General features: G+C 56.9%; 1 protein-coding gene across 2 annotated transcripts; it reads left to right on the top strand.

The window, feature by feature from the left end:
* The first annotated feature begins 20,631 nt into the window (after nucleotides 1-20,631).
* LOC140109542 (uncharacterized) lies at nucleotides 20,632-53,842 on the top strand. Of its 2 annotated transcripts, XM_072132070.1 has the most exons (10): nucleotides 20,632-21,253; nucleotides 21,296-23,224; nucleotides 24,688-24,787; nucleotides 24,852-24,959; nucleotides 25,049-25,155; nucleotides 49,129-49,243; nucleotides 49,992-50,057; nucleotides 50,145-50,334; nucleotides 50,409-50,563; nucleotides 50,636-53,842. In XM_072132070.1, exons 1-10 carry the CDS (start codon nucleotides 20,769-20,771, stop codon nucleotides 51,350-51,352), a joined length of 3,972 nt encoding a protein of 1,323 aa, XP_071988171.1. In that variant the 5' UTR covers nucleotides 20,632-20,768; the 3' UTR covers nucleotides 51,353-53,842. The 2 variants fall into 2 exon arrangements, with proteins under 2 accessions (XP_071988171.1, XP_071988170.1); XM_072132069.1 differs by having other exon boundaries at nucleotides 20,633-23,224; nucleotides 50,636-53,822.
* The last annotated feature ends 16,880 nt before the right edge of the window (nucleotides 53,843-70,722 follow it).

Genomic DNA, 70,722 nt, shown 5'->3' with positions numbered 1-70,722 from the left:
TGTAGGGTGCCCTGGCTGGTGATGTAATACTATGGCTGCTGTAGGGTGTCCTGGCTGGTGGTGTAATACTGTGGCTGCTGTAGGGTGTCCTGGCTGGTGGTGTAATACTATGGCTGCTGTAGGGTGTCCTGGCTGGTGGTGTAATACTATGGCTGCTGTAGGGTGTCCTGGCTGGTGATGTAATACTATGGCTGCTGTAGGGTGTCCTGGCTGGTGATGTAATACTATGGCTGCTGTAGGGTGTCCTGGCTGGTGATGTAATACTATGGCTGCTGTAGGGTGTCCTGGCTGGTGGTGTAACACTATGGCTGCTGTAGGGTGTCCTGGCTGGTGATGTAACACTGTGGCTGCTGTAGGGTGTCCTGGCTGGTGATGTAATACTGTGGCTGCTGTAGGTTGTCCTGGCTGGTGATGTTATACTATGGCTGCTGTAGGGTGTCCTGGCTGGTGATGTAACACTGTGGCTGCTGTAGGGTGTCTTGGCTGGTGGTGTAATACTGTGGCTGCTGTAGGGTGTCCTGGCTGGTGATGTAATACTATGGCTGCTGTAGGGTGCCCTGGCTGGTGATGTAATACTATGGCTGCTGTAGGGTGTCCTGGCTGGTGGTGTAATACTGTGGCTGCTGTAGGGTGTCCTGGCTGGTGATGTAATACTATGGCTGCTGTAGGGTGTCCTGGCTGGTGATGTAATACTATGGCTGCTGTAGGGTGTCCTGGCTGGTGATGTAATACTATGGCTGCTGTAGGGTGTCCTGGCTGGTGGTGTAACACTATGGCTGCTGTAGGGTGTCCTGGCTGGTGATGTAACACTGTGGCTGCTGTAGGGTGTCCTGGCTGGTGATGTAACACTGTGGCTGCTGTAGGGTGTCCTGGCTGGTGGTGTAATACTGTGGCTGCTGTAGGGTGTCCTGGCTGGTGATGTAATACTGTGGCTGCTGTAGGGTGTCCTGGCTGGTGATGTAACACTGTGGCTGCTGTAGGGTGTCCTGGCTGGTGGTGTAATACTGTGGCTGCTGTAGGGTGTCCTGGCTGGTGATGTAATACTGTGGCTGCTGTAGGGTGTCCTGGCTGGTGATGTAACACTGTGGCTGCTGTAGGGTGTCCTGGCTGGTGATGTTATACTATGGCTGCTGTAGGGTGCCCTGGCTGGTGGTGTAACACTATGGCTGCTGTAGGGTGTCCTGGCTGGTGATGTAATACTGTGGCTGCTGTAGGGTGTCCTGGCTGGTGATGTTATACTATGGCTGCTGTAGGGTGTCCTGGCTGGTGATGTAATACTATGGCTGCTGTAGGGTGTCCTGGCTGGTGGTGTAACACTGTGACTGCTGTAGGGTGTCCTGGCTGGTGATGTAACACTATGGCTGCTGTAGGGTGTCCTGGCTGGTGATGTAATACTGTGGCTGCTGTAGGGTGTCCTGGCTGGTGATGTAACACTATGGCTGCTGTAGGGTGTCCTGGCTGGTGGTGTTATACTATGGCTGCTGTAGGGTGCCCTGGCTGGTGATGTAATACTATGGCTGCTGTAGGGTGTCCTGGCTGGTGATGTTATACTATGGCTGCTGTAGGGTGCCCTGGCTGGTGGTGTAACACTATGGCTGCTGTAGGGTGTCCTGGCTGGTGGTGTAACACTGTGGCTGCTGTAGGGTGTCCTGGCTGGTGATGTAATACTGTGGCTGCTGTAGGGTGTCCTGGCTGGTGATGTAATACTGTGGCTGCTGTAGGGTGTCCTGGCTGGTGATGTTATACTATGGCTGCTGTAGGGTGTCCTGGCTGTTGGTGTTATACTATGGCTGCTGTAGGGTGTCCTGGCTGGTGATGTAATACTATGGCTGCTGTAGGGTGTCCTGGCTGGTGATGTAATACTATGGCTGCTGTAGGGTGCCCTGGCTGGTGGTGTAACACTATGGCTGCTGTAGGGTGTCCTGGCTGGTGATGTAATACTATGGCTGCTGTAGGGTGTCCTGGCTGGTGATGTAATACTGTGGCTGCTGTAGGGTGTCCTGGCTGGTGGTGTAATACTATGGCTGCTGTAGGGTGTCCTGGCTGGTGATGTAACACTGTGGCTGCTGTAGGGTGTCCTGGCTGGTGATGTAATACTATGGCTGCTGTAGGGTGTCCTGGCTGGTGATGTAATACTGTGGCTGCTGTAGGGTGTCCTGGCTGGTGGTGTAATACTGTGGCTGCTGTAGGGTGTCCTGGCTGGTGATGTTATACTATGGCTGCTGTAGGGTGTCCTGGCTGGTGATGTAATACTGTGGCTGCTGTAGGGTGTCCTGGCTGGTGATGTTATACTATGGCTGCTGTAGGGTGTCCTGGCTGGTGGTGTTATACTATGGCTGCTGTAGGGTGTCCTGGCTGGTGATGTAATACTATGGCTGCTGTAGGGTGTCCTGGCTGGTGATGTAATACTATGGCTGCTGTAGGGTGCCCTGGCTGGTGGTGTAACACTATGGCTGCTGTAGGGTGTCCTGGCTGGTGATGTAATACTATGGCTGCTGTAGGGTGTCCTGGCTGGTGATGTAATACTGTGGCTGCTGTAGGGTGTCCTGGCTGGTGGTGTAATACTATGGCTGCTGTAGGGTGTCCTGGCTGGTGATGTAACACTGTGGCTGCTGTAGGGTGTCCTGGCTGGTGATGTAATACTATGGCTGCTGTAGGGTGTCCTGGCTGGTGATGTAACACTGTGGCTGCTGTAGGGTGTCCTGGCTGGTGATGTAATACTGTGGCTGCTGTAGGGTGTCCTGGCTGGTGGTGTAACACTATGGCTGCTGTAGGGTGTCCTGGGTCTATAAGTCGCCATGTTGCAGCTGGAGGACAGAGGGGTCTGAAGTTTGGGGGCTGATGATGATTATGGGGTCCCCCCCCTCTATATATATATCTGGGTGCTGGACCCTCCTGTCATGTGACTCCTCTTATTTTTGGACACTTCCCCCTCTGGGGTGAGACGCGCTCAGCTCTGCTACATAGTGACAGTGTGAACAGCGCACAAGGAGGTGGGTGTAGTCTCCCACACTCAGCTTTCCATGGACCCTGAATGACAGGTCATGTGCAGTGCAGAGGATTGTGGGAGGACATTGCACCTGTGCGCTCCGGGAATAGAACTTCTACTTTTGGGAGGAAAGGAAGGAAGAGTCCCCGGAAAATGGACGGACGCCCCTACAAGGAACGGAGGCTGCGGCACTCAGGTTACAGCCAGGGACCCGGGAGGTCTCCCCATAGTGTACACCCCCCCCCCCCCCCCATAACACTGAGACCACAGCGGGGGAGGGGCGGGAGATGCAACATATACAATCACACCACACAGAGGATACAGGGTAACACCATATAATACAGCACAGAGGACACAGGGTAACACCATATAATACAGCACAGAGGACACAGGGTAACACCATATAACACAGCACAGAGGACACGGGGTAACACCATATAATACAGCACAGAGGATACAGGGTAACACCATATAATACAGCACAGAGGACACGGGGTGACACCATATAATACAGCACAGAGGACACAGGGTAACACCATATAATACAGCACAGAGGATACAGGGTAACACCATATAATACAGCACAGAGGATACAGGGTAACACCATATAATACAGCACAGAGGATACAGGGTAACACCATATAATACAGCACAGAGGACACAGGGTAACACCATATAACACAGCACAGAGGACACGGGGTAACACCATATAATACAGCACAGAGGACACAGGGTAACACCATATAATACAGCACAGAGGACACGGGGTGACACCATATAATACAGCACAGAGGACACAGGGTGACACCATATAATACAGCACAGAGGACACAGGGTGACACCATATAATACAGCACAGAGGACACAGGGTGACACCATATAATACAGCACAGAGGACACAGGGTAACACCATATAATACAGCACAGAGGACACAGGGTAACACCATATAATACAGCACAGAGGACACAGGGTAACACCATATAATACAGCACAGAGGACACAGGGTAACACCATATAATACAGCACAGAGGACACAGGGTAACACCATATAATACAGCACAGAGGACACAGGGTAACACCATATAATACAGCACAGAGGATACAGGGTAACACCATATAATACAGCACAGAGGATACGGGGTAACACCATATAATACAGCACAGAGGACACGGGGTAACACCATATAATACAGCACAGAGGACACAGGGTAACACCATATAATACAGCACAGAGGACACAGGGTAACACCATATAATACAGCACAGAGGACACGGGGTAACACCATATAATACAGCACAGAGGACACAGGGTAACACCATATAATACAGCACAGAGGACACAGGGTAACACCATATAATACAGCACAGAGGACACGGGGTAACACCATATAATACAGCACAGAGGACACAGGGTAACACCATATAATACAGCACAGAGGACACGGGGTAACACCATATAATACAGCACAGAGGACACAGGGTAACACCATATAATACAGCACAGAGGACACAGGGTAACACCATATAATACAGCACAGAGGACACAGGGTAACACCATATAATACAGCACAGAGGACACAGGGTAACACCATATAACACAGCACAGAGGACACAGGGTAACACCATATAATACAGCACAGAGGATACAGGGTAACACCATATAATACAGCACAGAGGATACAGGGTAACACCATATAATACAGCACAGAGGATACAGGGTAACACCATATAATACAGCACAGAGGACACAGGGTAACACCATATAATACAGCACAGAGGATACAGGGTAACACCATATAATACAGCACAGAGGATACAGGGTGACACCATATAATACAGCACAGAGGATACGGGGTGACACCATATAATACAGCACAGAGGACACGGGGTAACACCATATAATACAGCACAGAGGACACAGGGTAACACCATATAATACAGCACAGAGGACACGGGGTAACACCATATAATACAGCACAGAGGATACAGGGTAACACCATATAATACAGCACAGAGGATACAGGGTAACACCATATAATACAGCACAGAGGATACAGGGTAACACCATATAATACAGCACAGAGGACACAGGGTAACACCATATAATACAGCACAGAGGACACAGGGTAACACCATATAATACAGCACAGAGGACACAGGGTAACACCATATAATACAGCACAGAGGACACAGGGTAACACCATATAATACAGCACAGAGGACACGGGGTAACACCATATAATACAGCACAGAGGACACGGGGTAACACCATATAATACAGCACAGAGGACACAGGGTAACACCATATAATACAGCACAGAGGACACGGGGTAACACCATATAATACAGCACAGAGGATACAGGGTAACACCATATAATACAGCACAGAGGACACGGGGTAACACCATATAATACAGCACAGAGGACACAGGGTAACACCATATAACACAGCACAGAGGACACAGGGTGACACCATATAATACAGCACAGAGGACACAGGGTAACACCATATAATACAGCACAGAGGATACAGGGTAACACCATATAATACAGCACAGAGGACACAGGGTAACACCATATAATACAGCACAGAGGACACAGGGTAACACCATATAATACAGCACAGAGGATACAGGGTAACACCATATAATACAGCACAGAGGACACAGGGTAACACCATATAATACAGCACAGAGGACACGGGGTAACACCATATAATACAGCACAGAGGACACGGGGTAACACCATATAATACAGCACAGAGGACACGGGGTAACACCATATAATACAGCACAGAGGACACAGGGTAACACCATATAATACAGCACAGAGGACACAGGGTAACACCATATAATACAGCACAGAGGACACAGGGTAACACCATATAATACAGCACAGAGGACACAGGGTAACACCATATAATACAGCACAGAGGACACAGGGTAACACCATATAATACAGCACAGAGGACACAGGGTGACACCATATAATACAGCACAGAGGACACAGGGTGACACCATATAATACAGCACAGAGGACACAGGGTAACACCATATAATACAGCACAGAGGACACAGGGTAACACCATATAATACAGCACAGAGGATACGGGGTAACACCATATAATACAGCACAGAGGACACGGGGTAACACCATATAATACAGCACAGAGGACACAGGGTAACACCATATAATACAGCACAGAGGACACAGGGTAACACCATATAATACAGCACAGAGGATACAGGGTAACACCATATAATACAGCACAGAGGACACAGGGTAACACCATATAATACAGCACAGAGGACACAGGGTAACACCATATAATACAGCACAGAGGACACAGGGTAACACCATATAATACAGCACAGAGGACACAGGGTAACACCATATAATACAGCACAGAGGACACAGGGTAACACCATATAATACAGCACAGAGGATACGGGGTAACACCATATAATACAGCACAGAGGACACGGGGTAACACCATATAATACAGCACAGAGGACACAGGGTAACACCATATAATACAGCACAGAGGACACAGGGTAACACCATATAATACAGCACAGAGGACACAGGGTAACACCATATAATACAGCACAGAGGACACGGGGTAACACCATATAATACAGCACAGAGGACACAGGGTAACACCATATAATACAGCACAGAGGACACGGGGTAACACCATATAATACAGCACAGAGGATACGGGGTAACACCATATAATACAGCACAGAGGACACGGGGTAACACCATATAATACAGCACAGAGGACACAGGGTAACACCATATAATACAGCACAGAGGACACAGGGTAACACCATATAATACAGCACAGAGGACACAGGGTAACACCATATAATACAGCACAGAGGACACGGGGTAACACCATATAATACAGCACAGAGGACACGGGGTAACACCATATAATACAGCACAGAGGACACGGGGTAACACCATATAATACAGCACAGAGGACACAGGGTAACACCATATAATACAGCACAGAGGACACGGGGTAACACCATATAATACAGCACAGAGGACACGGGGTAACACCATATAATACAGCACAGAGGACACAGGGTAACACCATATAATACAGCACAGAGGACACAGGGTAACACCATATAATACAGCACAGAGGACACAGGGTAACACCATATAATACAGCACAGAGGACACAGGGTAACACCATATAATACAGCACAGAGGACACAGGGTAACACCATATAATACAGCACAGAGGACACAAAACAGGGTAACACCATATAATGGTGTTACAGTCTATGAGGATGAGGGGAGTGACACAAGAGCTTACAGTCTATGAGGATGAGGAGGTGACACAAGAGCTTACAGTCTATGAGGATGAGGGGGTGACACAAGAGCTTACAGTCTATGAGGATGAGGGGGACACAAGAGCTTACAGTCTATGAGGATAAGGGGTGACACAAGAGCTTACAGTCTATGAGGATGAGGGGGGACACAAGAGCTTACAGTCTATGAGGATGAGGGGGTGACACAAGAGCTTACAGTCTATGAGGATGAGGGGGTGACACAAGAGCTTACAGTCTATGAGGATGAGGGGGTGACACAAGAGCTTACAGTCTATGAGGATGAGGAGGTGACACAAGAGCTTACAGTCTATGAGGATGAGGGGTGACACAAGAGCTTACAGTCTATGAGGATGAGGGGGTGACACAAGAGCTTACAGTCTATGAGGATGAGGGGGTGACACAAGAGCTTACAGTCTATGAGGATGAGGGGATGACACAAGAGCTTACAGTCTATGAGGATGAGGGGGGACACAAGAGCTTACAGTCTATGAGGATGAGGGGGTGACACAAGAGCGTACAGTCTATGAGGATGAGGGGGGTACACAAGAGCTTACAGTCTATGAGGATGAGGGGGTGACACAAGAGCTTACAGTCTATGAGGATGAGGGGGGACACAAGAGCTTACAGTCTATGAGGATGAGGAGGTGACACAAGAGCTTACAGTCTATGAGGATGAGGGGTGACACAAGAGCTTACAGTCTATGAGGATGAGGGGGTGACACAAGAGCTTACAGTCTATGAGGATGAGGGGGTGACACAAGAGCTTACAGTCTATGAGGATGAGGGGGTGACACAAGAGCGTACAGTCTATGAGGATGAGGGGGTGACACAAGAGCGTACAGTCTATGAGGATGAAGAGGTGACACAAGAGCTTACAGTCTATGAGGATGAGGGGGAGACACAAGAGCCTACAGTCTATAAGGATGAGGGGGGACACAAGAGCTTACAGTCTATGAGGATGAGGGGTGACACAAGAGCTTACAGTCTATGAGGATGAGGGGGTGACACAAGAGCTTACAGTCTATGAGGATGAGGGGGTGACACAAGAGCTTACAGTCTATGAGGATGAGGGGATGACACAAGAGCTTACAGTCTATGAGGATGAGGGGGTGACACAAGAGCGTACAGTCTATGAGGATGAGGGGGTGACACAAGAGCGTACAGTCTATGAGGATGAAGAGGTGACACAAGAGCTTACAGTCTATGAGGATGAGGGGGAGACACAAGAGCCTACAGTCTATAAGGATGAGGGGGGACACAAGAGCCTACAGTCTATAAGGATGAGGGGGGACACAAGAGCTTACAGTCTATGAGGATGAGGGATGACACAAGAGCTTACAGTCTATGAGGAGGACATAGGAGGTTTAAGAGCTTGTATAATGCTGCAGACATTCTTTATAAGGGAACAGAATAAAATAATTTAATGAATAAACATTCTGCAGCTTTCACCATCAGCCGCATCTTATATACAGAGTCTGGGGTGATGTGACTGTGGAGGAGCCGGGAGCTCGGTATCTGGTGCTGGATAACAGACGGGAGGAGGACACAGGATGATTAGTAAGGGGAGAGGTGACATCATGCAGTTTGTGATGTGATAGTTCTGCCTATAGACGGGGTATAAGAGCAGGTGTGAAGCTTTGGAGGGGGGGTATTAGTCTGAGTCTGGGGAAGGACATTCCAGAGAATTGGTGCAGCTTAGGAGAAGTCCTTGAGACCTGCAGGAGAGGCTTGGATTAAGTAATATGTGGAGAAAAGTGTAGAAGTACAGTGTTACTCAGGAATAATTGAGATTGTTTGTGTAAGGAAAAGTTATTATTGACGAGGAATAGTCCAAAACACGTTAAGAAATCCATAGTCTACAGCTCAGAGATCCATCTGGATCACAGCTCAGAGAGAGGATAGAGAAGATGCACCCGCTGGACCCCGAGGAGCCGCCTCCTGGAATAGCAGCACAAGGAGCGCCCCTAGTGGTCATGTACAACCCCCAAAGGAAAATCTGGAAGAAAACTGCAGCAAATCTCCAAGCCATTCGTCATAAGGACAAGAGGGTAAAGGACATATTCCCGGACCTCCCCCCCCCCCGCCTCCAAACAGCCACCAAATATGAGGAACCCCCTGTCACTGTCCTCTCACCACCAACACAGAGGGGGACTTCTCCCTGCAAAAACAAAAGGTGCAAGGCATCCCGGGCGCACGAGGGGACGACGACAACATCCTGGGCGCACGAGGGGACGACGGCGACAACATCCCGGGCGCACGAGGGGACCATGACATCATCAACATTCCGGGCACACGAGGGGACCATGACGACAACATCCCGGGCACACGAGGGGACCATGACGACAACATCCCGGGCACACGAGGGGACCATGAGGGCAACATCCCGGGCACACGAGGGGACCATGAGGGCAACATCCCGGGCACACGAGGGGACGACGACGACGACGACAACATCCCGGGCGCACGAGGGGACGACGACGACGACAACATCCCGGGCGCACGAGGGGACGACGACGACAACATCCCGGGCACACGAGGGGACCATGACATCATCCCGGGCACACGAGGGGACGACGACGACAACATCCCGGGCACACGAGGGGACGACAACATCCCGGGCACACGAGGGGACGACAACATCCCGGGCACACGAGGGGACGACAACATCCCGGGCACACGAGGGGACGACAACATCCCGGGCACACGAGGGGACGACAACATCCCGGGCACACGAGGGGACGACAACATCCCGGGCACACGAGGGGACCATGACGACAACATCCCGGGCACACGAGGGGACCATGAGGGCAACCTCCCGGGCACACGAGGGGACGACGACAACATCCCGGGCGCACGAGGGGACGACGACAACATCCCGGGCACACGAGGGGACGACGACGACAACATCCCGGGCACACGAGGGGACGACGACAATATCCCGGGCACACGAGGGGACGACGACAACATCCCGGGCACACGAGGGGACGACGACAACATCCCGGGCACACGAGGGGACCATGACGACAACATCCCGGGCACACGAGGGGACCATGACGACAACATCCCGGGCACACGAGGGGACCATGACGACAACATCCCGGGCACACGAGGGGACCATGACGACAACATCCCGGGCATACGAGGGGACCATGACGGCAACACCCCGGCGCACGAGGGGACGACGACGACGACAACATCCCGGGCGCACGAGGGGGGGGCGACGACGACAACATCCCGGGCACACGAGGGGACGACGACGACAACATCCCGGGCACACGAGGGGACCATGACATCATCCCGGGCACACGAGGGGACGACGACGACAACATCCCGGGCACACGAGGGGACCATGACGACAACATCCCGGGCACACGAGGGGACCATGAGGGCAACATCCCGGGCACACGAGGGGACCATGAGGGCAACATCCCGGGCACACGAGGGGACCATGAGGGCAACATCCCGGGCACACGAGGGGACCATGAGGGCAACATCCCGGGCACACGAGGGGACCATGAGGGCAACATCCCGGGCACACGAGGGGACGACGACAACATCCCGGGCGCACGAGGGGACGACGACGACGACAACATCCCGGGCACACGAGGGGACGACGACGACAACATCCCGGGCACACGAGGGGACCATGACATCATCCCGGGCACACGAGGGGACGACGACGACGACAACATCCCGGGCACACGAGGGGACGACAACATCCCGGGCACACGAGGGGACCATGACGACAACATCCCGGGCACACGAGGGGACCATGACGACAACATCCCGGGCACACGAGGGGACCATGACATCCCGGGCACACGAGGGGACCATGACATCCCGGGCACACGAGGGGACCGCGACGACATCCCATGCACACGAGAAGGACCGCGACGACATCCCATGCACACGAGAAGGACCGCGACGACATCCCATGCACACGAGAAGGACCGCGACGACATCCCATGCACAGAACAGGAATATAACACAGGGAGTGGCAGGGCCTGGAGTCCGGGGATCACTCATTACTGATCACTCAGGGCGCGTTCACACGTCACGTTTACTGCATGCATTTAAAAACGCATTGCTACAACTGAGGCCGCGGTCACACGTACCGCTAAGCGTCCGTCATAACGCAACGCTAGCGCACAGGGGGAGGTCCTCGGCCCGAACGCACATGCGCTTCCAGGGAAACGAATGCGATTGTTAAGCCGATCACATTGTTTCTCTGGAAATGCATGTGCGTTCAGGCTGAGGACCTCCCCCTATGCGCTAGTGTTGCACTATGACAGACGCTAAGCGGTACGCGTGACCGCGGCCTGAAGGGAGATTTGCCTAATTAAACAGCTGCTAACGCAGCTGTAGCAATGCGTTTTTAAATGCATGCAGTAAACGCGACGTGTGACCGCACCCTCAATCCGTATTACACATCACTGATTACCTTTAATTCATATGAGTTGGGTGTTAATTAACTTTAATTCACATGTGATTGGGTCAGGCCCCTCCCGTGTGACCGCAGCCCGAGGGTGATGGCACACGTGGCGTTTTGAACGAGTTTTTGGCCCATTTTTAAGCAGTGCGTTTTTGACAGGTTTCACCAATTATCTTAATTCAAACTGGTCAAAAACTCTGCGTGTGCCGTCAGCCCCATGTCCAGCGCTATGTATAGAGTGAGGGAGGAAGGGGCCGCACATATGTTCCCAGGACTCTCGCAGGGAAAGGTTTGGTCAGCTGTTCCGGGGAGGGTATAATTATCCCAGACATCTGGTGTCCAGTGTCCAGCACCACCCCCAACATCTCCACCACTCCTCCCAATATCCACATCCTCCAATGCCCATAAATGTAAGCGAGTCCTTCCCCAAACCCAACAGCGGAACTCAGCCTCAAAACAACAGAGAAAGAAGAAGTCATCACCATCCCCGATATCATCCTGCACCGTCCCCTGCCCCTCCGTCCTCCTCCAGGCCCCTCCGTCCTCCTCCAGGCCCCTCCGTCCTCCTCCAGGCCCCTCCGTCCTCCTCCGTCCTCCTCCAGGCCCCTCCGTCCTCCTCCAGGCCCCTCCGTCCTCCTCCAGGCCCCTCCGTCCTCCTCCAGGCCCCTCCGTCCTCCTCCAGGCCCCTCCGTCCTCCTCCAGGCCCCTCCGTCCTCCTCCAGGCCCCTCCGTCCTCCTCCATACTCAAGGGGTTACAGATACTAGTGGGGACCACAGGGGGCAGTACTGGAGGGGATACAGATACTAGTGGGGACCACAGGGGGCAGTACTGGAGGGGTCACAGATACTAGTGGGGACCACAGGGGGCAGTACTGGAGGGGATACAGATACTAGTGGGGACCACAGGGGGCAGTACTGGAGGGGTCACAGATACTAGTGGGGACCACAGGGGGCAGTACTGGAGGGGTTACAGATACTAGTGGGGGGCACAGGGGGCAGTACTGGAGGCGTTACAGATACTAGTGGGGACCACAGGGGGCAGTACTGGAGGGTTACAGATACTAGTGGGGGGCACAGGGGGCAGTACTGGAGGGGTTACAGATACTAGTGGGGTACCACAGGGGGCAGTACTGGAGGGGTTACAGATACTAGTGGGGACCACAGGGGGCAGTACTGGAGGGGTTACAGATACTAGTGGGGACCACAGGGGGCAGTACTGGAGGGGTTACAGATACTAGTGGGGACCACAGGGGGCAGTACTGGAGGGGTTACAGATACTAGTGGGGACCACAGGGGGCAGTACTGGAGGGGTTACAGATACTAGTGGGGACCACAGGGGGCAGTACTGGAGGGGTTACAGATACTAGTGGGGACCACAGGGGGCAGTACTGGAGGGGTTACAGATACTAGTGGGGACCACAGGGGGCAGTACTGGAGGGGTTACAGATACTAGTGGGGACCACAGGGGGCAGTACTGGAGGGGTTACAGATACTAGTGGGGACCACAGGGGGCAGTACTGGAGGGGTTACAGATACTAGTGGGGACCACAGGGGGCAGTACTGGAGGGGTTACAGATACTAGTGGGGACCACAGGGGGCAGTACTGGAGGGGTTACAGATACTAGTGGGGACCACAGGGGGCAGTACTGGAGGGGTTACAGATACTAGTGGGGACCACAGGGGGCAGTACTGGAGGGGTTACAGATACTAGTGGGGACCACAGGGGGCAGTACTGGAGGGGTTACAGATACTAGTGGGGACCACAGGGGGCAGTACTGGAGGGGTTACAGATACTAGTGGGGACCACAGGGGGCAGTACTGGAGGGGTTACAGATACTAGTGGGGACCACAGGGGGCAGTACTGGAGGGGTTACAGATACTAGTGGGGACCACAGGGGGCAGTACTGGAGGGGTTACAGATACTAGTGGGGACCACAGGGGGCAGTACTGGAGGGGTTACAGATACTAGTGGGGACCACAGGGGGCAGTACTGGAGGGGTTACAGTTACTAGTGGGGACCACAGGGGGCAGTACTGGAGGGGTTACAGATACTAGTGGGGGGCACAGGGGGCAGTAATGGAGGGGTTACAGATACTAGTGGGGACCACAGGGGGCAGTACTGGAGGGGTTACAGATACTAGTGGGGACCACAGGGGGCAGTACTGGAGGGGTCACTCACATGGGAGCAGACACCCCCCCTACATATTTATTTTTGCAGTTTTTGAAATTTTTACAATTACAATAAACAAAACCAAAGAACAAGATTGTCTGTCACATATTTCCTTCCCCACATTACAGGATTATTATGTAACAATCAGGGTAACAATCAGGGTAACAATCAGGGTAACAATCAGGGTAACAATCAGGGTAACAATCAGGGTAACAATCAGGGTAACAATCAGGGTCTGACTGCGCTCCAGTATTACCTGAGGGATATCACACAGTAAATGACAGCAAATAATGCAGCCAGACGTCTTGTTACAACATAAATAACTATTGACACGTAGACAATTAGTCTCACAAACACAATGGGGGTCATTTACTAACGGCCCGATTCGCGTTTTCCCGACGTGTTACCCGAATATTTCCGATTTGCGCCGCTTGTACATGAATTGCCCCGGGTTTTTGGCGCACGCGATCGGATTGTGGCGCATCGGGGCCGGCATGCGCGCGACAGAAATCGGGGGGGCGTGGCCGAACGAAAACCCGACGTATTCGGAAAAACCGCCGCATTTAAAAACCGAAAATGTGTCGCTTGGGAAGCGCTCCCCTTCACCTGCTATGGGATGGTGCATTCCGGGGCGTTAAGATTATTTTCGGCGCAGCAGCGCCACCTGGTGGACGGCGGAGGAACTACCATCTTAAATCCCAGCCGGACCCGAATCCTGTGCAGAGAACGCGCCGCTGGATCGCGAATGGGCCGGGTAAGTAAATCTGCCCCAATCAGTCACACACACAGACATAGACATAGACAAATCAGTCACACACACACACACACATAGACAAATCAGTCACACACACAGACATAGACAAATCAGTCACACACACACACACACAGACAAATCAGTCACACACACAGACATAGACAAATTAGTCACACACACACACACACAGACAAATCAGTCACACACACACACATAGACAAATCAGTCACACACACACACACACATAGACAAATCAGTCACACACACACACACATAGACAAATCAGTCACACACACATATAGACAAATCAGTCACACACACACACACACATAGACAAATCAGTCACACACACACACACATAGACAAATCAGTCACACACACACACACATAGACAAATCAGTCACACACACATATAGACAAATCAGTCACACACACACATAGACAAATCAGTCACACACACACACAATCAGTCACACACACACACATAGACAAATCAGTCACACACACACACACATAGACAAATCAGTCACACACACACACACATAGACAAATCAGTCACACACACACACACATAGACAAATCAGTCACACACACACACATAGACAAATCAGTCACACACACACACATAGACAAATCAGTCACACACACACACACATAGACAAATCAGTCACACACACACACACATAGACAAATCAGTCACACACACACACATAGACAAATCAGTCACACACACACACATAGACAAATCAGTCACACACACACACACATAGACAATCAGTCACACACACACACACATAGACAAATCAGTCACACACACACACACACACATAGACAATCAGTCACACACACACACACATAGACAATCAGTCACACACACACACACATAGACAATCAGTCACACACACACACACACACATAGACAATCAGTCACACACACACACACACACATAGACAATCAGTCACACACACACACACACACATAGACAATCAGTCACACACACACACATAGACAATCAGTCACACACACACACACATAGACAAATCAGTCACACACACACACACACACACATAGACAATCAGTCACACACACACACACACACACACACACATAGACAATCAGTCACACACACACACACATAGACAATCAGTCACACACACACACACATAGACAATCAGTCACACACACACACACATAGACAATCAGTCACACACACACACACATAGACAATCAGTCACACACACACACAGACAAATCAGTCAAACACACACACATAGACAAATCAGTCACACACACACACAGACAAATCAGTCACACACACACACATAGACAAATCAGTCACACACACACACACATAGACAAATCAGTCACACACACACACACACATAGACAAATCAGTCACACACACACATAGACAAATCAGTCACACACACACATAGACAAATCAGTCACACACACACACACACAGACAAATCAGTCACACACACACACACACAGACAAATCAGTCACACACACACACACACATAGACAAATCAGTCACACACACACATAGACAAATCAGTCACACACACACACACACACAGACAAATCAGTCACACACACACACACACACACAGACAATCAGTCACACACACACACGAGCACACACACACACGATCACACAAACACACGATCACACAAACACACGATCACACAAACACACGATCACACAAACACACGATCACACAAACACACGATCACACAAACACACAAGCACACAAACATACAAGCACACAAACATACAAGCACACAAACATACAAGCACACACAGTCTCCATTATGGAGAGAGGTAGGTACCACATGTGGTTATAAGGCTGTATGGGGAGCCAGATGTGATCAAACTTCTGGGGACACTTCCTGTTGGCATACAGGGACCGGTAGTGGGGAATGACGCTGTTAATGAGTAATATCCATCTTTTAAATGGAGGGGGCTCCTGGTCCTTCCAGGTCATCACCACCACTTTTCGGGCGTAGTATAAGACAAACCTAAAGAAGATTTTATCATAGTGGCCATTGACAACTTCATTTATGATGCCGAGGAGACACACAGAGGGAGACAGTAAGCGTGGGAAATCAGTGTAGATTTAGGAACTCCAGCACTTTGGACCAGAAGACATGAACCCTAGGGCAGGACCAGACACAGTGCAGGAAGGATCCGACATCAGCCTGACAGCGAAAGCAAAGATCATTGGGCATTGCTCCCATGCGGAATAGTCTAGCAGGGGTGAAGTATACTCGATGGAGGAATTTAGACTCTGGATCAGGGAGTCCCCGGCACTCACCACAGATCCCCCCAGTCCTCATCCGACAGGTCAGGGATGTCGCGCTTCCAGCAGTCACGGGCTCTATCAAACGGTCTGCTCTTGTAGTAGAGCGTAGCACTGAGTGAGTGGCTTAGGGAGGTCCGGGGTGCTCAGACACCCCCCTACATGACAGGTCTATCAGTCTGCAGTGTGGACCCCCCATCACTCTCCCTCATCCTTATAGACCAGCGGTGGCGAACCTATGGCACGGGTGCCAGAGGCGGCACTCTGAGCCTTTTCTGTGGGCACCCAGGCCATCACCCCAGAATGAAGTTCACCAGACAGGACTCAAAGAATCTTCCTGCAAAGCCTTCCTACAGTGATAAGGGAATGTGCCCTCCTCCTTTTAAATGCGTCATTGTCTTTAGGAGGCTGAAGGGTTGAAAGTTGTCACAGAACAAGGAGATATACATTACGGCTTAAATCACTGCGCTGGCACTCTGCTATAAATAAAGTGGCTTTTGGTTGAAGTTTGGGCACTGAGGCTCTAAAACAGTGTTGGCAAACCTTTTAGCAGCCGAGTGCCCAAACTGTAACCCAAAAGCCCCTTTATTTATCGCAGTAACTTACTGCTCCCTGTTCCACAACTTTCAATCATATTGGCCTCCTGAGGACAGCAGCACAGTAGAAAGATGGAAAAGTTTCATCACTTTAGCTGCTTTCCAGTTCCCCTCTGTACACAGAGAATAGTGGGGCCAGCAGGAGGTCCTTATCTAATTCTCATCTTCCTACAGTCCCAAGTAGTGATGTCAGTATCAGCGTATGTCTGAAAGCCGCATCTTTTAAGTTGCTTGGAACTGCAGGAAGATTCAGGGCGATGGTCCGGGTGCCCACAAAAAGGGCTCCGAGTGCCGCCTCTGGCACCCGTGCCATGGGTTCGCCACCACTGCTCTAAAAGGTTCTCCATCACTGTTATAGGAGATGCGCTGTGTCTCCCTCTGCTGGTGACTCCACATACTGCACCACCAGTTGCTGGGTCCATGCTCTGGGGGCCATTGATCGGAGGATTTCCCGCCTCTCTGCTCGGGGGTCTCCTGTTATTTCAGTCATGTGACTTACACATAGAGGGGCTCATTTACTAAGGGCCCGCGCACCGCACTTTCATCGGACAACCCGACAATTTCCGTTTTGCGCCCCTGGAACAGGGATTTAAAAGGGGGGTATTAGGAGGCGGTGACACTACAGGGGGTATTAGGAGGCGGTGACACTACAGGGGGGTATTAGGAGGGGGTGACACTATAGGGGGTATTAGGAGGGGGTGACACTACAGGGGGGTATTAGGAGGGGGTGACACTATAGGGGGTTATTAGGAGGGGGTGACACTACAGGGGGGTATTAGGAGGGGGTGACACTATAGGGGGTATTAGGAGGGGGTGACACTATAGGGGGTATTAGGAGGGGGTGACACTATAGGGGGGTATTAGGAGGGGGTGACACTACAGGGGGGTATTAGGAGGGGGTGATACTATAGGGGGGTATTAGGAGGGGGTGACACTATAGGGGGGTATTAGGAGGGGGTGACACTATAGGGGGTATTAGGAGGGGGTGACACTACAGGGGGGTATTAGGAGGGGGTGACACTATAGGGGGTTATTAGGAGGGGGTGACACTACAGGGGGGTATTAGGAGGGGGTGACACTATAGGGGGTATTAGGAGGGGGTGACACTATAGGGGGTATTAGGAGGGGGTGACACTATAGGGGGGTATTAGGAGGGGGTGACACTATAGGGGGGTATTAGGAGGGGGTGACACTACAGGGGGGTATTAGGAGGGGGTGACACTACAGGGGGGTATTAGGAGGGGGTGACACTATAGGGGGTATTAGGAGGGGGTGACACTACAGGGGGGTATTAGGAGGGGGTGACACTACAGGGGGGTATTAGGAGGGGGTGATACTATAGGGGGTATTAGGAGGGGGTGACACTACAGGGGGGTATTAGGAGGGGGTGACACTACAGGGGGTATTAGGAGGGGGTGACACTACAGGGGGTATTAGGAGGGGGTGACACTATAGGGGGTATTAGGAGGGGGTGACACTATAGGGGGTATTAGGAGGGGGTGACACTATAGGGGGTATTAGGAGGGGGTGACACTATAGGGGGTATTAGGAGGGGGTGATACTATAGGGGGTATTAGGAGGGGGTAACACTATAGGGGGTATTAGGAGGGGGTGACACTATAGGGGGGTATTAGGAGGGGGTGATACTATAGGGGGTTATTAGGAGGGGGTGACACTATAGGGGGTATTAGGAGGGGGTGACACTATAGGGGGTATTAGGAGGGGGTGACACTATAGGGGGTATTAGGAGGGGGTGACACTATAGGGGGTATTAGAAGGGGGTGACACTATAGGGGGGTATTAGGAGGGGGTGATACTATAGGGGGTATTAGGAGGGGGTGACACTATAGGGGGTATTAGGAGGGGGTGACACTATAGGGGGTATTAGGAGGGGGTGACACTATAGGGGGTATTAGGAGGGGGTGACACTATAGGGGGGTATTAGGAGGGGGTGATACTATAGGGGGTATTAGGAGGGGGTGATACTATAGGGGGTATTAGGAGGGGGTGACACTATAGGGGGTATTAGGAGGGGGTGATACTATAGGGGGTATTAGGAGGGGGTGACACTATAGGGGGGTATTAGGAGGGGGTGACACTATAGGGGGTATTAGGAGGGGGTGACACTATAGGGGGGTATTAGGAGGGGGTGACACTATAGGGGGGTATTAGGAGGGGGTGATACTATAGGGGGGTATTAGGAGGGGGTGATACTATAGGGGGTTATTAGGAGGGGGTGACACTATAGGGGGTATTAGGAGGGGGTGACACTATAGGGGGGTATTAGGAGGGGGTGACACTATAGGGGGTATTAGGAGGGGGTGACACTATAGGGGGGTATTAGGAGGGGGTGACACTATAGGGGGGTATTAGGAGGGGGTGATACTATAGGGGGTTATTAGGAGGGGGTGATACTATAGGGGGTATTAGGAGGGGGTGATACTATAGGGGGTTATTAGGAGGGGGTGACACTATAGGGGGTATTAGGAGGGGGTGACACTATAGGGGGGTATTAGGAGGGGGTGACACTATAGGGGGTATTAGGAGGGGGTGACACTATAGGGGGGTATTAGGAGGGGGTGACACTATAGGGGGGTATTAGGAGGGGGTGATACTATAGGGGGTTATTAGGAGGGGGTGACACTATAGGGGGTATTAGGAGGGGGTGATATGGACACTCGGTGCCGGCGCTTTGTATATATTTTCTTCCTCCCTGAGCTCAGGAGCTGCTGCTGGGGAGGATTGTCTATGTGTCAATAAAGTTATTGAGTCGTAGTTCCATCTTTTTCTCTCCCGCCTACCTCATGTGATTGGCCACACTCAGCCAGGAAGTGTGCGCTCATTGGTCGAGGCTCCGCCCTTTCTTCTTAGATCTCCACTTCCTTTTCCTGATTCCGGGCTCCGCCCTTTTATGCATTGGGCAGTTCCTGCTGCTGATTGGACCGCTTTATTCAGCGCTATCCAATCGAAAGCTTTAAGAGTAGTAGTGACAAATGCCCCAAGTGTCGCGCGCTGTGATTGGCTGCTGTGTGAGCTGTGCCTGTTTCCGGCTCATCTGTGGTTGGCTGACTCTGACGCAGGGCCTGCCTCCTATTGGTGCGCTCGCTCCCCTGTCAGTCCGGGCCGGTGAGCGCTGGAGCCGCCGGCCTGTCCCGTTTAGCAGCGCCCAAACATGGAGCCGCCTCCTGGGCCCCGACCAGTGCCCCCTCCCCGCAAGGGCTCCATGGAGCGCCGGCCACTGAGCCCCCTCAGAAGAGCAGGGGAGTATTCCGGGGCGGGGGATGCTCTCAATGGTTCCCGGGGGAGTAAACCTGGGACCCCAGAGCGGGCCACAGTCACCCAGAGGGTGCTCATAGTGATGCAGAGCCCCGCCGGGCCCCTGTCTGCTACAGAGACGAGCCAGGGGCCCCCTTCACCAGAGAGCATCACCACCACAAGCCGGGGGCCCTCACCCAGGACCACAGAGGGCACCCCAAGATCCAGAGCCGCAGGCACCCCGTCACATGACCAGCGGGCACAGGAGACCTCAGAGGGCACCCCAAGATCCAGAGCCGCAGGCACCCCGTCACATGACCAGCGGGCACAGGAGACATCAGAGGGCACCCCAAGATCCAGAGCCGTAGGCACCCCGTCACATGACCAGCGGGGACAGGAGACCTCAGAGGGCACCCCATCACATGACCAGCGGGCACAGGAGACCTCAGAGGGCACCCCAAGATCCAGAGCCGCAGGCACCCCGTCACATGACCAGCGGGCACAGGAGACGTCAGAGGGCGCCCCAAAATCCAGAGCCGCAGTGACACCCACCCTGGGGACCCCATCACATAGGCCGCAGCCCGGGGAGCCACCACTGGACACCTACAAGAGCAGCGGGGGCAATGGATTCCAGGGACACAGCCAGATACAGAGAGAAAACCACAGGGCATCAGTCCCAGAAGACCCTACAACAACAGGTGGGCTCCCATTATCCTGCGCCCTCACACAGGAGCAGAACCCACCCATAGAGAGCCAGGAGCAAGGGGTTCCCCCACCAGAGGAAGTAGGTCATGTGATTGCTCTCAACTGGGGGTCATCCCCTCATCTTATAGGTGGTCTGAACTGCGCAGCAGGCCCAGGCCGTCTACCACAAGGGGAAGGAGCAGAGGTGGTGACGCCGGAGGGTATGTGGATACAAGAGGACATTGTTTCCCGGTCTGTGTGCGGAGCTGACATCACAGTGACTGATGGGGCGTCACACAGTGTAACCTCCACGTTTCTCCCTGTGACTGTGTGTGGATACAGGAAGAGCCCTCCGACCATAGGACCTGAGAAAGTATACAGCGCCCCGGCCACAGGAGCAGAAGACATCATTAGCACTCTAGCTATGAGATCAGAGGAAACAAAGAGCACTCCCACCCAAAGACTAGAAGACACGAAGAGCGCTCCGGCCGTAGGGTCAGGAGACGACAAGAGTGCTCTGACCATAACTGCAGTAGAAGATAAGAGTGCTCCGGGATTGGCTGCAGTAGAAGATAAGAGCACTCCGGCCATAGCTGAAGTAGAAGACGAGAGCGCTCCAGCCATAGCTGCAGTAAAAGACGAGAGCGCTGCGGCCATAGGGGCAAGAGACAAGAGCGCTGCGGCCATAGGGGCAAGAGACAAGAGCGCTGCGGCCATAGGGGCAAGAGACGACAAGAGCACTGCGGCCATAGGGGCAAGAGACGACAAGAGCACTGCGGCCATAGGGGCAAGAGACGACAAGAGCACTGCGGCCATAGGGGCAAGAGACGACAAGAGCTCTGCGGCCATAGGGGCAAGAGACGACAAGAGCGCTGCGGCCATAGGGGCAAGAGACGACAAGAGCACTGCGGCCATAGGGGCAAGAGACGACAAGAGCACTGCGGCCATAGGGGCAAGAGACGACAAGAGCGCTGCGGCCATAGGGTCAGGAGACGACAAGAGCGCTGCGGCCATAGGGTCAGGAGACGACAAGAGCGCTTCGGGATTGGCTGCAGTAGAAGATAAGAGCGCTCTGGCCATAGGGGCGGGAAATGACAAGAGCGCTCCAGCCATAGGGGCAGGAGACGACACAAAGGGTATTCTAAGTGTTGAAGAAATGAAGAATGTTGCGGCCATTAGACCAGAAGATGTGAAGAGCACTCTGTCTGTAAAAATGGAAGACACACAGAGCAACACCATGATCAGTAATTCTGTGGTGGTTGAGGTCACACAGATCCGGGTGAATCCTGCTCCACAGACCTCCAATCTGCCGGCACAGTCAAGTCTTGGGAGGTCATCGCTGTCTCCGGTTCGTATTACAGACCCTGTGAGCCCGCAGAGGAACATGTCCTCCAAGCCGCCTCTTCCTATCCCACCACGATCCAACCTGTACCCCGGCCATATTCCTCGTGAACAAGAGACCTCAAGCAGCCATGAGACTGCCTCCCTGTCTAGCTTCAAGTCCAAGGCTCCAGCTCCAGACACGCTCAGTTACCTGGACTCTGTCAGTCTGATGTCTGGCACCATGGAGTCGCTCACCTTGCTGGATGACGCCAGCTCCTTAGGTTCAGACTCTGAGATAAATGGCATACCATATAGGAAGACGGACAAATACGGATTTCTGGGAGGAAATCAGTTCAGCGGGAATGGGTCAGTGTCTCTCCCTACATGATGGTAGTATGGAGGTGGTGTGAATAGTGATGATTGTATGGGTTGTGATGGTCATAGAAGGCTGGGATGGATTTTGATGAGCATAGAGGGTGATTGTTGTGATTATGGTAGAGCGTCTTGTGATGGTTGTATTGGCTGAGAGGGGGCTGTGTGCTCGGAGGGGGGCTGGATGGTGGTATGTTTCGTAGATATGGGTTATGATTAGGATAGAAGGTAAAGAGATGGTGAGATGAATTGGTAGAGGGAAATATGTTTTATGATGAGGATAGAGCGTGTTGTGGTATGTGCTCGGTGTAAGGTCTGGGTAGGGATGGTGGTGCGTGTACGGGGAGTGCGCCGGTATAGTGGTGCGTGTACGGGTACGAGGAGTGCGCCGGTGTAGTGGTGCGGGTACGAGGAGTGCGCCGGTGTAGTGGTGCGGGTACGAGGAGTGCGCCGGTGTAGTGGTGCGGGTACGAGGAGTGCGCCGGTGTAGTGGTGCGGGTACGAGGAGTGCGCCGGTGTAGTGGTGCGGGTACGAGGAGTGCGCCGGTGTAGTGGTGCGGGTACGAGGAGTGCGCCGGTGTAGTGGTGCGGGTACGAGGAGTGCGCCGGTGTAGTGGTGCGGGTACGAGGAGTGCGCCGGTGTAGTGGTGCGTGTACGAGGAGTGCGCCGGTGTAGTGGTGCGTGTACGAGGAGTGCGCCGGTGTAGTGGTGCGTGTACAAGGAGTGCGCCGGTGTAGTGGTGCGTGTGCGGTTACGAGGAGTTCGCCGGTGTAGTGGTGCGTGTGCGGTTACGAGGAGTTCGCCGGTGTAGTGGTGCGTGTAGTGGGTGCGAGGAGTGCGCCGGTATAGTGGTGCGTGTACGGGTGCGAGGAGTGCGCCGGTATAGTGGTGCGTGTACGGGGAGTGCGCCGGTGTAGTGGTGCATGCTACAATCAGCCACCAATTGTGAGGCCTGTAATTGACATGAACCTCTCCAGATCCTCAGCCATAGAAAGTCTGTGTGACCCGGTGACCACATCACAGCTCTCGGGGAGATCTGCATAATAATAATCATCTTTCCAGATCATATTCTGTAGCGTTACACACACATTACATTACACAGTACATGGAGCAGCAGTGTGTACTTACCTTGTGAAGACTTAGAATAGCCTGACCTCTGTCACTGAGCTGAACCTTTGTCTTGGATCAAATACTTATTTTCCACATTAATTTACAAATAATTTCTCTAATAATCGGACAATGAGACTTCCTGGGTTTGTTGTCACACTTTGTAGTTGAGGGCCCCCCCCCTGTGATGTCATTCCCGGCCTCTCACCTGTACACGGGGGAGATCTTGTACGATTGGTGGCTGTATATGTGGCGTGTGGCTTGTGTTCTGGGATGGGTGTGCAGATTATGTGGCGTCTTGTTGCTGACGTCCTGTTATTGAAGTGATTGTTCTTGTTTCTTTTGACAGGGAAACTTCAGTTTCTGTGGAAATTGCTCGACAGCGAGAACTCAAGTGGTTAGAAATGTTCAATAATTGGGATAAGTGGCTGACGCGGCGTTCTCAGAAGGTGAGATGGTGGGTAACGGGGAAGCCGCCTCGCTCTGCGTGTCTCATCCTACCTCTGTCCACAGGTGAAGCTGAGGTGCAGGAAGGGGATCCCGTCTTCGCTGAGGGCCAAGGCCTGGCAGTTTCTTTCCAGCAGTCATGAACTTCTGATAAAAAATCCTGGAAAATTTGAGGTGAGCCGGGCCCAGGATGATGAGGAGGGAGAAGTCCATCATGGAGGTGGCCACCAGGGCTGTAACTTCTTTCCTATCGCCTCTTGTAGGAAATGGAGCGACAACAAGGAGACCCCAAGTGGTTGGATGTGATTGAGAAAGATCTCCACCGCCAGTTCCCTTTTCATGAGATGTTTGCAGCCCGAGGGGGACACGGGTAAGACACGGGAACAAAGATAGTCAGAAAATGACAGCAGAGTCCTGTGCAGCCTCCTCAGGCCGCAGCACTGACCACGCGCCTCCTCCTCTACATCACCTGGTTCATGTTATACTAGGTAGGGAGTGGCAAGAAGAAGTAAGTGAACCTCTTGTGGGTCTCCGGATTTATTCTTTGTTTCTTGATGCAATGTTATCGGAAATCTATCAGATCTATAGACAGACACCGAAACACAAAAGGGACAAAAGCAAGTTACCCCTGGATTGTAACACCTGCAGGTCCGCTCCACCGGACATCACCCGGAGGAGCACACCTACCTGCACAGAGCATTTCATTATGGATGCATATATATTTATAGACAAAGCCCCTTTAACACCCTGCAGCAATGTTATATTAACTGCTTAGATCCAGAAGGTAGAACACATACAACACCAGAACCAACTCCGATACAGCACCCCAGCCAAGATCAAACCAGTAAGTTCAGCGCAAGAAGTTCTGTACATAACCAAGCCCAGTACATACAGACAGGACTGCACCAAAACTGAGTTCATACATATACGCAGCACCAGAATCACATGGTATAAATACAGTACAAGAACCAAGGTCAGTAGAAAAAAAAGCTGCACCAGAACCCACTTTGGTGCATTTAAGACTCTCCATAGACAAGGAGAATAACAAATTAGTTGTGGGTCAGACAGAGACTTTTTGTAGTCCACAAAATTCAATGGAACTTAATATATAGCTGTTTACTGCTGCTGTAGCTGGGTAGGTACTGTAGCCACTCCCTGTGCCCCCGCAAGAGCGCCCGGACCATTGGCTACTGTAGGGCAGGGGCTCTACCAGTGCTAGTGGTTGATGTCCTGCCCCACAGTAGCCATCAGTAAGAGGAAAAAAATGTTATTCTGGGCGCTGTCTTCACTCCATACAGGAGCCGGGCGTCTGATGGGGCTGTTGGCCGGTGAGATGTGGAACAGGGAGCTGAAAGCACTTGTGCTCCCCTTCTAAAGTAAAAAGTTTGGAGTCGGTTCTCTGCCCTTCTCCAGCCATGATTTTGTCAACCGGCTTGCTTGAGTTGGCCACATTCCACCTCTGTTTTGTGGGCCCCTCTTTCCTGCAGATGTTGGGGCCCGTAGCATTACAGAATTGTCCACAAGAATGGAGAATTGTGTATTCTCGGTACTGTTAAATACCATGAAATTATTGCATAATTGTCAGTTTTTAAAAATATACAGTATAATAAGCACTTCCATAGAGACTGGAGAAGTCCTCAATGTTCCTGGGCATCTCCTGCCCCTCCGCTCTGTGTCCTCCCCTTCTCCTGGGCATCTCCTACCCCTCCGCTCTGTGTCCTCCCCTTCTCCTGCCCCTCCGCTCTGTGTCCTCCCCTTCTCCTGGACATCTCCTGCCCCTCCGCTCTGTGTCCTCCCCTTCTCCTGGGCATCTCCTGCCCCTCCGCTCTGTGTCCTCCCCTTCTCCTGGGCATCTCCTGCCCCTCCGCTCTGTGTCCTCCCCTTCTCCTGGGCATCTCCTGCCCCTCCGCTCTGTGTCCTCCCCTTCTCCTGGACATCTCCTGCCCCTCCGCTCTGTGTCCTCCCCTTCTCCTGGGCATCTCCTGCCCCTCCGCTCTGTGTCCTCCCCTTCTCCTGGGCATCTCCTGCCCCTCCGCTCTGTGTCCTCCCCTTCTCCTGGGCATCTCCTGCCCCTCCGCTCTGTGTCCTCCCCTTCTCCTGGGCATCTCCTGCCCCTCCGCTCTGTGTCCTCCCCTTCTCCTGGGCATCTCCTGCTCCTCCGCTCTGTGTCCTCCCCTTCTCCTGGGCATCTCCTGCCCCTCCGCTCTGTGTCCTCCCCTTCTCCTGGGCATCTCCTGCCCCTCCGCTCTGTATCCTCCCCTTCTCCTGGGCATCTCCTGCCCCTCCGCTCTGTGTCCTCCCCTTCTCCTGGGCATCTCCTGCCCCTCCGCTCTGTGTCCTCCCCTTCTCCTGGGCATCTCCTGCTCCTCCGCTCTGTGTCCTCGCCCTCTCCTGGGCATCTCCTGCCCCTCCGCTCTGTGTCCTCCCCTTCTCCTGGGCATCTCCTGCTCCTCCGCTCTGTGTCCTCCCCTTCTCCTGGGCATCTCCTGCTCCTCCGCTCTGTGTCCTCCCCTTCTCCTGGGCATCTCCTGCCCCTCCGCTCTGTGTCCTCCCCTTCTCCTGGGCATCTCCTGCTCCTCCGCTCTGTGTCCTCCCCTTCTCCTGGGCATCTCCTGCCCCTCCGCTCTGTGCCCTCCCCTTCTCCTGGGCATCTCCTGCCTCTCTGCTCTGTGTCCTCCCCTTCTCCTGGGCATCTCCTGCCCCTCCGCTCTGTGTCCTCCCCTTCTCCTGGGCATCTCATGCCCCTCCGCTCTGTGTCCTCCCCATCTCCTGCCCCTCCGCTCTGTGTCCTCCCCTTCTCCTGGACATCTCCTGCCCCTCCGCTCTGTGTCCTCCCCTTCTCCTGGACATCTCCTGCCCCTCCGCTCTGTGTCCTCCCCTTCTCCTGGACATCTCCTGCCCCTCCGCTCTGTGTCCTCCCCTTCTCCTGGGCATCTCCTGCCCCTCCGCTCTGTGTCCTCCCCTTCTCCTGGGCATCTCCTGCCCCTCCGCTCTGTGTCCTCCCCTTCTCCTGGGCATCTCCTGCCCCTCCGCTCTGTGTCCTCGCCTTCTCCTGGGCATCTCCTGCCCCTCCGCTCTGTGTCCTCCCCTTCTCCTGGGCATCTCCTGCCCCTCCGCTCTGTGTCCTCCCCTTCTCCTGGGCATCTCCTGCCCCTCCGCTCTGTGTCCTCCCCTTCTCCTGGGCATCTCCTGCCCCTCCGCTCTGTGTCCTCCCCTTCTCCTGGACATCTCCTGCCCCTCCGCTCTGTGTCCTCCCCTTCTCCTGGACATCTCCTGCCCCTCCGCTCTGTGTCCTCCCCTTCTCCTGGACATCTCCTGCCCCTCCGCTCTGTGTCCTCCCCTTCTCCTGGGCATCTCCTGCCCCTCCGCTCTGTGTCCTCCCCATCTCCTGCCCCTCCGCTCTGTGTCCTCCCCTTCTCCTGGACATCTCCTGCCCCTCCGCTCTGTGTCCTCCCCATCTCCTGGACATCTCCTGCCCCTCCGCTCTGTGTCCTCGCCCTCTCCTGCCCCTCCGCTCTGTGTCCTCCCCTTCTCCTGGGCATCTCCTGCTCCTCCGCTCTGTGTCCTCCCCTTCTCCTGGACATCTCCTGCCCCTCCGCTCTGTGTCCTCCCCTTCTCCTGGACATCTCCTGCCCCTCCGCTCTGTGTCCTCCCCATCTCCTGCCCCTCCGCTCTGTGTCCTCCCCTTCTCCTGGACATCTCCTGCCCCTCCGCTCTGTGTCCTCCCCTTCTCCTGGGCATCTCCTGCCCCTCCGCTCTGTGTCCTCCCCTTCTCCTGGGCATCTCCTGCCCCTCCGCTCTGTGTCCTCGCCCTCTCCTGCCCCTCCGCTCTGTGTCCTCCCCTTCTCCTGGGCATCTCCTGCCCCTCCGCTCTGTGTCCTCCCCTTCTCCTGGGCATCTCCTGCCCCTCCGCTCTGTGTCCTCGCCTTCTCCTGGGCATCTCCTGCCCCTCCGCTCTGTGTCCTCGCCTTGTCCTGGGTATCTCCTGCTCCTCCGCTCTGTGTCCTCCCCTTCTCCTGCCCCTCCGCTCTGTGTCCTCCCCTTCTCCTGGGCATCTCCTGCTCCTCCGCTCTGTGTCCTCCCCTTCTCCTGGGCATCTCCTGCCCCTCCGCTCTGTGTCCTCCCCTTCTCCTGGGCATCTCCTGCCCCTCCGCTCTGTATCCTCCCCTTCTCCTGGGCATCTCCTGCCCCTCCGCTCTGTGTCCTCCCCTTCTCCTGGGCATCTCCTGCCCCTCCGCTCTGTGTCCTGGGCATCTCCTGCCCCTCCGCTCTGTGTCCTCCCCTTCTCCTGGGCATCTCCTGCTCCTCCGCTCTGTGTCCTCCCCTTCTCCTGGGCATCTCCTGCCTCTCCGCTCTGTGTCCTCCCCTTCTCCTGCCCCTCCGCTCTGTGTCCTCCCCTTCTCCTGGGCATCTCCTGCCCCTCCGCTCTGTGTCCTCCCCTTCTCCTGGGCATCTCCTGCCCCTCCGCTCTGTGTCCTCCCCTTCTCCTGGGCATCTCCTGCCCCTCCTCTCTGTGTCCTCCCCTTCTCCTGGGCATCTCCTGCCCCTCCGCTCTGTGTCCTCCCCTTCTCCTGGGCATCTCCTGCCCCTCCGCTCTGTGTCCTCCCCTTCTCCTGGGCATCTCCTGCTCCTCCGCTCTGTGTCCTCCCCTTCTCCTGGGCATCTCCTGCCCCTCCGCTCTGTGTCCTCCCCTTCTCCTGGGCATCTCCTGCCCCTCCGCTCTGTGTCCTCCCCTTCTCCTGGGCATCTCCTGCCCCTCCGCTCTGTGTCCTCCCCTTCTCCTGGGCATCTCCTGCCCCTCCGCTCTGTGTCCTCGCCTTGTCCTGGGTATCTCCTGCTCCTCCGCTCTGTGTCCTCCCCTTCTCCTGCCCCTCCGCTCTGTGTCCTCCCCTTCTCCTGGGCATCTCCTGCTCCTCCGCTCTGTGTCCTCCCCTTCTCCTGGGCATCTCCTGCCCCTCCGCTCTGTATCCTCCCTTTCTCCTGGGCATCTCCTGCCCCTCCGCTCTGTGTCCTCCCCTTCTCCTGGGCATCTCCTGCCCCTCCGCTGTGTGTCCTGGGCATCTCCTGCCCCTCCGCTCTGTGTCCTCCCCTTCTCCTGGGCATCTCCTGCTCCTCCGCTCTGTGTCCTCCCCTTCTCCTGGGCATCTCCTGCCCCTCCGCTCTGTGTCCTCCCGTTCTCCTGCCCCTCCGCTCTGTGTCCTCCCCTTCTCCTGGGCATCTCCTGCTCCTGCGCTCTGTGTCCTCCCCTTCTCCTGGGCATCTCCTGCCTCTCTGCTCTGTGTCCTCCCCATCTCCTGGGCATCTCCTGCTCCTCCGCTCTGTGTCCTCCCCTTCTCCTGGGCATCTCCTGCCCCTCCGCTCTGTGTCCTCCCCTTCTCCTGGGCATCTCCTGCCCCTCCGCTCTGTGTCCTCCCCTTCTCCTGGGCATCTCCTGCCCCTCTGCTCTGTGTCCTCCCCTTCTCCTGGGCATCTCCTGCCCCTCCGCTCTGTGTCCTGGGCATCTCCTGCCCCTCCGCTCTGTGTCCTCGCCCTCTCCTGCCCCTCCGCTCTGTGTCCTCCCCTTCTCCTGCCCCTCCGCTCTGTGTCCTCCCCTTCTCCTGGGTATCTCCTGCCCCTCCGCTCTGTGTCCTCCCCTTCTCCTGGGCATCTCCTGCCCCTCTGCTCTGTGTCCTCCCCTTCTCCTGGGCATCTCCTGCCCCTCCGCTCTGTGTCCTCCCTTTCTCCTGGGCATCTCCTGCCCCTCCGCTCTGTGTCCTCCCCTTCTCCTGGGCATCTCCTGCCCCTCCGCTCTGTGTCCTCCCCTTCTCCTCCGCTCTGTGTCCTCGCCCTCTCCTGCCCCTCCGCTCTGTGTCCTCGCCCTCTCCTGCCCCTCCGCTCTGTGTCCTCGCCCTCTCCCGGGCATCTCCTGCCCCTCCGCTCTGTGTCCTCCCTTTCTCCTGGGCATCTCCTGCCCCTCCGCTCTGTGTCCTCCCCTTCTCCTGGGCATCTCCTGCCCCTCCGCTCTGTGTCCTCCCCTTCTCCTCCGCTCTGTGTCCTCCCCTTCTCCTGGGCATCTCCTGCCCCTCCGCTCTGTGTCCTCCCCTTCTCCTCCGCTCTGTGTCCTCCCCTTCTCCTGGGCATCTCCTGCTCCTCCGCTCTGTGTCCTCCCCATCTCCTGCCCCTCCGCTCTGTGTCCTCCCCTTCTCCTGGGCATCTCCTGCCCCTCCGCTCTGTGTCCTCCCCTTCTCCTGGGCATCTCCTGCCCCTCCGCTCTGTGTCCTCGCCCTCCCCTTCTCCTCCGCTCTGTGTCCTCCCCTTCTCCTGGGCATCTCCTGCCCCTCCGCTCTGTGTCCTCCCTTTCTCCTGGGCATCTCCTGCCCCTCCGCTCTGTGTCCTCGCCCTCTCCTGCCCCTCCGCTCTGTGTCCTCGCCCTCTCCTGCCCCTCCGCTCTGTGTCCTCGCCCTCTCCTGCCCCTCCGCTCTGTGTCCTCGCCCTCTCCTGCCCCTCCGCTCTGTGTCCTCCCCTTCTCCTGCCCCTCCGCTCTGTGTCCTCCCCTTCTCCTGGGCATCTCCTGCTCCTCCGCTCTGTGTCCTCCCCTTCTCCTGGGCATCTCCTGCCCCTCCGCTCTGTGTCCTCGCCCTCTCCTGCCCCTCCGCTCTGTGTCCTCCCCTTCTCCTGCCCCTCCGCTCTGTGTCCTCCCCTTCTCCTGGGCATCTCCTGCTCCTCCGCTCTGTGTCCTCCCCTTCTCCTGGGCATCTCCTGCCCCTCCGCTCTGTGTCCTCCCCTTCTCCTGGGTATCTCCTGCCCCTCCGCTCTGTGTCCTCCCCTTCTCCTGGGCATCTCCTGCCCCTCCGCTCTGTGTCCTCCCCTTCTCCTGGGCATCTCCTGCCCCTCCGCTCTGTGTCCTCGCCTTCTCCTGGGCATCTCCTGCCCCTCCGCTCTGTGTCCTCGCCTTCTCCTGGGCATCTCCTGCCCCTCCGCTCTGTGTCCTCCCCTTCTCCTGGGCATCTCCTGCCCCTCCGCTCTGTGTCCTCCCCTTCTCCTGGGCATCTCCTGCCCCTCCGCTCTGTGTCCTCCCCTTCTCCTGGGCATCTCCTGCCCCTCCGCTCTGTGTCCTCCCCTTCTCCTGGGCATCTCCTGCCCCTCCGCTCTGTGTCCTCCCCTTCTCCTGGGCATCTCCTGCCCCTCCGCTCTGTGTCCTCCCCTTCTCCTGGGCATCTCCTGCCCCTCCGCTCTGTGTCCTCCCCTTCTCCTGGGCATCTCCTGCCCCTCCGCTCTGTGTCCTCCCCTTCTCCTGGGCATCTCCTGCCCCTCCGCTCTGTGTCCTCCCCTTCTCCTGGGCATCTCCTGCCCCTCCGCTCTGTGTCCTCCCCTTCTCCTGGGTATCTCCTGCCCCTCCGCTCTGTGTCCTCCCCTTCTCCTGGGCATCTCCTGCCCCTCCGCTCTGTGTCCTCCCCTTCTCCTGGGCATCTCCTGCCCCTCCGCTCTGTGTCCTCGCCTTCTCCTGGGCATCTCCTGCCCCTCCGCTCTGTGTCCTCGCCTTCTCCTGGGCATCTCCTGCCCCTCCGCTCTGTGTCCTCGCCTTCTCCTGGGCATCTCCTGCCCCTCCGCTCTGTGTCCTCCCCTTCTCCTGGGCATCTCCTGCCCCTCCGCTCTGTGTCCTCCCCTTCTCCTGGGCATCTCCTGCCCCTCCGCTCTGTGTCCTCCCCTTCTCCTGGGCATCTCCTGCCCCTCCGCTCTGTGTCCTCCCCTTCTCCTGGGCATCTCCTGCCCCTCCGCTCTGTGTCCTCCCCTTCTCCTGGGCATCTCCTGCCCCTCCGCTCTGTGTCCTCCCCTTCTCCTGGGCATCTCCTGCTCCTCCGCTCTGTGTCCTCCCCTTCTCCTGGGCATCTCCTGCTCCTCCGCTCTGTGTCCTCCCCTTCTCCTGGGCATCTCCTGCTCCTCCGCTCTGTGTCCTCCCCTTCTCCTGGGCATCTCCTGCTCCTCCGCTCTGTGTCCTCCCCTTCTCCTGGGCATCTCCTGCCCCTCCGCTCTGTGTCCTCCCCTTCTCCTGGGCATCTCCTGCTCCTGCGCTCTGTGTCCTCCCCTTCTCCTGGGCATCTCCTGCCTCTCTGCTCTGTGTCCTCCCCTTCTCCTGGGCATCTCCTGCTCCTCCGCTCTGTGTCCTCCCCTTCTCCTGGACATCTCCTGCCCCTCCGCTCTGTGTCCTCCCCTTCTCTTGGGCATCTCCTGCTCCTCCGCTCTGTGTCCTCCCCTTCTCCTGGGCATCTCCTGCCCCTCCGCTCTGTGTCCTCCCCTTCTCCTGGGCATCTCCTGCCCCTCCGCTCTGTGTCCTCCCCTTCTCCTGGGCATCTCCTGCCCCTCCGCTCTGTGTCCTCGCCTTCTCCTGGGCATCTCCTGCCCCTCCGCTCTGTGTCCTCGCCTTCTCCTGGGCATCTCCTGCCCCTCCGCTCTGTGTCCTCCCCATCTCCTGCCCCTCCGCTCTGTGTCCTCCCTTTCTCCTGGACATCTCCTGCCCCTCCGCTCTGTGTCCTCCCCTTCTCCTGGACATCTCCTGCCCCTCCGCTCTGTGTCCTCCCCTTCTCCTGGGCATCTCCTGCCCCTCCGCTCTGTGTCCTCCCCTTCTCCTGCCCCTCCGCTCTGTGTCCTCCCCTTCTCCTGGGCATCTCCTGCTCCTCCGCTCTGTGTCCTCCCCTTCTCCTGGACATCTCCTGCCCCTCCGCTCTGTGTCCTCCCCTTCTCCTGGACATCTCCTGCCCCTCCGCTCTGTGTCCTCCCCTTCTCCTGGGCATCTCCTGCCCCTCCGCTCTGTGTCCTCCCCTTCTCCTGCCCCTCCGCTCTGTGTCCTCCCCTTCTCCTGGGCATCTCCTGCTCCTCCGCTCTGTGTCCTCCCCTTCTCCTGGACATCTCCTGCCCCTCCGCTCTGTGTCCTCCCCTTCTCCTGGACATCTCCTGCCCCTCCACTCTGTGTCCTCCCCTTCTCCTGGGCATCTCCTGCCCCTCCGCTCTGTGTCCTCCCCTTCTCCTGGGCATCTCCTGCCCCTCCGCTCTGTGTCCTCCCCTTCTCCTGGGCATCTCCTGCCCCTCCGCTCTGTGTCCTCCCCTTCTCCTGGGCATCTCCTGCCCCTCCGCTCTGTGTCCTCCCCTTCTCCTGGGCATCTCCTGCCCCTCCGCTCTGTGTCCTCGCCTTCTCCTGGGCATCTCCTGCCCCTCCGCTCTGTGTCCTCGCCTTGTCCTGGGTATCTCCTGCTCCTCCGCTCTGTGTCCTCCCCTTCTCCTGCCCCTCCGCTCTGTGTCCTCCCCTTCTCCTGGGCATCTCCTGCTCCTCCGCTCTGTGTCCTCCCCTTCTCCTGGGCATCTCCTGCCCCTCCGCTCTGTGTCCTCCCCTTCTCCTGGGCATCTCCTGCCCCTCCGCTCTGTATCCTCCCCTTCTCCTGGGCATCTCCTGCCCCTCCGCTCTGTGTCCTCCCCTTCTCCTGGGCATCTCCTGCCCCTCCGCTCTGTGTCCTCCCCTTCTCCTGGGCATCTCCTGCCCCTCCGCTCTGTGTCCTCGCCTTCTCCTGGGCATCTCCTGCCCCTCCGCTCTATGTCCTCCCCTTCTCCTGGGCATCTCCTGCCCCTCCGCTCTGTGTCCTCCCCTTCTCCTGGGCATCTCCTGCTCCTCCGCTCTGTGTCCTCCCCTTCTCCTGGGCATCTCCTGCCCCTCCGCTCTGTGTCCTCCCCTTCTCCTGGGCATCTCCTGCCCCTCCGCTCTGTGTCCTCCCCTTCTCCTGGGCATCTCCTGCCCCTCCGCTCTGTGTCCTCGCCCTCTCCTGCCCCTCCGCTCTGTGTCCTCCCCTTCTCCTGGGCATCTCCTGCCCCTCCGCTCTGTGTCCTCCCCTTCTCCTGGGCATCTCCTGCCCCTCCGCTCTGTGTCCTCCCCTTCTCCTGGGCATCTCCTGCCCCTCCGCTCTGTGTCCTCCCCTTCTCCTGGGCATCTCCTGCCCCTCCGCTCTGTGTCCTCCCCTTCTCCTGGGCATCTCCTGCCCCTCCGCTCTGTGTCCTCGCCTTGTCCTGGGTATCTCCTGCTCCTCCGCTCTGTGTCCTCCCCTTCTCCTGCCCCTCCGCTCTGTGTCCTCCCCTTCTCCTGGGCATCTCCTGCTCCTCCGCTCTGTGTCCTCCCCTTCTCCTGGGCATCTCCTGCCCCTCCGCTCTGTGTCCTCCCCTTCTCCTGGGCATCTCCTGCCCCTCCGCTCTGTGTCCTCCCCTTCTCCTGGGCATCTCCTGCTCCTCCGCTCTGTGTCCTCCCCTTCTCCTGGGCATCTCCTGCCCCTCCGCTCTGTGTCCTCGCCCTCTCCTGCCCCTCCGCTCTGTGTCCTCCCCTTCTCCTGCCCCTCCGCTCTGTGTCCTCCCCTTCTCCTGGGTATCTCCTGCCCCTCCGCTCTGTGTCCTCCCCTTCTCCTGGGCATCTCCTGCCCCTCCGCTCTGTGTCCTCCCCTTCTCCTGGGCATCTCCTGCCCCTCCGCTCTGTGTCCTCCCCTTCTCCTGGGCATCTCCTGCCCCTCCGCTCTGTGTCCTCCCCTTCTCCTGGGCATCTCCTGCCCCTCCGCTCTGTGTCCTCCCCTTCTCCTGGGCATCTCCTGCCCCTCCGCTCTGTGTCCTCGCCTTCTCCTGGGCATCTCCTGCCCCTCCGCTCTGTGTCCTCGCCTTGTCCTGGGTATCTCCTGCTCCTCCGCTCTGTGTCCTCCCCTTCTCCTGCCCCTCCGCTCTGTGTCCTCCCCTTCTCCTGGGCATCTCCTGCTCCTCCGCTCTGTGTCCTCCCCTTCTCCTGGGCATCTCCTGCCCCTCCGCTCTGTGTCCTCCCCTTCTCCTGGGCATCTCCTGCCCCTCCGCTCTGTATCCTCCCCTTCTCCTGGGCATCTCCTGCCCCTCCGCTCTGTGTCCTCCCCTTCTCCTGGGCATCTCCTGCCCCTCCGCTCTGTGTCCTCCCCTTCTCCTGGGCATCTCCTGCCCCTCCGCTCTGTGTCCTCGCCTTCTCCTGGGCATCTCCTGCCCCTCCGCTCTATGTCCTCCCCTTCTCCTGGGCATCTCCTGCCCCTCCGCTCTGTGTCCTCCCCTTCTCCTGGGCATCTCCTGCTCCTCCGCTCTGTGTCCTCCCCTTCTCCTGGGCATCTCCTGCCCCTCCGCTCTGTGTCCTCCCCTTCTCCTGGGCATCTCCTGCCCCTCCGCTCTGTGTCCTCCCCTTCTCCTGGGCATCTCCTGCCCCTCCGCTCTGTGTCCTCGCCCTCTCCTGCCCCTCCGCTCTGTGTCCTCCCCTTCTCCTGGGCATCTCCTGCCCCTCCGCTCTGTGTCCTCCCCTTCTCCTGGGCATCTCCTGCCCCTCCGCTCTGTGTCCTCCCCTTCTCCTGGGCATCTCCTGCCCCTCCGCTCTGTGTCCTCCCCTTCTCCTGGGCATCTCCTGCCCCTCCGCTCTGTGTCCTCCCCTTCTCCTGGGCATCTCCTGCCCCTCCGCTCTGTGTCCTCGCCTTGTCCTGGGTATCTCCTGCTCCTCCGCTCTGTGTCCTCCCCTTCTCCTGCCCCTCCGCTCTGTGTCCTCCCCTTCTCCTGGGCATCTCCTGCTCCTCCGCTCTGTGTCCTCCCCTTCTCCTGGGCATCTCCTGCCCCTCCGCTCTGTGTCCTCCCCTTCTCCTGGGCATCTCCTGCCCCTCCGCTCTGTGTCCTCCCCTTCTCCTGGGCATCTCCTGCTCCTCCGCTCTGTGTCCTCCCCTTCTCCTGGGCATCTCCTGCCCCTCCGCTCTGTGTCCTCGCCCTCTCCTGCCCCTCCGCTCTGTGTCCTCCCCTTCTCCTGCCCCTCCGCTCTGTGTCCTCCCCTTCTCCTGGGTATCTCCTGCCCCTCCGCTCTGTGTCCTCCCCTTCTCCTGGGCATCTCCTGCCCCTCCGCTCTGTGTCCTCCCCTTCTCCTGGGCATCTCCTGCCCCTCTGCTCTGTGTCCTCCCCTTCTCCTGGGCATCTCCTGCCCCTCCGCTCTGTGTCCTCCCCTTCTCCTGCCCCTCCGCTCTGTGTCCTCCCCTTCTCCTGCCCCTCCGCTCTGTGTCCTCCCCTTCTCCTGCCCCTCCGCTCTGTGTCCTCCCCTTCTCCTGGGTATCTCCTGCTCCTCCGCTCTGTGTCCTCCCCTTCTCCTGGGCATCTCCTGCTCCTCCGCTCTGTGTCCTCCCCTTCTCCTGGGCATCTCCTGCCCCTCCGCTCTGTGTCCTCCCCTTCTCCTGGGCATCTCCTGCCCCTCCGCTCTGTGTCCTCCCCTTCTCCTGGGCATCTCCTGCCCCTCCGCTCTGTGTCCTCCCCTTCTCCTGGGCATCTCCTGCTCCTCCGCTCTGTGTCCTCCCCATCTCCTGCCCTTCCGCTCTGTGTCCTCCCCTTCTCCTGGGCATCTCCTGCCCCTCCGCTCTGTGTCCTCCCCTTCTCCTGGGCATCTCCTGCCCCTCCGCTCTGTGTCCTCCCCTTCTCCTGGGCATCTCCTGCCCCTCCGCTCTGTGTCCTCGCCCTCTCCTGCCCCTCCGCTCTGTGTCCTCGCCCTCTCCTGCCCCTCCGCTCTGTGTCCTCGCCCTCTCCTGCCCCTCCGCTCTGTGTCCTCGCCCTCTCCTGCCCCTCCGCTCTGTGTCCTCGCCTTCTCCTGGGCATCTCCTGCCCCTCCGCTCTGTGTCCTCGCCTTCTCCTGGGCATCTCCTGCCCCTCCGCTCTGTGTCCTCCCCTTCTCCTGGGCATCTCCTGCCCCTCCGCTCTGTGTCCTCCCCTTCTCCTGGGCATCTCCTGCCCCTCCGCTCTGTGTCCTCCCCTTCTCCTGGGCATCTCCTGCCCCTCCGCTCTGTGTCCTCCCCTTCTCCTGCCCCTCCGCTCTGTGTCCTCCCCTTCTCCTGGGCATCTCCTGCCCCTCCGCTCTGTGTCCTCCCCTTCTCCTGGGCATCTCCTGCTCCTCCGCTCTGTGTCCTCCCCTTCTCCTGGGCATCTCCTGCCCCTCCGCTCTGTGTCCTCCCCTTCTCCTCCGCTCTGTGTCCTCCCCTTCTCCTGGGCATCTCCTGCCCCTCCGCTCTGTGTCCTCCCCTTCTCCTGGGCATCTCCTGCCCCTCCGCTCTGTGTCCTCGCCCTCTCCTGCCCCTCCGCTCTGTGTCCTCCCCTTCTCCTGCCCCTCCGCTCTGTGTCCTCCCCTTCTCCTGGGCATCTCCTGCTCCTCCGCTCTGTGTCCTCCCCTTCTCCTGGGCATCTCCTGCCCCTCCGCTCTGTGTCCTCCCCTTCTCCTGGGTATCTCCTGCCCCTCCGCTCTGTGTCCTCCCCTTCTCCTGGGCATCTCCTGCCCCTCCGCTCTGTGTCCTCCCCTTCTCCTGGGCATCTCCTGCCCCTCCGCTCTGTGTCCTCCCCTTCTCCTGGGCATCTCCTGCCCCTCCGCTCTGTGTCCTCGCCTTCTCCTGGGCATCTCCTGCCCCTCCGCTCTGTGTCCTCCCCTTCTCCTGGGCATCTCCTGCCCCTCCGCTCTGTGTCCTCCCCTTCTCCTGGACATCTCCTGCCCCTCCGCTCTGTGTCCTCCCCTTCTCCTGGGCATCTCCTGCCCCTCCGCTCTGTGTCCTCGCCCTCTCCTGCCCCTCCGCTCTGTGTCCTCCCCTTCTCCTGGGTATCTCCTGCTCCTCCGCTCTGTGTCCTCCCCTTCTCCTGGACATCTCCTGCCCCTCCGCTCTGTGTCCTCCCCTTCTCCTGGGCATCTCCTGCCCCTCCGCTCTGTGTCCTCCCCTTCTCCTGGGTATCTCCTGCCCCTCCGCTCTGTGTCCTCCCCTTCTCCTGGGCATCTCCTGCCCCTCCGCTCTGTGTCCTCCCCTTCTCCTGGGCATCTCCTGCCCCTCCGCTCTGTGTCCTCCCCTTCTCCTGGGCATCTCCTGCCCCTCCGCTCTGTGTCCTCGCCTTCTCCTGGGCATCTCCTGCCCCTCCGCTCTGTGTCCTCGCCTTCTCCTGGGCATCTCCTGCCCCTCCGCTCTGTGTCCTCGCCTTCTCCTGGGCATCTCCTGCCCCTCCGCTCTGTGTCCTCCCCTTCTCCTGGGCATCTCCTGCCCCTCCGCTCTGTGTCCTCCCCTTCTCCTGGGCATCTCCTGCCCCTCCGCTCTGTGTCCTCCCCTTCTCCTGGGCATCTCCTGCCCCTCCGCTCTGTGTCCTCCCCTTCTCCTGGGCATCTCCTGCTCCTCCGCTCTGTGTCCTCCCCTTCTCCTGGGCATCTCCTGCCCCTCCGCTCTGTGTCCTCCCCTTCTCCTGGGCATCTCCTGCCCCTCCGCTCTGTGTCCTCCCCTTCTCCTGGGCATCTCCTGCCCCTCCGCTCTGTGTCCTCGCCTTCTCCTGGGCATCTCCTGCCCCTCCGCTCTGTGTCCTCCCCTTCTCCTGCCCCTCCGCTCTGTGTCCTCCCCTTCTCCTGCCCCTCCGCTCTGTGTCCTCCCCTTCTCCTGGACATCTCCTGCCCCTCCGCTCTGTGTCCTCCCCTTCTCCTGGGCATCTCCTGCCCCTCCGCTCTGTGTCCTCCCCTTCTCCTGGGCATCTCCTGCTCCTCCGCTCTGTGTCCTCGCCCTCTCCTGGGCATCTCCTGCCCCTCCGCTCTGTGTCCTCGCCTTCTCCTGGGCATCTCCTGCCCCTCCGCTCTGTGTCCTCGCCTTGTCCTGGGTATCTCCTGCTCCTCCGCTCTGTGTCCTCCCCTTCTCCTGCCCCTCCGCTCTGTGTCCTCCCCTTCTCCTGGGCATCTCCTGCCCCTCCGCTCTGTGTCCTCCCCTTCTCCTGGGCATCTCCTGCTCCTCCGCTCTGTGTCCTCCCCTTCTCCTGGGCATCTCCTGCCCCTCCGCTCTGTATCCTCCCCTTCTCCTGGGCATCTCCTGCCCCTCCGCTCTGTGTCCTCCCCTTCTCCTGGGCATCTCCTGCCCCTCCGCTCTGTGTCCTGGGCATCTCCTGCCCCTCCGCTCTGTGTCCTCCCCTTCTCCTGGGCATCTCCTGCCCCTCCGCTCTGTGTCCTCCCGTTCTCCTGCCCCTCCGCTCTGTGTCCTCCCCTTCTCCTGGGCATCTCCTGCCCCTCCGCTCTGTGTCCTCCCCTTCTCCTGGGCATCTCCTGCCCCTCCGCTCTGTGTCCTCCCCTTCTCCTGGGCATCTCCTGCCCCTCCGCTCTGTGTCCTCCCCTTCTCCTGGGCATCTCCTGCCCCTCCGCTCTGTGTCCTCGCCTTCTCCTGGGCATCTCCTGCCCCTCCGCTCTGTGTCCTCGCCTTCTCCTGGGCATCTCCTGCCCCTCCGCTCTGTGTCCTCGCCTTGTCCTGGGTATCTCCTGCTCCTCCGCTCTGTGTCCTCCCCTTCTCCTGCCCCTCCGCTCTGTGTCCTCCCCTTCTCCTGGGCATCTCCTGCTCCTCCGCTCTGTGTCCTCCCCTTCTCCTGGGCATCTCCTGCCCCTCCGCTCTGTGTCCTCCCCTTCTCCTGGGCATCTCCTGCCCCTCCGCTCTGTATCCTCCCCTTCTCCTGGGCATCTCCTGCCCCTCCGCTCTGTGTCCTCCCCTTCTCCTGGGCATCTCCTGCCCCTCCGCTCTGTGTCCTGGGCATCTCCTGCCCCTCCGCTCTGTGTCCTCCCCTTCTCCTGGGCATCTCCTGCCCCTTCGCTCTGTGTCCTCCCCTTCTCCTGGGTATCTCCTGCTCCTCCGCTCTGTGTCCTCCCCTTCTCCTGGGCATCTCCTGCTCCTCCGCTCTGTGTCCTCCCCTTCTCCTGGGCATCTCCTGCCCCTCCGCTCTGTGTCCTCCCCTTCTCCTGGGTATCTCCTGCCCCTCCGCTCTGTGTCCTCCCCTTCTCCTGGGCATCTCCTGCTCCTCCGCTCTGTGTCCTCCCCTTCTCCTGGGCATCTCCTGCCCCTCCGCTCTGTGTCCTCCCCTTCTCCTGGGCATCTCCTGCCCCTCCGCTCTGTGTCCTCGCCTTCTCCTGGGCATCTCCTGCCCCTCCGCTCTGTGTCCTCCCCTTCTCCTGGACATCTCCTGCCCCTCCGCTCTGTGTCCTCCCCTTCTCCTGGGCATCTCCTGCCCCTCCGCTCTGTGTCCTCGCCTTCTCCTGGGCATCTCCTGCCCCTCCGCTCTGTGTCCTCGCCTTCTCCTGGGCATCTCCTGCCCCTCCGCTCTGTGTCCTCGCCTTCTCCTGGGCATCTCCTGCCCCTCCGCTCTGTGTCCTCCCCTTCTCCTGGGCATCTCCTGCCCCTCCGCTCTGTGTCCTCCCCTTCTCCTGGGCATCTCCTGCCCCTCCGCTCTGTGTCCTGGGCATCTCCTGCCCCTCCGCTCTGTGTCCTCGCCCTCTCCTGCCCCTCCGCTCTGTGTCCTCCCCTTCTCCTGCCCCTCCGCTCTGTGTCCTCCCCTTCTCCTGGGCATCTCCTGCCCCTCCGCTCTGTGTCCTCCCCTTCTCCTGGGCATCTCCTGCCCCTCTGCTCTGTGTCCTCCCCTTCTCCTGGGCATCTCCTGCCCCTCCGCTCTGTGTCCTCCCCTTCTCCTGCCCCTCCGCTCTGTGTCCTCCCCTTCTCCTGGGCATCTCCTGCCCCTCCGCTCTGTGTCCTCCCCTTCTCCTGGACATCTCCTGCCCCTCCGCTCTGTGTCCTCCCCTTCTCCTGGGCATCTCCTGCCCCTCCGCTCTGTGTCCTCCCCTTCTCCTGCCCCTCCGCTCTGTGTCCTCGCCTTGTCCTGGGTATCTCCTGCTCCTCCGCTCTGTGTCCTCCCCTTCTCCTGGGCATCTCCTGCCCCTCCGCTCTGTGTCCTCCCCTTCTCCTGGGCATCTCCTGCCCCTCCGCTCTGTGTCCTCCCCTTCTCCTGGGCATCTCCTGCCCCTCCGCTCTGTGTCCTCCCCTTCTCCTGGGCATCTCCTGCCCCTCCGCTCTGTGTCCTCCCCTTCTCCTGGGCATCTCCTGCCCCTCCGCTCTGTGTCCTCCCCTTCTCCTGGGCATCTCCTGCCCCTCCGCTCTGTGTCCTCGCCCTCTCCTGCCCCTCCGCTCTGTGTCCTCCCCTTCTCCTGCCCCTCCGCTCTGTGTCCTCCCCTTCTCCTGGGTATCTCCTGCCCCTCCGCTCTGTGTCCTCCCCTTCTCCTGGGCATCTCCTGCCCCTCCGCTCTGTGTCCTCCCCTTCTCCTGGGCATCTCCTGCCCCTCCGCTCTGTGTCCTCCCCTTCTCCTGGGCATCTCCTGCCCCTCCGCTCTGTGTCCTCCCCTTCTCCTGGGCATCTCCTGCCCCTCCGCTCTGTGTCCTCCCCTTCTCCTGGGCATCTCCTGCCCCTCCGCTCTGTGTCCTCCCCTTCTCCTGGGCATCTCCTGCCCCTCCGCTCTGTGTCCTCGCCCTCTCCTGCCCCTCCGCTCTGTGTCCTCGCCCTCTCCTGCCCCTCCGCTCTGTGTCCTCGCCCTCTCCTGCCCCTCCGCTCTGTGTCCTCGCCTTCTCCTGGGCATCTCCTGCCCCTCCGCTCTGTGTCCTCCCCTTCTCCTGGGCATCTCCTGCCCCTCCGCTCTGTGTCCTCCCCTTCTCCTGGGCATCTCCTGCCCCTCCGCTCTGTGTCCTCCCCTTCTCCTGGGCATCTCCTGCCCCTCCGCTCTGTGTCCTCCCCTTCTCCTGGGCATCTCCTGCTCCTCCGCTCTGTGTCCTCCCCTTCTCCTGGGCATCTCCTGCTTCTCCGCTCTGTGTCCTCCCCTTCTCCTGGGCATCTCCTGCTTCTCCGCTCTGTGTCCTCCCCTTCTCCTGGGCATCTCCTGCTCCTCCGCTCTGTGTCCTCCCCTTCTCCTGGGCATCTCCTGCCCCTCCGCTCTGTGTCCTCCCCTTCTCCTGGGCATCTCCTGCCCCTCCGCTCTGTGTCCTCGCCCTCTCCTGGGCATCTCCTGCCCCTCCGCTCTGTGTCCTCCCCTTCTCCTGGGCATCTCCTGCCCCTCCGCTCTGTGTCCTCCCCTTCTCCTGGGCATCTCCTGCCCCTCCGCTCTGTGTCCTCCCCTTCTCCTGGGCATCTCCTGCCCCTCCGCTCTGTGTCCTCCCCTTCTCCTGCCCCTCCGCTCTGTGTCCTCGCCCTCTCCTGGGCATCTCCTGCTCCTCCGCTCTGTGTCCTCCCCATCTCCTGCCCCTCCGCTCTGTGTCCTCCCCTTCTCCTGGACATCTCCTGCCCCTCCGCTCTGTGTCCTCCCCTTCTCCTGCCCCTCCGCTCTGTGTCCTCGCCCTCTCCTGGGCATCTCCTGCTCCTCCGCTCTGTGTCCTCCCCATCTCCTGCCCCTCCGCTCTGTGTCCTCCCCTTCTCCTGGGCATCTCCTGCCCCTCCGCTCTGTGTCCTCCCCTTCTCCTGGGCATCTCCTGCCCCTCCGCTCTGTGTCCTCCCCTTCTCCTGGGCATCTCCTGCCCCTCCGCTCTGTGTCCTCCCCTTCTCCTGGGCATCTCCTGCCCCTCCGCTCTGTGTCCTCCCCTTCTCCTGCCCCTCCGCTCTGTGTCCTCGCCCTCTCCTGGGCATCTCCTGCTCCTCCGCTCTGTGTCCTCCCCATCTCCTGCCCCTCCGCTCTGTGTCCTCCCCTTCTCCTGGACATCTCCTGCCCCTCCGCTCTGTGTCCTCCCCTTCTCCTGCCCCTCCGCTCTGTGTCCTCGCCCTCTCCTGGGCATCTCCTGCTCCTCCGCTCTGTGTCCTCCCCATCTCCTGCCCCTCCGCTCTGTGTCCTCCCCTTCTCCTGGACATCTCCTGCCCCTCCGCTCTGTGTCCTCCCCTTCTCCTGGGCATCTCCTGCTCCTCCGCTCTGTGTCCTCCCCATCTCCTGCCCCTCCGCTCTGTGTCCTCCCCTTCTCCTGGGCATCTCCTGGCCCTCCGCTCTGTGTCCTCCCCTTCTCCTGGGCATCTCCTGCTCCTCCGCTCTGTGTCCTCCCCTTCTCCTGGGCATCTCCTGCCCCTCCGCTCTGTGTCCTCCCCTTCTCCTCCGCTCTGTGTCCTCCCCTTCTCCTGGGCATCTCCTGCCCCTCCGCTCTGTGTCCTCCCCTTCTCCTGGGCATCTCCTGCTCCTCCGCTCTGTGTCCTCCCCTTCTCCTGGGCATCTCCTGCCCCTCCGCTCTGTGCCCTCCCCTTCTCCTGGGCATCTCCTGCTCCTCCGCTCTGTGTCCTCCCCTTCTCCTGGGCATCTCCTGCCCCTCCGCTCTGTATCCTCCCCTTCTCCTGGGCATCTCCTGCCCCTCCGCTCTGTATCCTCCCCTTCTCCTGGGCATCTCCTGCCCCTCCGCTCTGTGTCCTCCCCTTCTCCTGGGCATCTCCTGCCCCTCCGCTCTGTGTCCTCCCCTTCTCCTGGGCATCTCCTGCTCCTCCGCTCTGTGTCCTCCCCTTCTCCTGCCCCTCCGCTCTGTGTCCTCGCCCTCTCCTGGGCATCTCCTGCTCCTCCGCTCTGTGTCCTCCCCATCTCCTGCCCCTCCGCTCTGTGTCCTCCCCTTCTCCTGGACATCTCCTGCCCCTCCGCTCTGTGTCCTCCCCTTCTCCTGGGCATCTCCTGCTCCTCCGCTCTGTGTCCTCCCCATCTCCTGCCCCTCCGCTCTGTGTCCTCCCCTTCTCCTGGGCATCTCCTGCCCCTCCGCTCTGTGTCCTCCCCTTCTCCTGGGCATCTCCTGCTCCTCCGCTCTGTGTCCTCCCCTTCTCCTGGGCATCTCCTGCCCCTCCGCTCTGTGTCCTCCCCTTCTCCTGGGCATCTCCTGCCCCTCTGCTCTGTGTCCTCCCCTTCTCCTGGGCATCTCCTGCTCCTCCGCTCTGTGTCCTCCCCTTCTCCTGGGCATCTCCTGCCCCTCCGCTCTGTGCCCTCCCCTTCTCCTGGGCATCTCCTGCTCCTCCGCTCTGTGTCCTCCCCTTCTCCTGGGCATCTCCTGCCCCTCCGCTCTGTATCCTCCCCTTCTCCTGGGCATCTCCTGCCCCTCCGCTCTGTATCCTCCCCTTCTCCTGGGCATCTCCTGCCCCTCCGCTCTGTGTCCTCCCCTTCTCCTGGGCATCTCCTGCCCCTCCGCTCTGTGTCCTCCCCTTCTCCTGGGCATCTCCTGCCCCTCCGCTCTGTGTCCTCCCCTTCTCCTGGGCATCTCCTGCTCCTCCGCTCTGTGTCCTCCCCTTCTCCTGGGCATCTCCTGCCCCTCCGCTCTGTGTCCTCCCCTTCTCCTGGGCATCTCCTGCCCCTCCGCTCTGTGTCCTCCCCTTCTCCTGGGCATCTCCTGCCCCTCCGCTCTGTGTCCTCCCCTTCTCCTGGGCATCTCCTGCTCCTCCGCTCTGTGTCCTCCCCTTCTCCTGGGCATCTCCTGCTCCTCCGCTCTGTGTCCTCGCCTTCTCCTGGGCATCTCCTGCCCCTCCGCTCTGTGTCCTCCCCATCTCCTGCCCCTCCGCTCTGTGTCCTCCCCTTCTCCTGGGCATCTCCTGCCCCTCCGCTCTGTGTCCTCGCCCTCTCCTGCCCCTCCGCTCTGTGTCCTCGCCCTCTCCTGCCCCTCCGCTCTGTGTCCTCGCCCTCTCCTGCCCCTCCGCTCTGTGTCCTCGCCCTCTCCTGCCCCTCCGCTCTGTGTCCTCCCCTTCTCCTGGGCATCTCCTGCCCCTCCGCTCTGTGTCCTCCCCTTCTCCTGGGCATCTCCTGCCCCTCCGCTCTGTGTCCTCCCCTTCTCCTGGGCATCTCCTGCCCCTCCGCTCTGTGTCCTCCCCTTCTCCTGGGCATCTCCTGCTCCTCCGCTCTGTGTCCTCCCCTTCTCCTGGGCATCTCCTGCTTCTCCGCTCTGTGTCCTCCCCTTCTCCTGGGCATCTCCTGCTCCTCCGCTCTGTGTCCTCCCCTTCTCCTGGGCATCTCCTGCCCCTCCGCTCTGTGTCCTCCCCTTCTCCTGGGCATCTCCTGCCCCTCCGCTCTGTGTCCTCGCCCTCTCCTGGGCATCTCCTGCCCCTCCGCTCTGTGTCCTCCCCTTCTCCTGGGCATCTCCTGCCCCTCCGCTCTGTGTCCTCCCCTTCTCCTGGGCATCTCCTGCCCCTCCGCTCTGTGTCCTCCCCTTCTCCTGGGCATCTCCTGCCCCTCCGCTCTGTGTCCTCCCCTTCTCCTGCCCCTCCGCTCTGTGTCCTCGCCCTCTCCTGGGCATCTCCTGCTCCTCCGCTCTGTGTCCTCCCCATCTCCTGCCCCTCCGCTCTGTGTCCTCCCCTTCTCCTGGACATCTCCTGCCCCTCCGCTCTGTGTCCTCCCCTTCTCCTGCCCCTCCGCTCTGTGTCCTCGCCCTCTCCTGGGCATCTCCTGCTCCTCCGCTCTGTGTCCTCCCCATCTCCTGCCCCTCCGCTCTGTGTCCTCCCCTTCTCCTGGGCATCTCCTGCCCCTCCGCTCTGTGTCCTCCCCTTCTCCTGGGCATCTCCTGCCCCTCCGCTCTGTGTCCTCCCCTTCTCCTGGGCATCTCCTGCCCCTCCGCTCTGTGTCCTCCCCTTCTCCTGGGCATCTCCTGCCCCTCCGCTCTGTGTCCTCCCCTTCTCCTGCCCCTCCGCTCTGTGTCCTCGCCCTCTCCTGGGCATCTCCTGCTCCTCCGCTCTGTGTCCTCCCCATCTCCTGCCCCTCCGCTCTGTGTCCTCCCCTTCTCCTGGACATCTCCTGCCCCTCCGCTCTGTGTCCTCCCCTTCTCCTGCCCCTCCGCTCTGTGTCCTCGCCCTCTCCTGGGCATCTCCTGCTCCTCCGCTCTGTGTCCTCCCCATCTCCTGCCCCTCCGCTCTGTGTCCTCCCCTTCTCCTGGACATCTCCTGCCCCTCCGCTCTGTGTCCTCCCCTTCTCCTGGGCATCTCCTGCTCCTCCGCTCTGTGTCCTCCCCATCTCCTGCCCCTCCGCTCTGTGTCCTCCCCTTCTCCTGGGCATCTCCTGCCCCTCCGCTCTGTGTCCTCCCCTTCTCCTGGGCATCTCCTGCTCCTCCGCTCTGTGTCCTCCCCTTCTCCTGGGCATCTCCTGCCCCTCCGCTCTGTGTCCTCCCCTTCTCCTCCGCTCTGTGTCCTCCCCTTCTCCTGGGCATCTCCTGCCCCTCCGCTCTGTGTCCTCCCCTTCTCCTGGGCATCTCCTGCTCCTCCGCTCTGTGTCCTCCCCTTCTCCTGGGCATCTCCTGCCCCTCCGCTCTGTGCCCTCCCCTTCTCCTGGGCATCTCCTGCTCCTCCGCTCTGTGTCCTCCCCTTCTCCTGGGCATCTCCTGCCCCTCCGCTCTGTATCCTCCCCTTCTCCTGGGCATCTCCTGCCCCTCCGCTCTGTATCCTCCCCTTCTCCTGGGCATCTCCTGCCCCTCCGCTCTGTGTCCTCCCCTTCTCCTGGGCATCTCCTGCCCCTCCGCTCTGTGTCCTCCCCTTCTCCTGGGCATCTCCTGCTCCTCCGCTCTGTGTCCTCCCCTTCTCCTGCCCCTCCGCTCTGTGTCCTCGCCCTCTCCTGGGCATCTCCTGCTCCTCCGCTCTGTGTCCTCCCCATCTCCTGCCCCTCCGCTCTGTGTCCTCCCCTTCTCCTGGACATCTCCTGCCCCTCCGCTCTGTGTCCTCCCCTTCTCCTGGGCATCTCCTGCTCCTCCGCTCTGTGTCCTCCCCATCTCCTGCCCCTCCGCTCTGTGTCCTCCCCTTCTCCTGGGCATCTCCTGCCCCTCCGCTCTGTGTCCTCCCCTTCTCCTGGGCATCTCCTGCTCCTCCGCTCTGTGTCCTCCCCTTCTCCTGGGCATCTCCTGCCCCTCCGCTCTGTGTCCTCCCCTTCTCCTCCGCTCTGTGTCCTCCCCTTCTCCTGGGCATCTCCTGCCCCTCCGCTCTGTGTCCTCCCCTTCTCCTGGGCATCTCCTGCTCCTCCGCTCTGTGTCCTCCCCTTCTCCTGGGCATCTCCTGCCCCTCCGCTCTGTGCCCTCCCCTTCTCCTGGGCATCTCCTGCTCCTCCGCTCTGTGTCCTCCCCTTCTCCTGGGCATCTCCTGCCCCTCCGCTCTGTATCCTCCCCTTCTCCTGGGCATCTCCTGCCCCTCCGCTCTGTGTCCTCCCCTTCTCCTGGGCATCTCCTGCCCCTCCGCTCTGTGTCCTCCCCTTCTCCTGGGCATCTCCTGCCCCTCCGCTCTGTGTCCTCCCCTTCTCCTGGGCATCTCCTGCTCCTCCGCTCTGTGTCCTCCCCTTCTCCTGGGCATCTCCTGCCCCTCCGCTCTGTGTCCTCCCCTTCTCCTGGGCATCTCCTGCCCCTCCGCTCTGTGTCCTCCCCTTCTCCTGGGCATCTCCTGCCCCTCCGCTCTGTGTCCTCCCCTTCTCCTGGGCATCTCCTGCTCCTCCGCTCTGTGTCCTCCCCTTCTCCTGGGCATCTCCTGCTCCTCCGCTCTGTGTCCTCGCCTTCTCCTGGGCATCTCCTGCCCCTCCGCTCTGTGTCCTCCCCATCTCCTGCCCCTCCGCTCTGTGTCCTCCCCTTCTCCTGGGCATCTCCTGCCCCTCCGCTCTGTGTCCTCCCCTTCTCCTGCAGGGGGGAGGCTGAGCCGATCGGTCATGGATGGATACAAGAAATCCAGCTTCCAGGCGGAAAATAGCGAAATCTTTAAAACTTCTGTTTAATTAAACTCGTTATAAACCTCCCATTGGCAGCAGAGGAAGAAGGGCTGAAGGGTTTCGTAAGTCCTTAACCTGTGTGTGAAGGTACAAGACACGTTACATGCGCCATCGAAGCAGGGGGAATCCCCCCGGTAGATGCACGGAGACCCCCGGAGAAAGGGATAGAAGTCGCAGGAGGGTCCCGGATGGACACACAGGTCATTCCCACCACAATAACCTCATCCCCTGTGACCGGTGTATATCCCATGGGCAGCACAAAGCGTAGGATGGAAACCACTGGAGACACGTGGAGCTTATCCAGGGGACACCTCTGACACCCGCTTTTCCTTCCTAGGACGAGAGGCGATTGGGTCGATGCATTAGATGTCCCTGTGGTGGGAATGTCTTGTGTGTCCATCCAGGACCCTCCTGCGACGCCCGGAGCTTCATCACTTCTGTCCCTTCTCCGGGGGTCTCTGCGCATCTACTGGGGGGATTCTCGCTGCTTCTATGGCCCTTCTTCCTCGGCTGCCAATGGGAGGTTTATAAGGAGATGAATTAAACAGAAGTTTTAAAGATTTTGCTATTTTCCGCCTGGTTCCTAGATTTTCCTTTTTATTTATTTTTTTTTATTTTATTAAAGTGTTTTTTCATTTTTGAACCTAGTAAAAGGCAGGAGGTGCATACAATAGACAGGACCCCCTCCCTCGGCTGTGCTGCAGAGCGACATGCCGGGTTCTCCTCTTATACCCTGAGGTCAGGTGTATGTGCCCCCGGGGATTGGTGACCTCTGGAGCGCCCCCTGTGCTGTGTGCTGGATATTCACCTCTCTCCATTATCCTCTTACAGACAGCAGGATCTGTACCGCATCTTGAAGGCTTACACGGTGTACCGGCCCGAGGAGGGCTACTGCCAGGCCCAGGCTCCGGTGGCAGCGGTGCTGCTCATGCACATGCCGGCCGAGGTAAGAGCACCGATGTGTGCCCCCCAAACCAGGGACTAGTGACTGCGGGGGCCCCGGCTGGAGGACCCTCCTATGTCTCACAGCTGATGAAAAATAGAAACTGCTAATGTCTGAAGTCATCTATAGAGAAGTGATGTACAATAGTTTCCCCTAAAACTCTTCCTCCTCCAGTCCCTTCCCTTCCTTGGTTGAACTTGATGGATGTCTATTTCATCCTGATAAGCTGTATACCGTATATACTCGAGTAAAAGCCGAGGGTGGGAAATGCATTGGTCACAGCCAGTATATAGCCTGCAGCTTCTGCCCCCCCAGTATATAGCCTGCAGCTCCTGCAGCCCCTGCCCCAGTATATGGCCTGCTGGCCCCTGCCCCCCCAGTACATGGCCTGCTGGCCCCTGCCCCCCCAGTACATGGCCTGCTGGCCCCTGCCCCCCCAGTATATGACCGGCCGGCCCCCTGTCACGACAGTATATGGCCTGCCCCAGTTTGCCCAATGCATTAAAAATGGAAGTCAATACTCGCCTTTCCGACGCCTCCCGCAGGTCTTCTCTTTTTCGGCACACAAGCTGTGTGTATAGGCAGAGTTTGGGTTTTTCAGTACATTTTTTGTGCTGAAAAATTCTGCTTATACTCGAGTAGATACGGAAAGTGTTGGAGCCCTGATCAGACATTGTCGGTATCGGGCGTTTGTTTGCCTCCTGCACAGCTGTCTGTCTTACTGAACGTCTCTGATTGTGTCCTCCTACAGCAAGCGTTCTGGTGCCTGGTCCAGATCTGTGACAAGTACCTTCCTGGCTATTACAGCGCCGGCCTGGTGAGTTGATGACCCTTCACTCTCGCCCTCCCTGTTCCTTCTCTCCTGCCGGTCTCTTTCCTCATCCCTGTCCTGCTCTTCCTGCAGGAAGCCATACAGCTGGACGGAGAGATCTTCTTTGCTCTGCTGCGCAGGGTTTGCCCCATGGCCTACCGACACCTGAAGAAGTTTAAGATTGATCCCATTCTGTATATGACAGAGTGGTTCATGTGCATCTTCTCCCGGACGTTACCCTGGGCCTCGGTGCTGCGTGTGTGGGACATGTTCTTCTGTGAAGGTCTGACACAGTACTGGGGGTCAGTGTGTAAGCTGTAATGGTAATGTACAAGTTACTGATCCCTCTGTGTGCAGGAGTGAAGATTATATTCCGTGTGGGGCTGGTGTTACTGCGGCACACGCTGGGCTCGGTGGATAAGCTGCGGAGCTGTCAGGGGATGTACGAGACGATGGAGAAGCTGCGCAGCCTCCCGGTGCACTGTATGCAGGAGGATGTCCTTCTCCCCGAGGTGAGTGTCCTTCTACATCTCGGGGCAGGTTATATCCCAGGTAGGTCCTCACTGTCTTCCCTCTTCTCACAGGTGAGCTCCCTTCCTGTCACCGACGCTTTAATAGAGAGAGAGAGTAACACTCAGCTACGAAAATGGCGGGAGAATCGAGGGGAGTTACAGTACCGGCCATCACGACGCCTCCATGGAGCCCGACAGATTCATGAAGAGAAGCTGCGCCTCAATCCCACCCTCAGCGGCAGCCGGCTCAGCCTGTCCAGCCTCCGGCGGCCCTCGCCACCCACCACGCCGGTGCTCACTCTCCAACCAGAATCTGTAGTGGTGTCTGAAGGACTCAGGCCTGCACTGCCATCCCCCACCTCCAACAAAGCTCCTCTAGGACCACCCCGAGAGACAACCAAGAAGGGCAAGGACAAGCAAAGGGAGCAGGAGAAAAAGAGGGAGAAGGAAGAGCGTGAGCGAATAAGGAAGAGAGAGAAGGAGGAGCGAGAAGAGCGCGAGCGCGAGCGAGAAAAGAGGAGTGAGAAGGAGGAGCGAGAAGAGCGCGAGCGAGAAAAGAGGAGGGAGAAGGAGGAGCGAGAGGAGCGCAGGAAGGAGAAGGAGCGCGAGAAGCTTAAAGAGAAGGAGGAGAAGCGAATGCAGAAAGAGAGAGAGAAGACAGAGGCCAAGCAGAAGAAGGAGAGGAAGTTCTCCTTCAGACGCAAAGAATCTTCTCCTGCAGCAGATTCCCCGCAGAACAGCCGCCCGGGGGCCGCTGATGGCGCTGCAGCTCATGACACCTACTTCTGAGGGAGTCTTATGGACTGGGACATCTCATCCGTGCTCATGTGGCTGGACACGAGGGAAATCCTTCACCATCATAGGAAACCTTTCAACTGGAAACGCTTCATCCCAAGGCCCTTCCCCTGTGCCTGGACACGAGAGGCAGCGGCTCCTCTGACCTGTTATTCCGTTCTTCCTCATATCCTTCATCCTCTCGGCACCTGCCTGGTAGCGGTGTGTACAGGCACCAGTGGCGCCCCCGTGGCGGTGCCTTGTGGACATTTGTTGCACTCCATGTTAAATGAATGGAAGGTTCTTGTTTACAAGTGTTGAAGGGATTGCACTTACCGCAGGGCCCCCTCCTCGGTGCATGAGCCCTCACATTTCACTTTTATTTGTATATATTTTGATTCCGTTGCTTTTTAAGTGATTGTTCTGTCCTTGTACAGACTCTGCTAACTATCGCAGCTAACGACACAATGTGCTCTGCAGAACATGGGACCGCAAGGACCTGGGACTCGTGTACATACATGTATATTTATCTGTCTGTAAGGTGATACGTGACTTGTGTTGAGAGGCCGACCCTGGATCGCATTCACAGCATATCCTCCGCTCCAACTATGTGCTAACCACTGCCCCAGCTCTATCTCAAACTCTCAATAATGAGCCCCCTCCTGGCTTCACCCCCTCTGTGCAGCACCCCCCTATAATGATCTGTCTGTCTGTGCAGCACCCCCCTATAATGATCTGTCTGTCTGTGCAGCACCCCCCTATAATGATCTGTCTGTCTGTGCAGCACCCCCCTATAATGATCTGTCTGTCTGTGCAGCACCCCCCTATAATGATCTGTCTGTCTGTGCTGCACCCCCTATAATGATCTGTCTGTCTGTGCTGCGCCCCTGTCTGTGCTGCGCCCCTATAATGATCTGTCTGTCTGTGCTGCACCCCCTATAATGATCCCCTGTCTGTCTGTGCTGCACCCCCTATAATGAGCCCCTGTCTGTGCTGCGCCCCTGTCTGTGCTGCGCCCCTATAATGATCCCCCGTCTGTCTGTGCTGCCCCTTCCCTATAATGAGCCGCTGTCTGTGCTGCGCCCCTGTCTGTGCTGCGCCCCTATAATGAGCCCCCTTCTGTCTGTGCTGCGCCCCTATCTGTGCTGCACCCCTATAATGAGCCCCTGTCTGTCTGTGCTGCGCCCCTACAATGAGCCCCTGTCTGTGCTGCGCCCCCTATAATGAGCCCCTGTCTGTGCTGCGCCCCCTATAATGAGCCCCTGTCTGTCTGTGCTGCGCCCCTACAATGAGCCCCTGTCTGTGCTGCGCCCCCTATAATGAGCCCCTGTCTGTGCTGCGCCCCCTATAATGAGCCCCTGTCTGTGCTGCGCCCCTATAATGAGCCCCTGTCTGTGCTGCGCCCCTATAATGAGCCCCTGTCTATCTGTGCTGCCCCTCCCCTATAATCAGCCCCCGCCTGTGCTGTGTACTTACTTGGCGTGGCTCGGCCTCTGGGTCCTCGATGTTCTGCACGATACATTTCATTATCTGCCTCCTGCACTGAAGATTAAACTGGATGATATTTAATAATGTGGGGGGGACATTACATCATTCTACAAGTCACCCCTGAGCCGTGTGTCATGTGTGCGCTGCCCTCGTGTGGGGCTCTGTATCCCCATGTCTGAGCTTCTCTCAGAATAACCACCACTAGTCCGGCAACGCGAGAAATACTCAAGCAACGCCGGTGTCATCCGTGTGGCGGCTGGTTTTGCGGATCAGTTGCCTGGTAACACAATGATGTGACACGTGGCTCCAGCATTTCCCGGATCTGCATAAATGGATGACATACGGCCAACACCAGGAGCGCTCAATCTATAAACATCCTGCAGACGCACTGACCCCCAAAAAGGACAAGAGGCGAAGTTTGTGGCCTGTGCAGGTGCCTTTCCACTCCCCGGTGTCCGGAAATACTGGAGATGAAAATGAGAGAACACAAGGTCCAGGTCATTGTATCCCGACACAAGGAAGAGATCAGGATCTTCTCTGATTCCATAGATTGTAAATACTCTAAAACTCAGAATAAAAATGTAAATGAGATAATTGATTAGGATTAGAGATCAGATCCTGCAGATAATGGAGGAAATTATCCCCAATAATCTACACTCACCGGCCACTTTATTAGGTACACCTGTCCAACTGCTCGTTAACACTTAATTTCTAATCAGCCAATCACATGGCGGCAGTGCATTTAGGCATGTAGACATGGTCAAGACAATCTCCTGCAGTTCTCCCGAGCATCAGTATGGGGAAGAAAGGTGATTTGTGGCCTTTGAACGTGGCATGGTTGTTGGTGCCAGAAGGGCTGGTCTGAGTATTTCAGAAACTGCTGATCTACTGGGATTTTCAAGCACAACCATCTCTAGGGTTTACAGAGAATGGTCCGAAAAAGAAAAACCATCCAGTGAGCGGCAGTTCTGTGGGCGGAAATGCCTTGTTGATGCTAGAGGTCAGAGGAGAATGGGCAGACTGGTTCGAGCTGATAGAAAGGCAACAGTGACTCAAATCGCCACCCGTTACAACCAAGGTAGGCACAAGAGCATCTCTGAACGCACAGTACGTCCAACTCTGAGGCAGATGGGCTACAGCAGCAGAAGACCACACCGGGTGCCACTCCTTTCAGCTAAGAACAGGAAACTGAGGCTACAATTTGCACAAGCTCATGGAAATTGGACAGTAGAAGATTGGAAAAACGTTGCCTGGTCTGATGAGTCTCGATTTCTGCTGCGACATTCGGATGGTAGGGTCAGAATTTGGCGTCAACAACATGAAAGCATGGATCCATCCTGCCTTGTATCAGCGGGTCAGGATGGTGGTGGTGGTGTCATGGTGTCTTTGCGCCCCTTGGTACAACGCCACAGCCTACCTGAGTATTGTTGCTGCCCATGTCCATCCCTTTATGAGCACAATGTACCCTGTAACATCTGATGGCTACTTTCAGCAGGATAATGCGCCATGTCATAAAGCTGGAATCATCTCAGACTGGTTTCTTGAACATGACAATGAGGTCACTGGACACAAATGGCCTCCACAGTCACCAGATCTCAATCCAATAGAGCATCTTTGGGATGTGGTGGAACGGGAGATTCGCATCATGGATGTGCAGCCGACAAATCTGCGGCAACTGTGTGATGCCATCATGTCAATATGGAGCAAAATCTCTGAGGAGCTTCCAGCACCTTGTTGTATCTATGCCACGAAGAATTGAGGCAGTTCTGAAGGCAAAAGGGGGTCCAACCCGTTACTAGCATGGTAGACCTAATAAAGTGGCCGGTGAGTGTATAAACCTGATGTATCTTCAAAGAGACAGAACCCTCCGGCAGCGGGTCGTCCCGATGAAGGTAAAGGAGAGACCGTATCGGCCACAGCGAGAGAAGAAGTTCAGAGTCTGCGATTTCTAGAATATTGCAAGAAGACCGGTCATGCCCGAAAGACATATACAAGAGAGGACGGGATAATGCGGAGAATCTCCGCGGGGAATCGTTTCATCACTGCAGCTGGAATTGTAACCAGTTGAGCCCTGACCCGGGGAAGGATCTGTCTCCTCGTACAGGGACTTGATGTTTATGACTTTGCAGTGACCAAACCTCTTATTAGCAGAAAGAATCAGAAGGCTGCTCTCGCCTGCGGAGCTTGTTGTGTGCACAGAGAAGTGTCCACAGCTCTTTTTACTGATGAAAGCAGCTTAAATGTATTTGGATCTAATGGGAAACAATGGGGCACATTTACTTACCCGGTCCTGTTGCGATCCCCAAGGATGAATTCCGACGAGGATGAATTCCGGCGCGATTCTTCCCGGTGTATGTGCATCTCTTTGCAACACAATTTGAATTGTAAATCCTGTGCTTAGTCCGAATCAGTCTGATTGTCCATCGGCCACGCCCCCGATTTGTGGAAATAGTCAGGAAACTCGACGAAAATGCGCCGTGCAGACCCTTAGTAAATGTGCCCGATTATGTTTGTTGACAGACTGGAGAAAGACTGGACCCAAAGTGTGTAAAGAAGTCAGTGAGAGATGGTGGAGGAAGTGTCAGGGCTTGGGGAATGTTTTCTGCAGCAGCAGGTGGACCTCTCATACAGCTCCATGGCAGAGGGACTACAAGTATCAGAACCTTCTTCTACAACCTGTGGTTCCTTTCTTTCATGCAGGACAATGAAACAATATTATTTCCTGGTTTACCAGTGGCCTGGGGCAGAGGTCCTGTGCTCTCCCTACTGATTGGTGACTGCTGGGACCTGCAGGACGTCGGTAGAACCTCTCCCTCTCCTCCAGTCGTTGCTGTTCTCTCATTATCATCAGGTTTATGTATAATAGAGGTTTTATGCTGATACTTTGGTGATTGTGTAAAGCCCTGTTCTAGTGACTAGGAGACCCTGTACATCCATCACATGTCATTTCAGAGCATCCATCACATGATCATCAATGAAGAGGACATTATTGTCTCTCGTTTTGATCTCCAGTTTGTGATTATTGCACTGGTGGCGATAAAACTCAGTTGTCCAATCTTCATCATGCAGCGGAGCCTGGAGGAGTAGGGTCATATCAGATGTTCTGGACTTGTCTGCTCCAGTGTTCTCTCCTTCTTCAGGCACAAAGAAGAAACTCCAGAGAAGAGTTGTGTATTTCTTATCTGCTAAGGGGTTAGGGTTAGTGTCAGCCCTTTTGGGTCTCCCCATTACCATTATCTGCTCTAGGGTTTCCAGTATTATCAGTCTGCTCTGGGGTTTCCAGTATTTGCTCTGCAGGTCTTTACGTTATTATCATTCTTAAACCAAAAAAAGTGGGATGCGGGAAGAAAATGGAACGTGAAGGGTGCAGTAAGACTTAACCTTTATTGTGTGTGCTAAACACGTTTGTACATATAAATGTTACACTGTATTAAAATACAAACTCTCAGGGTGCCCTATTTTCTGAGGCTACTGGCTGGTGGTTAGTATTGTGCCCACTTCTGAATCGCCCCTTCATGGGATAAGTAACAGCCTCCCTATGTAGAGCTGCACCTCTGCACTGGAGCTGACCCCGCCCGCCGACTCTGGCTGGATAGACTGGGACTGCACCTCTGTACTGAAATCTCTGCCAAAGCCGTCTGGACAGACGTGCATCCTCCCCGACAGAGGTCACTTGCCGTCATTACGTACGATCTCTCTGCGCCACTGCACAGCTGCGTATGGTGAATGGTAGGATTCATCACTCAAGTAACAATGACTATGATAGCATCAAGAGAAGGCCGAGACACTTCCTACAGCAAATCCGCATCAATGTTTTATGATTTAGAATCGTGTTCCCTTTTCTTTCCTTCTACCAGGGATGAGACGGTAAAATGATGCTACTTAGCGTTGAGAAGCTATAATCATGGCCAAAAGTTTTGGGAATGATAGAAATGGTAATTGTTACAAAGTCTCCGGCATCAGGTGTTATAATGGTAATTTGCATATTCTCCAGAATGTTATAAAGAGGGATCAGCTTATCAGCAATTCATTGGAAAGTCAATATTTACCTAGAAAATGAACTTTTTCCCACAAAACACATGTCACCTTCATTGCAGGCGCCTTAGGCGGAGCAGCTGCCATGGTGTCAGTGATGTCTCCAGTAACACAGGTGCCGGGGCTGATGGGGACAGGGCTGGGGGACAATCTGTCAGGATTAAGTAACAATCTAACCCCTGGACACTTTACAAGGAGGCTGGTGCTTGGCATCATTGTTTCTCTTCTGTTACCCATGGTTATCTCTAAAGAAACACGTGCAGTCATCATTGCACTGCACAAAACTGGCCGAACAGGGAAGAGTATCGCAGCTAGAAAGATTGCACCTCAGTCACCAATCTATCGCATCATCAAGGAATCCAGGGAGAGAGGCTCCATTGTTACCAAAAAGGCTCCAGCGGCCCAAGAAGGAGCAGCAAGCGCCAGGAGCGTCTCTTACAAGTGTTTCAGCTTGGGGATGGGGCTCCCAGCATCGCAGAGCTTGCTCAGGAATGGCAGCAGCAGGTGTGAGGCATCTGCACGCACTGTGACACTGTGGAGACTCCTGGAGCAAGGCCTGGTGTCCAGGAGGGCAGCAAAGAAGCCGCTTCTCTCCAGGAACCATCAGGGACAGACGGATATTCTGCAGGAGGTGCAGGGAGTGGACGCTGAGGACTGGGGGAAAGTCATTGTCTGTGAGGAATCCCCTTCCCGATGGTTGGGAGAAGACGAGGTGAGCGATGCCCCCAGTCCAGTCTCCTGCACCTGTAAAGCTCCTGCAGCCATTCATGTGGGGGGGGGGGCGGCTTCTCAGCCAAGGGAACCGCCCTAAAAACACCTCCATGAATAAAGAATGGAGCAGAATGTCCTCCAGGAGCCGCTTCTCCCAACCCTCCAGGAGCAGCTGGTGATGAGCAGAGCCTCCTCCAGCATGATGGAGCACCGGCCATAAAGGGGAAAACTAAATGGTGCAGGGAACAGAACACAGAGATTCTGGGTCCATGGCCCGGGAACAGAACACAGAGATTCTGGGTCCATGGCCCGGGAACAGAACACAGAGATTCTGGGTCCATGGCCCGGGAACAGAACACAGAGATTCTGGGTCCATGGCCTGGAGACTCCCCAGATCTTATCCCATTGAGAACTTGTGGTCAATCATCAGGAGACAGAGGACAAACAAAACCCAATACATTATGACAGAATGCAGCAGTGATTGTGCAGGAATGGACAGGATCAGTCAGGATCTGGTGCAGGAGGAGAGTGAGAGCTGCCAGGGAGAATTGCAGAGGTCCTGAAGAAGAAGGAGAGGTCCTGCAGATACTGACTCGCTGCAGTAACTCCTCCTACCTGACAATAAAAGCTTCTGCTCCCCATAATATGATTGCACTTGTATCTCTGTATGTGATAAACATCTGACAAACCAGAGGGACACATCATGTGACAAGAGGAGATTTGTGTCATTCTCATAACCTATGGCCATGGCTGTACTCTGACGTAGTGACAGAGAGGGGCTACTAGAGCCCTAAAGATCAGGAAGGTTATGATTTTATTGGCTCCCCAGCAGACCCCAATAAATTTGGGAAACACCTTCCCCGTCATGTTACATTATTGTTTGTCATCTGACCCCATTATACGGATACAACCCATGACCTTGAGGCTCATTTACATCTGATTACTGATTCTGTCGCCACTTTTTGCTGTTGTTGGATCCTACAGAATTGTATGGGGAGGATAATTAGTGTTTAATGTCACAGAGGATCCGCTGTAGCTGAAAACAATCTCGTAGATGGACACAGCGTGGGCCTTCTACATTTTTAATGTCACCAAAGCTTAAACTTCTAGCCGGAGAAGGTTGCTTATCTCTGCTGCATGGCCATAAGTGGACATTGTCAGATGGCTCGGGACAATGAAGATGCCAGGAGATGCCGCACCTGCTGCAGGGGACATGACCTCCTCCCGTTCTGATCATTTATTTGAGAATTTTTGGGGTACAAAACTCCTGTTTCAGGATAAGTCTATAAAGTCTCTGCACCGCAGACAGGTCACTTCTTCTCCCAGCCATTGGTGTAGGACACTAAACTCTGCTCCCCATTGACGCTCACCAGAGGTCTCACGTGCCTGACGACTCGAAGACAATTCAACGTGTCCCTTTGTGAGACTTAAGTACTGACCACGCAGCTCTCCAAGAAGGGCTTTTGTATAGCCTAGGTTAGCACTGAGCAATGCCCTAACCCACAGCTCCAGTTCCCGTTGGTTTTCTGCTGCCATTTTGTAAACACGAGAAACGGAGCAGAGCGAGAAGGCGTATTTCAATTTGGAGTTTCTCAGCGTCACTGTGCTGCCCTCCAGGAGTATGAGCCCGAGAGGTTGGGGGTCTCCCTGCCTTTCCCAGTACAAAAGCATGTTTCCACACAGCATGAACCAGCGGCGATGGTAGGAGGCATGACGGCCACCTTTCTTCAGCAGATAGCCTTCCTTCTCCGGGGTGCAGATGGCAAGTCGGGAACTGGTTTCCAGCTTCATTGATGCTCCTACAAAGGACAAGGTCACAACATGTAAGTAAGACAGACCACTACAACTAGTCCTGGCAGAGTTGCCGTGGTTGGCACTGATCTGCCTTCTACATAAATGAAGGAACCGTAAATGTTCTGAATATCACCAAATAAACATTACTTGGACTGTATATGAGAACAATACACAACTGAGCATTATACATTGTGGCGCATGCGCACCTTTCCCTGAAGCCGCCACATAACATGTAGTTTCTATGATTAACGATTTTAAAGAGGAAATCAGAGAGAAAATTTCACAGGAAATGTCTCTGGTCACAGACTTCAGAAAAGGGAAGTTCTTCTTTCTTGATTCGGGATCATCTTTGTATAACGGAGACGTTCCGTACAATCAGAAGCTGCGGTGAAGAATACTGTAAAGGGATAGACTAAGGTTCAGCGCTATCCTGTGAATTGCTGCTATTTGGGAAGAAACTCAAAGATGCAAAAGAAAAAAAACAGACAATGAGCCCTAAAAATAGAACCACCCAGCTGTTCTTACCCGCTTGCCTATGCTAGACAGTAGGTGACAACTGGTCGACGTTCGCTTTCTGTGCTAATTAGGACAGTACAAACACAAAAGATGGTCGTAGAGATTCGGGTCAAAACCAAGAGGACAATGCAGTAGAGATACAGAATCTGGAGACAAATGGATGGACAGAAGACTAGAAAGGGTCAGAAGGTCCATGTAACACAACTAGCAAGCACTGGGAAGACAAACTTCTGGTGACGTATCAGAGTACCAATCCAGAGAGTGACTGGTCCCCTGAAATCCAGACAAACAAGACTAGCGAGGGCCGAATGTGCGTAGGAAAGGCATCTGTCCATCACCGCGAACTTAACCGTCTGCAGCCCAAAACAAAGTCAACAGTAGACAGGTGGGTGTGGTGGAAATATATGGAGTGAAAAAAGGCCGTGTTCAGACTACAGCAGGACAGAATGTTAACTAGTCAGCAGAGGATGGCACTAAAAATGGCACAGATGTTACGTCCCCCCCTTTATGAGAGACCAGACCCTCCAGGTTCATTTCAAGGAGACTTGGACCATGGATGTTGTTGCCATAGACCCATTTCCGCTCCTCGGGACCAATGAACAAGATAGTGGATGAAGTTCTGGACTAAATGGGAATCCAGATTTTTTTTCAATTATAGAATATGGATCAATATAACCTCCCTCCCCCATCGCCTCGCTCCCCCATAGCCTCCCTGCCCCATAGCCTCCCTGCCCCATAGCCTCCCTCCCCCATCGCCTCGCTCCCCCATCGCCTCGCTCTCCCATAGCCTCCCTGCCCCATAGTCTCCCTCCCCAATAGCCTCCCTCCCCCATCACCTCCCTGCCCCATAGCCTCCCTCCCCAATAGCCTCCCTCCCCCATCGCCTCGCTCCCCCATCGCCTCGCTCTCCCATAGCCTCCCTGCCCCATAGTCTCCCTCCCCCATCGCCTCCCTCCCCCATCGCCTCCCTCCCCCATCGCCTCGCTCCCCCATCGCCTCGCTCTCCCATCGCCTCGCTCCCCCATCGCCTCGCTCTCCCATCGCCTCCCTGCCCCATCGCCTCGCTCCCCCATCGCCTCGCTCTCCCATCGCCTCGCTCCCCCATCGCCTCGCTCTCCCATCGCCTCGCTCCCCCATAGCCTCCCTGCCCCATAGCCTCCCTGCCCCATAGCCTCCCTCCCCCATCGCCTCGCTCCCCCATCGCCTCGCTCTCCCATAGCCTCCCTGCCCCATAGTCTCCCTCCACAATAGCCTCCCTCCCCCATCGCCTCCCTGCCCCATAGCCTCCCTGCCCCATAGCCTCCCTGCCCCATCGCCTCCCTCCCCCATCGCCTCGCTCCCCCATCGCCTCGCTCTCCCATAGCCTCCCTGCCCCATAGTCTACCTCCCCAATAGCCTCCCTCCCCCATCGCCTCGCTCCCCCATAGAATCCCTGCCCCATCGCCTCGCTGCTAGAACCATCTCACGACATATGGATCAGGACCACATATCTGTTACAAGAATTAGAATAATTTCACCGGCACCAGGATCTGGGTCATACACCTGATACAGGAATCAGAATCACTTGTACTACAGTCTCTCCTCTGCTGGATGTCTCTGTCCGTCTCTCCTCTGCTGGTTGTCTCTGGCTGTCTCTCCTCTGCTGACTGTCTCTGGCTGTCTCTCATCTGCTGGTTGACTCTGGCTGTCTCTCATCTGCTGGTTGACTCTGGCTGTCTCTCCTCTGTCAGATGTCTCTGGCTGTCTCTCCTCTGTCGGATGTCTCTGGCTGTCTCTCCTCTGTCGGATGTCTCTGGCTGTCTCTCATCTGCTGGTTGACTCTGGCTGTCTCTCCTCTGTCGGATGTCTCTGGCTGTCTCTCCTCTGTCGGATGTCTATGGCTGTCGCTCCTCTGTCGGATGTCTCTGGCTGTCTCTTGTGCTGCAGTCTCACCTGTACTGAATCTCTCTGGCTGTCTCTCCTCTGCTGGATGTCTCTGGCTGTCTCTCTCGTGTCTCAGCTGTCTCGCTCCTTGGTTCTTTGTCTCACTTCCTCATTGCAGCGGTCACATGGGGTGGGGCGGTCTCTCTCGCTCACCTGAGCGCTCGCCTCTCTTGTTTCTTCTCACCTGCAGGGGGTTGTGGGTCCTTCTATAAGATCCAGATTCTTGGGATGTCATCATGGTCTGATAGCCCCACCCCTGTGCCTGCAGTGACCCAGTGTAATATCTCCTGCAGTCATAGAGGGGAGCGCTGTACCCCCATATCTCCTGCAGTCATAGAGGGGAGCGCTGAACCCCCATATCTCCTGCAGTCATAGAGGAGAGCGCTGTACCCCCATATCTCCTGCAGTCATAGAGGGGAGCGCTGTACCCCCATATCTCCTGCAGTCATAGAGAGCGCTGTACCCCCATATCTCCTGCAGTCATAGAGGGGAGCGCTGTACCCCCATATCTCCTGCAGCCATAGAGGAGAGCGCAGTACCCCCATATCTCCTGCAGTCATAGAGGAGAGCGCTGTACCCCCATATCTCCTGCAGTCATAGAGGGGGGCGCTGTACCCCCATATCTCCTGCAGTCATAGAGGGGAGCGCTGTACCCCCATATCTCCTGCAGTCATAGAGGGGAGCGCTGAACCCCCATATCTCCTGCAGTCATAGAGAGCGCTGAACCCCCATATCTCCTGCAGTCATAGAGGGGAGCGCTGTACCCCCATATCTCCTGCAGTCATAGAGGGGAGCGCTGTACCCCCATATCTCCTGCAGCCATAGAGGAGAGCGCAGTACCCCCATATCTCCTGCAGTCATAGAGGGGGCGCTGTACCCCCATATCTCCTGCAGTCATAGAGGGGAGCGCTGAACCCCCATATCTCCTGCAGTCATAGAGGGGGCGCTGTACCCCCATATCTCCTGCAGTCATAGAGGGGAGCGCTGTACCCCCATATCTCCTGCAGTCATAGAGGGGAGCGCTGTACCCCCATATCTCCTGCAGTCATAGAGGGGAGCGCTGTACCCCCATATCTCCTGCAGTCATAGAGGAGAGCGCTGTACCCCCATATCTCCTGCAGTCATAGAGGAGAGCGCTGTACCCCCATATCTCCTGCAGTCATAGAGGGGAGCGCTGTACCCCCATATCTCCTGCAGTCATAGAGGAGAGCGCAGTACCCCCATATCTCCTGCAGTCATAGAGGGGGCGCTGTACCCCCATATCTCCTGCAGTCATAGAGGGGGGCGCTGTACCCCCATATCTCCTGCAGTCATAGAGGGGAGCGCTGTACCCCCATATCTCCTGCAGCCATAGAGGAGAGCGCTGTACCCCCATATCTCCTGCAGTCATAGAGGGGGGCGCTGTACCCCCATATCTCCTGCAGTCATAGAGGGGAGTGCTGAACCCCCATATCTCGTGCAGTCATAGAGGGGAGCGCTGTACCCCCATATCTCCTGCAGTCATAGAGGGGAGCGCTGAACCCCCATATCTCCTGCAGTCATAGAGGGGAGCGCTGTACCCCCATATCTCCTGCAGTCATAGAGGGGAGCGCTGTACCCCCATATCTCCTGCAGTCATAGAGGGGGGCGCTGTACCCCCATATCTCCTGCAGTCATAGAGGAGAGCGCTGTACCCCCATATCTCCTGCAGTCATAGAGGGGAGCGCTGTACCCCCATATCTCCTGCAGTCATAGAGGGGGGCGCTGTACCCCCATATCTCCTGCAGTCATAGAGGAGAGCGCTGTACCCCCATATCTCCTGCAGTCATAGAGGAGAGCGCTGTACCCCTATATCTCCTGCAGTCATAGAGGGGAGCGCTGTACCCCCATATCTCCGGCAGTCATAGAGGGGAGCGCTGTACCCCCATATCTCCTGCAGTCATAGAGGAGAGCGCTGTACCCCCATATCTCCTGCAGTCATAGAGGAGAGCGCTGTACCCCCATATCTCCTGCAGTCATAGAGGGGAGCGCTGAACCCCCATATCTCCTGCAGTCATAGAGAGCGCTGTACCCCCATATCTCCTGCAGTCATAGAGGGGAGCGCTGAACCCCCATATCTCCTGCAGTCATAGAGAGCACTGTACCCCCATATCTCCTGCAGTCATAGAGGAGAGTGCTGTACCCCCATATCTCCTGCAGTCATAGAGAGCGCTGTACCCCCATATCTCCTGCAGTCATAGAGGGGAGCGCTGTACCCCCATATCTCCTGAAGTCATAGAGGGGAGCGCTGTACCCCCATATCTCCTGCAGTCACAGAGGGGAGCGCTGAACCCCCATATCTCCTGCAGTCATAGAGAGCGCTGTACCCCCATATCTCCTGCAGTCATAGAGGGGAGCGCTGTACCCCCATATCTCCTGCAGTCATAGAGGGGAGCGCTGTACCCCCATATCTCCTGCAGTCATAGAGGGGGCGCTGAACCCCCATATCTCCTGCAGTCATAGAGAGCGCTGTACCCCCATATCTCCTGCAGTCATAGAGGGGGCGCTGTACCCCCATATCTCCTGCAGTCATAGAGGGGAGCGCTGTACCCCCATATCTCCTGCAGTCATAGAGGGGAGCGCTGTACCCCCATATCTTCTGCAGTCATAGAGGGGAGCGCTGTACCCCCATATCTCCTGCAGTCATAGAGGGGAGCGCTGTACCCCCATATCTCCTGCAGTCATAGAGGGGAGCGCTGAACCCCCATATCTCCTGCAGTCATAGAGAGCGCTGTACCCCCATATCTCCTGCAGTCATAGAGGGGAGCGCTGTACCCCCATATCTCCTGCAGTCATAGAGGGGAGCGCTGTACCCCCATATCTCCTGCAGTCATAGAGGGGGCGCTGAACCCCCATATCTCCTGCAGTCATAGAGAGCGCTGTACCCCCATATCTCCTGCAGTCATAGAGGGGGCGCTGTACCCCCATATCTCCTGCAGTCATAGAGGGGAGCGCTGTACCCCCATATCTCCTGCAGTCATAGAGGGGAGCGCTGTACCCCCATATCTCCTGCAGTCATAGCGCTGTACCCCCATATCTCCTGCAGTCATAGAGGGGGCGCTGAACCCCCATATCTCCTGCAGTCATAGAGAGCGCTGTACCCCCATATCTCCTGCAGTCATAGAGGGGAGCGCTGAACCCCCATATCTCCTGCAGTCATAGAGGAGAGCGCTGTACCCCCATATCTCCTGCAGTCATAGAGGGGAGCGCTGTACCCCCATATCTCCTGCAGTCATAGAGGGGAGCGCTGAACCCCCATATCTCCTGCACTCATAGAGGAGAGCGCTGTACCCCCATATCTCCTGCAGTCATAGAGGGGAGCGCTGTACCCCCATATCTCCTGCAGTCATAGAGGAGAGCGCTGTACCCCCATATCTCCTGCAGTCATAGAGGGGAGCGCTGTACCCCCATATCTCCTGCAGTCATAGAGGGGAGCGCAGTACCCCCATATCTCCTGCAGTCATAGAGGAGAGTGCTGTACCCCCATATCTCCTGCAGTCATAGAGAGCGCTGTACCCCCATATCTCCTGCAGTCATAGAGGGGAGCGCTGAACCCCCATATCTCCTGCAGTCATAGAGGGGAGCGCTGTACCCCCATATCTCCTGCAGTCATAGAGGGGAGCGCTGTACCCCCATATCTCCTGCAGACATAGAGGGGAGCGCTGTACCCCCATATCTCCTGCAGTCATAGAGGGGAGCGCTGAACCCCCATATCTCCTGCAGTCATAGAGGAGAGCGCTGTACCCCCATATCTCCTGCAGTCATAGAGGGGAGCGCTGTACCCCCATATCTCCTGCAGTCATAGAGGGGAGCGCTGAACCCCCATATCTCCTGCAGTCATAGAGGAGAGCGCTGTACCCCCATATCTCCTGCAGTCATAGAGGGGAGCGCTGTACCCCCATATCTCCTGCAGTCATAGAGGAGAGCGCAGTACCCCCATATCTCCTGCAGTCATAGAGGAGAGTGCTGTACCCCCATATCTCCTGCAGTCATAGAGGGGAGCGCTGTACCCCCATATCTCCTGCAGTCATAGAGGGGAGCGCTGTACCCCCATATCTCCTGCAGTCATAGAGGAGAGCGCTGTACCCCCATATCTCCTGCAGTCATAGAGAGCACTGTACCCCCATATCTCCTGCAGTCAGAGGAGAGCGCTGTACCCCCATATCTCCTGCAGTCATAGAGGGGAGCGCTGAACCCCCATATCTCCTGCAGTCATAGAGGAGAGCGCTGTACCCCCATATCTCCTGCAGTCATAGAGGGGAGCGCTGAACCCCCATATCTCCTGCAGTCATAGAGGAGAGCGCTGTACCCCCATATCTCCTGCAGTCATAGAGGGGAGCGCTGTACCCCCATATCTCCTGCAGTCATAGAGGGGAGCGCTGAACCCCCATATCTCCTGCAGTCATAGAGGAGAGCGCTGTACCCCCATATCTCCTGCAGTCATAGAGGGGAGCGCTGTACCCCCATATCTCCTGCAGTCATAGAGGAGAGCGCAGTACCCCCATATCTCCTGCAGTCATAGAGGAGAGTGCTGTACCCCCATATCTCCTGCAGTCATAGAGAGCGCTGTACCCCCATATCTCCTGCAGTCATAGAGGGGAGCGCTGTACCCCCATATCTCCTGCAGTCATAGAGGAGAGCGCTGTACCCCCATATCTCCTGCAGTCATAGAGGGGAGCGCTGTACCCCCATATCTCCTGCAGTCATAGAGGGGAGGGCTGTACCCCCATATCTCCTGCAGTCATAGAGGGGAGCGCTGAACCCCCATATCTCCTGCAGTCATAGAGAGCGCTGAACCCCCATATCTCCTGCAGTCATAGAGGGGAGCGCTGTACCCCCATATCTCCTGCAGTCATAGAGGGGAGCGCTGTACCCCCATATCTCCTGCAGTCATAGAGAGCGCTGTACCCCCATATCTCCTGCAGTCATAGAGGGGAGCGCTGTACCCCCATATCTCCTGCAGCCATAGAGGAGAGCGCAGTACCCCCATATCTCCTGCAGTCATAGAGGAGAGCGCTGTACCCCCATATCTCCTGCAGTCATAGAGGGGGGCGCTGTACCCCCATATCTCCTGCAGTCATAGAGGGGAGCGCTGTACCCCCATATCTCCTGCAGTCATAGAGGGGAGCGCTGAACCCCCATATCTCCTGCAGTCATAGAGAGCGCTGAACCCCCATATCTCCTGCAGTCATAGAGGGGAGCGCTGTACCCCCATATCTCCTGCAGTCATAGAGGGGAGCGCTGTACCCCCATATCTCCTGCAGCCATAGAGGAGAGCGCAGTACCCCCATATCTCCTGCAGTCATAGAGGGGGCGCTGTACCCCCATATCTCCTGCAGTCATAGAGGGGAGCGCTGAACCCCCATATCTCCTGCAGTCATAGAGGGGGCGCTGTACCCCCATATCTCCTGCAGTCATAGAGGGGAGCGCTGTACCCCCATATCTCCTGCAGTCATAGAGGGGAGCGCTGTACCCCCATATCTCCTGCAGTCATAGAGGGGAGCGCTGTACCCCCATATCTCCTGCAGTCTTAGAGGAGAGCGCTGTACCCCCATATCTCCTGCAGTCATAGAGGAGAGCGCTGTACCCCCATATCTCCTGCAGTCATAGAGGGGAGCGCTGTACCCCCATATCTCCTGCAGTCATAGAGGAGAGCGCAGTACCCCCATATCTCCTGCAGTCATAGAGGGGGCGCTGTACCCCCATATCTCCTGCAGTCATAGAGGGGGGCGCTGTACCCCCATATCTCCTGCAGTCATAGAGGGGAGCGCTGTACCCCCATATCTCCTGCAGCCATAGAGGAGAGCGCTGTACCCCCATATCTCCTGCAGTCATAGAGGGGGGCGCTGTACCCCCATATCTCCTGCAGTCATAGAGGGGAGTGCTGAACCCCCATATCTCGTGCAGTCATAGAGGGGAGCGCTGTACCCCCATATCTCCTGCAGTCATAGAGGGGAGCGCTGAACCCCCATATCTCCTGCAGTCATAGAGGGGAGCGCTGTACCCCCATATCTCCTGCAGTCATAGAGGGGAGCGCTGTACCCCCATATCTCCTGCAGTCATAGAGGGGGGCGCTGTACCCCCATATCTCCTGCAGTCATAGAGGAGAGCGCTGTACCCCCATATCTCCTGCAGTCATAGAGGGGAGCGCTGTACCCCCATATCTCCTGCAGTCATAGAGGGGGGCGCTGTACCCCCATATCTCCTGCAGTCATAGAGGAGAGCGCTGTACCCCCATATCTCCTGCAGTCATAGAGGAGAGCGCTGTACCCCTATATCTCCTGCAGTCATAGAGGGGAGCGCTGTACCCCCATATCTCCGGCAGTCATAGAGGGGAGCGCTGTACCCCCATATCTCCTGCAGTCATAGAGGAGAGCGCTGTACCCCCATATCTCCTGCAGTCATAGAGGAGAGCGCTGTACCCCCATATCTCCTGCAGTCATAGAGGGGAGCGCTGAACCCCCATATCTCCTGCAGTCATAGAGAGCGCTGTACCCCCATATCTCCTGCAGTCATAGAGGGGAGCGCTGAACCCCCATATCTCCTGCAGTCATAGAGAGCACTGTACCCCCATATCTCCTGCAGTCATAGAGGAGAGTGCTGTACCCCCATATCTCCTGCAGTCATAGAGAGCGCTGTACCCCCATATCTCCTGCAGTCATAGAGGGGAGCGCTGTACCCCCATATCTCCTGAAGTCATAGAGGGGAGCGCTGTACCCCCATATCTCCTGCAGTCATAGAGGGGAGCGCTGAACCCCCATATCTCCTGCAGTCATAGAGAGCGCTGTACCCCCATATCTCCTGCAGTCATAGAGGGGAGCGCTGTACCCCCATATCTCCTGCAGTCATAGAGGGGAGCGCTGTACCCCCATATCTCCTGCAGTCATAGAGGGGGCGCTGAACCCCCATATCTCCTGCAGTCATAGAGAGCGCTGTACCCCCATATCTCCTGCAGTCATAGAGGGGGCGCTGTACCCCCATATCTCCTGCAGTCATAGAGGGGAGCGCTGTACCCCCATATCTCCTGCAGTCATAGAGGGGAGCGCTGTACCCCCATATCTTCTGCAGTCATAGAGGGGAGCGCTGTACCCCCATATCTCCTGCAGTCATAGAGGGGAGCGCTGTACCCCCATATCTCCTGCAGTCATAGAGGGGAGCGCTGAACCCCCATATCTCCTGCAGTCATAGAGAGCGCTGTACCCCCATATCTCCTGCAGTCATAGAGGGGAGCGCTGTACCCCCATATCTCCTGCAGTCATAGAGGGGAGCGCTGTACCCCCATATCTCCTGCAGTCATAGAGGGGGCGCTGAACCCCCATATCTCCTGCAGTCATAGAGAGCGCTGTACCCCCATATCTCCTGCAGTCATAGAGGGGGCGCTGTACCCCCATATCTCCTGCAGTCATAGAGGGGAGCGCTGTACCCCCATATCTCCTGCAGTCATAGAGGGGAGCGCTGTACCCCCATATCTCCTGCAGTCATAGCGCTGTACCCCCATATCTCCTGCAGTCATAGAGGGGGCGCTGAACCCCCATATCTCCTGCAGTCATAGAGAGCGCTGTACCCCCATATCTCCTGCAGTCATAGAGGGGAGCGCTGAACCCCCATATCTCCTGCAGTCATAGAGGAGAGCGCTGTACCCCCATATCTCCTGCAGTCATAGAGGGGAGCGCTGTACCCCCATATCTCCTGCAGTCATAGAGGGGAGCGCTGAACCCCCATATCTCCTGCACTCATAGAGGAGAGCGCTGTACCCCCATATCTCCTGCAGTCATAGAGGGGAGCGCTGTACCCCCATATCTCCTGCAGTCATAGAGGAGAGCGCTGTACCCCCATATCTCCTGCAGTCATAGAGGGGAGCGCTGTACCCCCATATCTCCTGCAGTCATAGAGGGGAGCGCAGTACCCCCATATCTCCTGCAGTCATAGAGGAGAGTGCTGTACCCCCATATCTCCTGCAGTCATAGAGAGCGCTGTACCCCCATATCTCCTGCAGTCATAGAGGGGAGCGCTGAACCCCCATATCTCCTGCAGTCATAGAGGGGAGCGCTGTACCCCCATATCTCCTGCAGTCATAGAGGGGAGCGCTGTACCCCCATATCTCCTGCAGTCATAGAGGGGAGCGCTGTACCCCCATATCTCCTGCAGTCATAGAGGAGAGCGCTGTACCCCCATATCTCCTGCAGTCATAGAGGGGAGCGCTGTACCCCCATATCTCCTGCAGTCATAGAGGGGAGCGCTGTACCCCCATATCTCCTGCAGTCATAGAGAGCGCTGTACCCCCATATCTCCTGCAGTCATAGAGGGGAGCGCTGTACCCCCATATCTCCTGCAGTCATAGAGGGGAGCGCTGAACCCCCATATCTCCTGCAGTCATAGAGGAGAGCGCTGTACCCCCATATCTCCTGCAGTCATAGAGGGGAGCGCTGTACCCCCATATCTCCTGCAGTCATAGAGGGGAGCGCTGAACCCCCATATCTCCTGCAGTCATAGAGGAGAGCGCTGTACCCCCATATCTCCTGCAGTCATAGAGGGGAGCGCTGTACCCCCATATCTCCTGCAGTCATAGAGGAGAGCGCAGTACCCCCATATCTCCTGCAGTCATAGAGGAGAGTGCTGTACCCCCATATCTCCTGCAGTCATAGAGGGGAGCGCTGTACCCCCATATCTCCTGCAGTCATAGAGGGGAGCGCTGTACCCCCATATCTCCTGCAGTCATAGAGGAGAGCGCTGTACCCCCATATCTCCTGCAGTCATAGAGAGCACTGTACCCCCATATCTCCTGCAGTCAGAGGAGAGCGCTGTACCCCCATATCTCCTGCAGTCATAGAGGGGAGCGCTGAACCCCCATATCTCCTGCAGTCATAGAGGAGAGCGCTGTACCCCCATATCTCCTGCAG

This window comes from Engystomops pustulosus, unplaced genomic scaffold (genome assembly GCF_040894005.1).
Source record: "Engystomops pustulosus unplaced genomic scaffold, aEngPut4.maternal MAT_SCAFFOLD_215, whole genome shotgun sequence".
In the NCBI taxonomy this organism is placed as follows: Eukaryota; Metazoa; Chordata; class Amphibia; order Anura; family Leptodactylidae; genus Engystomops; species Engystomops pustulosus.
The sequence above is the reverse complement of the archived record's forward strand: the minus strand, read 5'-3'. Positions and strand labels throughout refer to the sequence as shown.

What these genes read in the sequence shown, in the direction of transcription:
- LOC140109542 (XM_072132069.1), top strand. Translation starts at nt 20,769, where the DNA reads ATGGAGCCGCCTCCTGGGCCCCGACCAGTGCCCCCTCCCCGCAAGGGC. An exon ending in GGACATGTTCTTCTGTGAAG is followed by an intron (nt 50,335 to 50,408) that starts GTCTGACACAGT and finishes CTCTGTGTGCAG; the next exon opens with GAGTGAAGATTATATTCCGT. An exon ending in AGGATGTCCTTCTCCCCGAG is followed by an intron (nt 50,564 to 50,635) that starts GTGAGTGTCCTT and finishes CTCTTCTCACAG; the next exon opens with GTGAGCTCCCTTCCTGTCAC.